We start from the raw sequence: 72,089 nt of genomic DNA on the forward strand, positions 1-72,089 counted from the left end.
TGTATGTCCAAAATAATTTACTTAAACCAAGAGATTTATCTTTAGAAGCTCTAGCCGGGTTAAAATGGACAATTAATCTAGAAACATAATCATAAACTTTACCACCAACTGATTCAATCATGTATAAGGATAAGAATGGAGGCCTTATAGTAAAGTTTAATGGTTATAAACCTTCTACGTCACAAAATGAAGAAAACTAGAAGAATAACTTCAACTTAATAAATCGTGAAGAAGATACTTTAATTGAAGATACCCTTCATACACTACAAAAACTAGGTAAGAAACACCTTCAAGTTGCTAAACACCTACTATACCAAAAAAACTGCCAATAATATAAATTGTATTTTTCAACAACATATACAAGATACAGAGCTATGTTTTTTTAATGATCTAGATAAGTATGTGTATATGCTAGTAGAAATGGCAACATACCTTACTCCAAATGATCTAGTTGACTTAGAACACTTTGAGAAACAACAACAAAAACTAGAAGAAGATTGGGAATTATATTTTGATGACCAACAAAACATAATCCCCAGAAAATAAAAGAAAATAAATCTTATGAATCCAGTAGAATCCACTACTATATCTGTTAAATCAAGACCACCGATAGTCCAATATCCAAAAAGTTCTATGAGAACTATGAATTACAAACATGGTCATCCTCCTAGTAAAAAAATAACTTCATACACAAACAATATCCTTTACTCCAAACCATAGGAAAAAGGAGACCTCCCAAGATTACATATTTTGGGAAAAATTCAATACTCCTAAATATAGCTAAGTGTGATAATCCTTAGATGTATGATACTTAGAATAGTGGATTGTATTGGAACCCCAAAGTTGTTTTAGTGTAATCAACAAGTTAAGTTAGGTCCTGTGTGTTTCTAACCTTGTGTCTAAGTGTGCAGGAGCTTAGGAGCACAGGTAGTCGAGCGGAAGACGCAGCTAGCGAGAAGGACGACAGATCGAGGGATGAGGTGATGCGGAAGAGTACACTGGCGGACGAGAAGGAAGCGTGCGGTGGTTCCGAGGGACGAAAGCCGGAGCGAAAGATTGCTCGGGGAGAAAGAGACGCAGCTAGCGAGAAGGACGGCACGCGATGCGTCTGAGAGACGAAGACTGCGGATGAGTACGCCGGCGGACGAGAAGGAAACACGCGGCGATTCCGAGGGACGAGAAGTCGGAGGGAAGCCCGCTCGAGAAGATCGGAAGTTGGGTTCGGGTGAGCCCTTTTCCGGATGGCAGAGATCACCCAAGCGAGCAGATCCGGAGGAGAAGAATTGGACCGAGGCAGGACTGAACTAGAGAAGAGGTCCCGGACGAAAAAGTCAACGCCTGTTGACTTTGGGCTCTGGGACGCCCGGAGCCTTCCGGGGCGCTCGGAACCCTTCCGGGCGCCCGGACCCTGATTTTGACCAAGATCGCGATTTACACGATCTGAACGTTGGGGGATAAAGTTTTATCCCCCAAGGCGCCCGGAACCCTTCCAGGCGCCCCGACCAAGGCTATAAATATAGCCTTGGTCCAGAAGCTTTTCATTTCATTCAGAACTCAAGCATTTCCTTCAAACACTTGTACACTCTCTGTAGTTAGCTTCTGTTTCCTAAGCTTCAACGTTGTAAGAGGTTTCTCTGTTTGAAGGAGATTGATAGTGCGACCATCTTTCTTGGATTAACAACCACCCTGGTTGTAACCAAGTCAAATCCGGTGCCTCTTCCTTTTCTTGCTTTTTCTTGTTTAAGTTAATTTTATGCAAGTGTTAGTTTAAGAGTTCGAGAAGGGTTGCTTTTGTTTTTGATTTTACAGGGTTATTCAACCCCCCTTCTAGCCGGCCCAACGGTCCTACAAGTGGTATCAGAGCTGAGACGCTTCAGGAGGACTAACCGCCGAACGAAGCAACAAGATGGTCGGATCTAACATCCACCCGCCAAAATTCGAGGGGGACTTTGCAAGCTGGAAGAAACACATGGAGGTATTTTTCGGTACCGATTTTGATTTATAACTAATAATGAAACTCGGTTTTGAAGCTCCCGAGGGCAAAGCAAAAAATTCATGGACAAAGAAAGAGCAGGCCGAGTACGTGGCAAACAAGAAAGCAGACCATCTGCTAAGCGTACTTCCGCCACAAGAAGTCAACCGTGTCGGCACTTACAACTCGGCAAAGGAGCTTTGGGAGAAGTTCCTTGAACTACACGAAGGAACATCCGAAGCCAAGCTTGCGAGACGGGACTTAACTCGCAACCAGCTCACCAACCTCCGTCTTGAAGAAGGTGAAACAATTGCACATCTACACTCAAGGATACAGGAGCTCATCACCGGACTTTCGAATCTCGGAGAAGAGGTAAGTAACCGAGATTTGCTCAGGTACGCTTTAAATTCCTTTCCGAGAAATTCAAAATGGGCATCATTAGTAGATTCCTTTTATATTTCAAAAGACCTAGAAAAAGTTTCTTTAGAAGAATTTTTCTCGACATTTGAAGTGCACGAATCAAGATGTGTAGGTTCGAAGGAGCCCAAGAACAACATCGCCCTCAAAGCATCGAGAGACGAGCCTGAGTCGGAATCTTCTCTCGACGATGAGGAAATGGTAATGATGGTAAGACGATTTAAGAAGTTATACAATTCTAGAAAAACTAACCATCCACAGGGTAGAAAGAAAAGAACGATCCGCTGCTACCATTGCGACGAAGAAGGGCACGTCAAGGACAACTGCCCCAAGCTAAAGAACAAGGATAAAGATAAAGGGAAAAAGCCTGTTCAAAAGCGCAAAGCCCTAAAAGCGACGTGGGACGATACATCGTCCGAATCGGAAGTCGAAGCATTCTCCGGACTCGCACTGATGGCGAGTCATCAAGATGACGATTGCGATTCAAGTTCCTCCGAGATGAGCATCGAAAGCATCGATGAAGGGGGAGCTTCGTCGGAAGAAAGCAGCAGCTCAGGGGGAGAAACGGATAACGAGATTGACAAGGTAAGTCAGGTACGATCTCTTCCTCCCGATAAAATGTTTAAGTTCGTTAAAATTTTAACAAAAGATTACTGCAAATTAGAAAGTGAAAATAAAAATTTAAAAGTAATTCTAGCTAAGTCTTGTCCCTTAGAAGAATTAGATAAATTAAAACTAGCAAATGAAAAATTGAAACTTGAAAATGATGATTTGAAAATTCAAGTAGATAACTTGAAAAACTATGCATGTTCATCTAAAACCAATGTTAAAAGATTTAATAATTTAAATTGGTATTATAGATATCACCAGGGATAAATTAGGAATATCTCTAGAAAATATGTCTCTAAGAAATTTTTAATCAACCAAGTAGGCTGGAACCTTTATTGGGTTCTTAAATCTTGCTTAATCTAAATATTAATAAAAGTTAGCGCTTTCAGTGAGAAAATTAAACAATGAATTTCTTTATGAGGCTTTGTCTAAGGAAGTGGTTGTTGCTCCAATAACCAAGAAGGCCTAATTCCTCGCCACGACTTGGAAGCCAAAATATTGAAATAAATGTTTAATTAACTTTCTGTCAAAGTATTAAAATTAAAATTAATTAATGCTTTAAAAAGGTTATTCAAAACATTTTTGTTCAATTTAGAAATTTACGTACTTAAATTTTTTTAAGTTGATTAAGTCATTTTTTTTACTTAGAAAAATTTTTCTTAAAAATTCTCAAATGATTAAGTTAGAAAAATTTCTTTCAAAAATAATCTTTACTTAGAAATTTTTTTTCTTAAGTTAAAAATTTTCTAAAATTAGAAATTTATGCTCAAATTACTTAGAAATTTTTTAAAAATTGCCTAAGTCAAATTCTCAAAACTTTACTTAGAATTGTTTTTAACTTAGAATTTCTTTTAAATATTTTTTTCAAATTTACTAAATTTTTAAACCTTAGATTGTTTTTCTTGGAACCGCATTTTTTGTGATCAAAGGGGGAGAAGGGAAAGTATAAGTCTAGGGGGAGGTAGATAGATTTAATTTTTCTATCTTTTTGCACTTAAATTAGAAATTAAGTTAATTTACTTAATTTTATTTAATGTCTATTTTAACCCTAGCTTAACTTGGGTTTATCACACCAAAAAGGGGGAGATTGTTAGAACCCCAAGGTTGTTTTAGTGTGATCAACAAGTTAAGTTAGGTCCTGTGTGTTTCTAACCTTGTGTCTAAGTGTGCAGGAGCTTAGGAGCACAGGTAGTCGAGCGGAAGACGCAGCTATCGAGAAGGATGACAGTTCGAGGGACGAGGTGCTGCGGAAGAGTACACCGGCGGACGAGAAGGAATTGTGTGGTGGTTCCGAGGGACGAAAGCCAGAGTGGAAGATTGCTTAGGGAGTAAGAGACGCAGCTAGCGAGAAGGACGGCACGCGGTGCGTCTGAGGGACGAAGACTGCGGATGAGTACGCCAGCGGACGAGAAGGAAACACGCGACGATTCCAAGGGACGAGAAGCCGGAGGGAAGCCCGCTCGAGAAGATCGAAAGTTGGGTTCAGGTGAGCCCTTTTCCGGATGGCAGAGATCACCCAAGCGAGCGGATCCGGAGGAGAAGAACCGGACCGAGGCGGGACTGAACCAGAGAAGAGGTCCCGGATGAAAAGTCAACGCCTATTGACTTTGGGCTCCGGGGCGCCCGGAGCCCTCCGGGGCACCCGGAACCCTTCCGGGCTCCTGGACCTTGATTTTGACCAGGATCACGATTTACGCAATCTGAACGTTGGGGGATAAAGTTTTATCCCCCCAGGGCGCCCGGAACCCTTCCAGGCGCCCCGACCAAGGCTATAAATATAGCCTTGGTCCAGAAGCTTTTCATTTTATTCAGAACTCAAGCATTTCCTTCAAACACTTGTACGCTCTCTGTAGTTAGCTTCTGTTTCCTGAGCTTCAACGTTGTAAGAGGCTTCTCCGCCTAAAGGAGATTGATAGTGCAACCATCTTTCTTGGATTAACAAACACCTCGGTTGTAACCAAGTCAAATCCGGTGCCTCTTCCTTTTCTTGCTTTTTCTTGTTTAAGTTAATTTTATGCAAGTGTTAGTTTAAGAGTTCGAGAAGGGTTGTTTTTATTTTTGATTTACAGGGCTATTCAACCCCCCTTCTAGTCGGCCCAATGGTCCTACAGATTGTCTCTGTTAAAAGAGACTATCAAGCTAGACATAAATTTGACATAGAAACCAATGAAGCTATGTGTTGGGGAGCCCGATGGATACGTGTGTTAGATGTTTCCCAAATGCGCAATGAAAGACAAATAATAATTAAACTAATAATTATAACACACACATTATACATATATAGGATACAACATACCAGATATAACCACAATGGATGACATGGAGTGGAAATGACATCAACTAGTAACGCTATGAAACCTTGCCTTTATTCATATCCATGCCAAGCAATCGTCGAGATGGCTTCACTAAGCCACAAGTTTTCATCTCCGATTCGGTACTAGCCAATCGAGGGAGATGATGGAACCAAGAGAGGAACACAAAGCTCGACTTGGTGGTGGTGTTTAACGATGGAGGCGCCAAATAGCGTTGTCGCTGATTAGTATTGGTGCTAAACAGAGGTGTCACCAATTAGTATTGACCCCAAACAATGGTGGCACCGAACAATGGTGGCGCTGATCAATATCGAAGCTGAACAATAGTGGTGCTGATCAGTATCAATGCCGAACAGCGGTGGCACTCCTTAGTTCGGCGGTGGCGAAAACAAAGGTTCAACCCTTCTTTGTGGTCGGCGGCTAGAGGAAGAGATGAGAGAATAAAAACCTAACCTTTAGATTTTGGTTCAATTCATTAATTTTTCTCTTAAACCTATATCAATATATAGATCACCTATGGGATTTGATTAGCGAATCCAAATCCGTTACTGCTAACCCAAAGTCTAAACCATTAGCCATAATTTTGGTTCAAAACCAAACCATGTCGGCTCAAAACTAGACCACTTGGTTTAATAACCAAACATCTTTTAATTAAAACCAAACCAATTTGGTTTATAATTAAACAAAAGAGAGTTTAATTCATCTTCAAAACACATGACCCATCCGCGCTTCCGTTTTGATAAAATATCTTCCATATTTTTCCTTTGTCTAGTCCAACTAGACTCAATCTCTCTCGATCTAGAATCCAATTTTCAAACTTATTTTAAGTCTTTCGGATAAACTAGTAGTATGTGTGATCCAATATAATAGTTTCTGATTATGTTGGTCATTTTAATTAACCATTAATTACAAATAGATCATGAGTGACACCTAGTAGTATATCATGTCCCTCAATTGACCAAAAAATCAACAGTTGGTATCAGAACCACTTTTTGAACCCTTCAGTAGCTACAGTGAGTCATGTCTCATTCCTTTCACATGTCTTATACTTACTTGGTTCAAGATATGGTCTATGTATCAGTCCCCACTAAGCTGACTACATTATACCTAACCCAAGTTATACTTGTCTTGTTGATTCAAATTACTCAGATATGTGTTCAAGAGTACCATACTATTGACATGCAATATTTTGGCCAAAGACTTCAAATAATAATTTTGACAAGCGGACATAGAGTATACATCTCCTTATGTAAAGAGTGGTGAATCTTCTATGGGATATTCAAACACCTTCTAGCACTTTTACTTATACCCAATCATCCCAGGTCTACACCTCCAAGGAGATGCTTGCTTAAGATGCCAAAACATAAGTCTCTATAACCAAGATGACTTGAATATCTCAAGTCGAAGGAAACTTATGCTTAAGTTGCAATGAGATCTTCATTGACATATTCATATATGTTTAAAATCATACGAAGTCTCATGCCAGATTACTTAAATAAACTAGTTACCCTTAACTAACATTCATATTTAATCTTGACATCCCAATGTCTCCAGCTAGTAAGGAGCTGCTGCTTAGATAAACCAAGGATCATAACACGTACGTGCTAGTCTCACAAAATCTATGATGTTTGAACTCATCAATTCATCGATTAGAGAATATTTCAATATATGTATAATTATACATATAGAGATACTCACTAGTTGTGATTAAATCACAAGTTCTCTCATGCTATGAATCTTATTGCAGACATTCAGTAAATGAGTTTAAGTTCCAATCATATATATAAACAATGGACACTTTAATAGTAAATCTTTATTTATCCAATAAATAGTATATTCCATAAGATGGTTGTTTTAGGGCATCTCTCAAATATAACACAATCTCAATTAGCCTAATGTCAATCACCTTAGTATCTAATACCACATGCCTCTACATAACTCTCAAACTCATTTTGAGATAAAGGTTTCAACAAAGGATCCGATTAGGTTCCTTTTGATGGAAATTTTCTCGATTTGTATTTCTTTTCTATTGATGATCTCTCTGATCAAATGATAGCGGCGAAGCATATGTTTAGATCGTTGATGAGACCTAAGTTCCTTGGCCTGGTCAACAGCCTCATTGTTCTCACAGTTAATTGATACTGCTTAAACAATGTGTAATACTCATCCAAGTTCAATGAAAAACTTCTCGATCTAAATTACATCCATTGCTACTTCAGAAGCTGCAATACATTATGCCTCAGTAGTAGAATCTACAATGGTTTCTTTCTTGGAACCTTTTTTAACTTATTGCCCCTCCATTTAAGCTGAATATGTATCCAGACTAGTGTAAGTACAATCGACATCTAGGATTTTGATGTTTGTTTATCAATATATTTAATGAAATTTAGTCAAGGTTGACCTATCTAGAGAGAAGTCTAAGAAAGTCAAAGGTTGACTAGATGACTAGCAAGAGAGAAGTCTAGTTAAGTTAAAATTTTATTAGATAACTAGTAAGGGAAATTCCTAGTGAGTGAAGTTAGACCCTAGTGAGTGAAGCTAGGTGGTGAAAGTCCTGGTGAATGAAGTTAGGCTGTGAAAATCCTAGTGAGTGAAGTCAGACTGTAAATTCCTAGTGAGTAAAGCTAGGCCCTAGAGAATGAATCTAGGTGGTGAAAGTCCTAGTAAGTGAAGTCAAAAAGTGAAAGACCTAGTAAGTGAAGCTAGGCCTAGTGAGTGAAGCTAGACCCTAGTGAGTAATGCTAGATAGTGGAAAGTCATAGTGAGTGAAATTAGATAATGAAAAATCCTAGGGGAAGATAATCCTAGGTAATGAGATGTCTTAGAGGAGTAAACTCCAAGTGTATGTTCTTATATTTGATAGATCTCCTAAGGTAATTACCTTATGGTATGTGTTGGTGTAGTTTGCACTAACAGTCTAACTCATGTTTTGATAAATGACAAGTAAGTTAAGTTAAGTTTTGTTGTGATCTAACCACTTAATTAAATGTGCAGGAGAAATCCAAATAGGTTGACGGGCTGACCGGATATCTGGCAGAAAATCTAGCTAGGTCAACGGGTCAATCGGTTAGATGGTACGTAGTCCAGATAGGTCGACGGACTGATTGGATATCTGGCAAGAAATCCAGCTAGGTTAACAGGCCAACCGGATTGCTGGTGTAAAGTTCAAACATGTCGACGGGTTGACCAGATGTCTGGAAAATTGGTAAGTTAAGGTAAGTCACTAGAGGAGAGTGACTAAGTAAGGACGCATCTCGGTTGAGGGGATATTAGGCATCGGTCCAGTTTAGATCCATTTGGGATCCCTAAACTGAGACCTTGACTAGTTCATGGTCCTAGGAGGATAGGAACTAATTAATACTCTTTATTATTAATTATTATTATCCTAATACTTGTGTTGTAGGTTATTTGGACTAACGTTGTTTTATAGAAAAAAGGGAGTAAAATTGCCTTTGGATGAACAATGTTCAAAGGCGCCTTCAAATAGTGAAGGCGCCTTCGTACTGTTCATAAAAGGCACCTTCCGCAGGATAAATTTTTTGACTTAACCACGGATGAGTGCCAGGCTGTTCGAGATCAAGTTTCATAGGTTGGAGGCACCTTCCATGCCTATGGAAGGCGCCTTCCATGCCTTATATAAGGCAGTCTTGAGAAGGCATTCAAATAACACTGATATACGAGCTATCGTGCATCCTTTTGAGCTTCCGATTATCCCAGGCTTCCACTACAACTCTACTGCAAAGTTGCTATGCCAGACAATTGCTCCGAGAACTTCCGATCACAGCTAGTAGACTGACACCGACACATGAGTGCTCCTACTTCTATTCCTAAAAGTGTCGATAACATTTCATTTGTGTATTTGATTACTGCAAAAGGATAAGTGTAGTGTGTTGCACTTGTTCGAACTTTTTTTTATACTCGATTTCCTCTTCTAGAGGTACCGAATGAGGCCTTTAGTGGATTACCTAATGATAGGTCTGCAGGACCTGGGTTTTAGAGTAGGAGTCGCTGAAGGCTCCGAACCAAGTAAACTTCTTGTGTCTTTCTTGTGTCTTTTTAATTTTGATTTCATACATACTTTCTGCTGCACATACTTGTGATTTTAAAACCGACAAAATGAGTTTTTGAAAGCCACGTGATTCACCCCCCTCTCACGTGCGATCGATCCAACAAGTGGTATCAAAGTAGGTTTTGCTCTGAATTGGTGCAACAACCGATCAAGCTGAGGGAATCATTTTTAGATGTTTTTTTAATTTTCGCATTATATTTGAATTGGTGATGTAACGACCCAACCCATTTGGCGACCCTCGGGTCGTCGATCGTCGACAGTCGGCCGTGCCGTTACTCACTAGGACTTTCCACCCCTAGCAGTGGATTTTTGCCTCCCCCGGGATTCGAACTCTAAACCTCCAGGCTTAAGTATTAGAGTTTATGAATCTTGGTAACCAAGTGAGATGATCTCACTTGGTTACCAGGATTCATAAACTCTAATACTTAAGCCTGGAGGTTTAAAGTTCGAATCCTGGGGGAGGCAAAAATCCACTACCAGGGGTGGAAAGTCCTAGTGAGTAACGGGACGGCCGACGGTCGACGACCTGAGGGTCGCCAAATGTGTTGGTGCAATTTCCAGTAGGTCAAGGTTGACCTAGTTGACCAAGCGTAAACCTTGGTCATGGTTTCGATGTTTGACAATACAGAAAGACATGTAGACATGGACAATGCAGGTGCAGTTGCCCATGCGGAGAGATACTGATCAGGGTCTGATTAGGTTGGATGAAGAAGAGTCAAGTAGGTCAAGGTTGACCGGATACTTGACTGGGAAGTCCTAACTGGGATGTTAGGCAGTTCGGAAAGTCCTGGTGAGTGAAGCCAGGCAATTCGGAAAGTCCTGGTGAGTGAAGCCAGGCAGTCGAGAAATCCTGGTGAGTGAAGCCAGGTGAAAATCCTAGTGAGTGAAGCTAGGTGAAAGTGAAAGTCCTGGTGAGTGAAGTCAGGCAGTTGTGAAAGTCCTGGTGAGTGAAGCCAGGCAGTTGGAAAGTCCTGGTGAGTGAAACCAGGCAAGGGGAATCCAGATAGGTCAAGGTTGATCAGACATCTGGTGAAAAGTCCAAGCAGGGAGCTTGGCACGGGAAAAGTCCAAGTATGGAGACTTGGCACGGAGAAGACCAAGTTGGAGACTTGGCACGGAAAGTCGGAGAGGGCTCGGTAGCTCGTTCTCCGGACTAGGTCAAGAGAGGGCTCGGTAGCTCGTTCTCATGACCATTTAGGGTTTAGGGTTGGAGCTCTAAACCTGGATCGGTCTGGTGACCGATCCAGCGATACGCCTGAGTATCTGATCGGTCTGGTGACCGATCAACAAACAGAAGGGTTCTGTAAGTCATCTGATCGGTCTGGAGACCGATCAGCAGGGAGTCTGATCGGTCTCCACGATCGATCAGAGACGCAGCCACCTCTCTTACAGAGAGGTGGGATCGGTCCGGGGACTGATCAGACTGGGGCCTGATCGATCCCCAGGACCGATCAGAGGTGCCCTGGATCGATCAGGCTTCAGCCTGATCGGTCTAGAACTATCCGTTGGCTCACAACGGTCTTCTGTCTTCTGGCTTATTCTTCGCAGATGGATGCAGGTATAAAAGGAGATCGAGGGCTTCTACAGACTACTTCTTCCTTCTTCTTCCTCTCTGAACTGAGCTACTGTTCTTCTGAAAGTTGTGCTCTTGAGCTTTGCTGAGCTCCGAAGCTTCGTGTGAGCTTCTTCGACTGAGTTGCTTGTTGGCATTCGTCCGTGAAGTTGGTGCTTCATCCGGGACTTCAGTCGACGAGAAGGCAAGCGAGTATTTGTACATTCATTGTGTATTTTGTTCTTGCTCTTCTTTGTATTTCCATATTGCTGTTGCAAGTTATTGTGGCGAGGTTTCTCCACCCACAAGGAGTATTTATTAGCCGGTTCTCCGGGGACTCATCCACCGACGGATTGATAAGGCTCGTCCACCTTACGGACACGCCGAGGAGTAGGAGTATCATCTCCGAACCTCGTTACATCCATCGAGTTTGAGGTTTGTCTTCTTCCTTTTCATTTCTACGGTTTCATTTCCGCTGCGCTAACCCTAATCGTAGGAAGAAACGCGAAGAATTTGGGGCGGCTATTCACACCCCCCCTCTCTAGCCGCGACCGTCGATCCCAACAAAATGGGCCGCCAAATGGGTCGGGTCGTTACAATAAAAAAAGTGCCTTTTTATTGTAACGACCCGACCCATTTGGCGGCCCATTTGGCGACCCTCGATCTCACTTGGTTACCAGGATTCATAAACTCTAATACTTAAGCCTGGAGGTTTAGAGTTCGAATCCTGGGGGAGGCAAAAATCCACTGCAGGGGTGGAAAGTCCTAGTGAGTAACGACACGGCCAAAGGGTCGTCGGTTGACGACATGAGAGGTCGTCAAATGGGACAACGACATAAGGGCCGCCAGTTGGGCCGCCACAAGGGTCGCCCAAGAGGCCAAAGGGTCGGGTCGTTACAATAAAAGGCGCCTTTTTATTGTAACGACCCGACCCATTTGGCGGCCCATTTGGCGACCCTCGAGTCGTCGACCATCGACCATCGGCCGTGCCGTTACTCACTAGGACTTTCCACCCCTGGGAGTGGATTTTTGCCTCCCCCAGGATTTGAACTCTAAACCTCCAGGCTTAAGTATTAGAGTTTACTTGGTTACCAGGATTCATAAACTCTAATACTTAAGCCTGGAGGTTTAGAGTTCGAATCCTGGGGGAGGCAAAAATCCACTGCCAGGGGTGGAAAGTCCTAGTGAGTAACGGCACGGCCGACGGTCGACGGTCGACGACCCGAGGGTCGCCAAATGGGCCACCAAATGGGTCGGGTCGTTACAGGTGAAACTTTACCTATTCAGATAATTTTTTTCATTCTATTTTAACTTGAAGATGGTGCAATACCTCTCAAGTTCTTTTATATTTTTTTTTATCTCAAACTCTGCTAATCCAAGACCAAGTCTTGACACCTCTTTTTTTTAGTTTTCTACCTACAGCTATGAAATGGCCCAAAACGAAGAATACAACACCGTTTACCCCCCCCCCCCCCCCCACTCATCAACGGGGTCGATTCTCGTACTGGAAGAAGTAAATGGAGGTGTACCTGAAAATGGACTTCGACCAGTGGTTCGGCATCACCAAAGGGTACAAGGCACCAATGGACAACGCCAGAATTCCAATGGACCCGAAAATTGGAATTCGGAAATGAAAAAAAGCACAAATTGACTTCAAGGCCCTCAACACAATCCAGTGCAGGCTAACAAAAGAAGAGGTGAACCGCGTTGGACCTCACCAAAACGCCAAAGAGATATGGGACAAACTCATAGAACTAGACGAGGGGACCAACGACGCAAAGGTAAAGAAAAGGGACTTATATCTAAATAAATTATTTAGTATAAAAATGCAAGAAGGTGAGACTGCCAACCAGCTGCATGTGAGTATAAAGGATATCCTCAACGAATTTCACACCATCGGCCACTAAATGGAGAACCGGGATCTAATCAGGTATACTCTAAACGCGTTTCCTCGAAATGCACTATGGGAATCCATCGTGGATGCCTATAAGATTTTGAGAAATTTGTCAAAATTAAAATTAAGCCACTTCTAACAGTGAGAATGTGACATGATTCGGATACAACAAGAAGGGGCACTACAAGACCGACTGCTCGAATCTGAAGAAAAAGAAGGCCCTCCAAGCGATGTGGAATGAATCATCCGAAGATGAATCATATGGTGGAGAATCGCAACACACAAATTACCTCGTGCTGATAGCTTATGAATTAGAATCGGAGAACGAATCAAGAGACGGGTCCGAACCTGAATCGAGCTACGATTTCGCACTCGTTTCCAAAGGTTCCGATGAGGTATACCTTACTTTAAGCAATTTTTTTCCAAAATTATTGCATGTTTAAATAAGAAATTAACTAACTCTGAAAATTGCATAAATGAACTAACAAAAGAAAATAACAAACTTAATAAACAATTAAAATCAAGTTTAACAACTGAACCAATTCAAGATGAAACCCCAACTCAAGTTGCAAAACTTGAGGAGGATAAGTTTATACTAAAAAATGAAATAATTAAACTAAATGAATTACTACAAAAGTTCACAACTAGATCCAAGTATCTCGACGGTCACAAAGAGCTGTGTACAATAAGTCCGGACTCAAATACAAGTGTTTGTGCGGTTTGCACTAACGGTCTAATTCGGATTTTGATGAATGAAAAGTGAGTTAAATTAGGTGCTATTGTGATCTAACTACATAATTAAGTGTGCAGTATGAAGTCTAGATAGGTCGACGGGCCGACCGGATATCTGACAGGAAACCCATCTAGGTCAACAGACCCACCTGATAGCTGGTTCGAAGACCAGATAGGTCGATGGGTTGACCTAATATCTAGCAAGAAGTCCAGCTAGGTCAACGAGCTGATCGGATAGCTGGCATGAAGTCCAGATAAGTCAATGAGCTAACCGGATGTCTAGCAAACTGGTAAGTTAAGGTAAGTCACTGGAGGAGAGTGACCAAATGAGGATGTGTCCCGGTTGAAGGGACAATAGGCGTCAGTCCAGTTTAGGTCCATTTGGGATCCCTAAGCTGAGACCTTAACTAGTTCCTTGTCCAGAGAGGATATGAACTAATTACTACTCTTTAATTATAATAATGCTAACACTTGTCTTACAGGTTTATTGGACTAACATTGTTTTGCAGGACAAAAGAGGAAAATTGCCTTTGGGTGAACAGTGCCTGAAGGCGCCTCCATGGATATGGAAGGCACCTTCGCACTGTTCATAAAAGGCACCTTCCGCAGGATAAACTTGGACGTCATCATGGATAAGAGCCAAGCCGTTCGAGATAGAGTTTGACCAGTTAAAGGCGCTTTCTACGCCTATGAAAGGCGCCTTCCATAACCTATATAAGGCTGACTCAACCAAGCTTCATTCAATAATACCTATACGAGTAACCGCGCATCCGATTGAACTTTCGATTACTCCAGGTTTCTGCTATGACTCTACTATAAAGCTATTGTGCCCGACGACTACTCCGAGGAGTTCCAATAGCAGCCGACAGATCGACATCGACACGAGCGCTCCCACTTTGATCCCCAAAGTGTTGGTAAATTTTAATTCATGTAATTAAATACTACAAAAGGACAAGTGCATGGTGTTGCACTTGTTCTAACTTTCCTTTGTATTTCGATTCCCTCTTCCGGACATATCGAAAGAGATTTATAGTGAATTACCCATCGATAGGTCCGCGGTCCTGGGTCTTGGAGTAGGAGTCGCCGAAGGCTCCGACCCAAGTAAATCGCTTGTGTTCTTCTCGTGCTTGCTTTTCGTGGGTTTCTTTTCCATTGTGTTCGTACTCTGATTTTAAAATGACAAAAAGAGAATTTTAAAAACCATGTGATTCACCCCCCTCTCACGTGTGTCTCGATCCAACAAGTGGTATCAGAACAGGTTTTACTCTGAATTGGTGCAACCACCAATCAAGCTAGGGGGAATTATTTTTTTTCGTATTCAGATAATTTTTTTCATTTTTATTTGAGATTGGTGCAACACCTCTCAATTTTTTCTACAGTTTCATGTAACACCCCACCCTCCTCACTACTGGTCTGTGAGGGCGGAGCGCTACTGGACTACTAACTTTACTTAACTATCCTTGTTCACATGTTGATAGAAATTCCTAAAACTCTCGGAGAACTCAAAACATACAATTAACTAGCAGCGGAAGACTAAATGACTCATCTAATACATTCTTAATAAATGGCAATCTTAATAAATTCTTATGCTAAATCCTAAGACTTCTATAGTCCAGGCATCACACATCCATCCACACCTCCTTGTCGCCTTCCTTTGCTATAACTTTTCCTTTCCTTTATCTGCAGTAAGAGGAAATGCAACTATAAGCAAAATTGCTTAGTAAGCGCTATCTAACTCACAAAACTCGAATATGCATGTGAATAAAATAAATCTAAAACTGATTTGTGAAGTTTTGAAAACTATTTTCATAATAGATAAAAATAATAATTAAACTGCTGATGGGCCCGGCAACTGTACTTGCTATGCGTCCATCCCTAACTAGACCCGAGATAGCTGGTCCCGAATCTAGTAGGGTTTACTAGGTTATCTAAACCTAGGGACGACTATGGGAGCCCAACCCAAGGACAACTAAGAGTCTAGCACAGTGCCACTAATAAAAGTAAAATATTGATTTATAAGTTGATTTATCTTAATTACTTTTTCTTTAAATGCCTTGGCATTTTAACGAGCACCTTGTGTGCCAAAATCCCTAAAATCTTGACTTTGGGATCTACTTAAGGCCTTGGCCTTTTTCTTTCTTTTCGTTATCTTTCTTATACTTGTTAATACCTCTAATAAACGAATGCTTCCTTAAAAACTGAAGTGTTTAAACAAATTCTAACTTTGAAATAAATAAACAAAAATCTGCATACTATGCTAATCAAAATTCTGCATACTATACTAATCAAGATTCTGCATTCTATGCTACACTATTGCTGCATACTATGCAAACATAAATTCTGCACTATAACACTTAACCAAACTGCACTATAATCTTTTTCTTTAAAAACTGCACTATAAGTTCCACCAAAAATCTGCACTACAAGTTCCATCAAAAATCTGCACTATAAATTCCACCAAAAATCTGCACTATAAGTTCCACCAAAAATTTGCACTATAAACTTTAAAGAAATCTGCACCATAAGCTCTTAAGAAATCTGCTCTAAAGAAATATGCATTTTAAGCTCTAAGAAATCTGCACAACAAGCCTAATTTAAATCTGCACTATAAGCTTACATAAAAATCTGCACTATAAGCTTAATTAAAATATGCACTATAGGCTTAATTAAAATCTGTACTATAAGCTTAGATAAAAATCTGCACTATAAGTTAAATTAAAAATCTGCACTATAATCTTAATTAAAATCTGTACTATAGGTTTAATTAAAATCTGCACTATAAGCTTAATTAAAAATCTACACTATAAGCTTAATTAAAATCTGCACTATAGGCTTAATTAAAATCTGCACTATAAGCTTAATTAAAATTTGCACTATAAGCTTACATAAAAATCTGCATTATAAGCTTAATTAAAATCTGCACTATAAGCTTAATGAAAACCTGCACTATAAGCTTACATAAAAATCTAAATTATAAGCTAAAGCGCATCTCATGCTTCGAATTCAAGAAGAACAAAGGTCCGAAACTACTCCTACTGCAGGTGAGAAGCACTTACCTTGTTTCTTGGACTCACAACAGAACAAAAAGGACTTCTAGGACCTTGGAAGGCTGCCGGAGACGACGCCCTAACTCCCTTTTGTTTTCTGCCCGAGCTCCGCCACCGTACGCAGAAGAGAAGGAGAGAATGGTTTAAGTCACGGGAAAACAGAGCATCAACTTATCCCTTTTTATAACTGAATATTTCTGTTAACTCGTTATATAAAATTTTCTATCTTTTCTAAACAGATTTGTCTGTTTGCATTCTTGGTCCGTCGGATTTGCCCCCGGTCAAAGGTTGCGGGTTCGATTCCTCAGCCGAACCCTTTTTCTCCTATTTTTTAATTACTACTTAAATAAATTTTGTTCCTTCTTTTAATCAACATCGCTTGCTGGAACACTTGGTTAGCCACGCTTTGCTAAAATCAGGGGTCGCGGGTTTGATTCCTCAGCTGAACCCTTTTTATTCCAATTTATCTCTTATTCTTTAACTACTGCTTAAATAGAATTTTCTCCTTCTTTAATCTGTAATTCCCGCTGGAACAGTTGGTCAGCAGCACCTTGCTTAAGGCTCGGATTGTGGGTTCAAATCTCCGCTACTACCTTTTTCTTCCTATTATTTCCTGTTATCAACTTCTACTACTTAAACATATTTCATGCTTCTTTTAATCAGCAATGACTGTTTGCACACTTGGTCAGCCAGACTCGCTTAAAGCTTGGCTCGGCAGGAGGTCTCGGGTTCGAATCTCTGCTTGGATATTTTTTGTCGAAACTTCTTTCGTTTAGTAAAAATACCAAACGACCTCCAAAAATTACATAAAAATACTCTAAAAATTTCTAAAAATCTCTAGAATTTTTCTAAAGCATTTCTAAATATTTTTACGTACTATTAGGACTCGTAATGAGGAATTTTGGGTTGTTACAATTCCTCATATCTTATAAAAAGTTCGTCCTCGAACTTAGAATAATTCTGGATATCTCTGTCTTATACTGTCCTCACGCTCCCACGTAGTCTCCTCACGTTTCTGATGTCAAATGACCTTTACTAGTGGTACTTCTTTATTCCTTAATCTCTTAACTTCTCTGTCCATTATCACCTATATCTCATTGTACCCATTAGTGGTCCTTGGAAGACTTGTTATAAAGTCCCTGGAGACCGTAGGTGCATCTGGCCCAGGGAACTGTTCTGGGTATATCACTTTCTTTCACTTTCAACTGATGGTTCCCAGAACGCAGATCTATTTTAGAGAACACTGTTGCCCCCTTTTAATAGATCATCTATTCTGGGAAGAAGGTACTTGTCCTTAACCGTTACTTTGCTCAGCGCTCTAAAATCTATGCACATCCGCAAAAACCCGTCTTTCTTCTTAACATCTAATTATGTAGAGAGAGAAAATCTGAAATTGTCACTATACTCTCTAGACATATTAAAAAAAACATAGAAAGACAATCAAGAACTTTTATCTAACTTAAGCACATATAAACAAATTCTTCTAAAAATTTCTCTTTCCTGTAGAGAATAAGAAAAGCATACTAAAAAAAAATTAAATACTTTCTTACTTGAAGACGGCAAGGTTGGTGCTGATGTGTGATGCTGGAGAATAGGAACTGCTCTGATACCAACTTGTAACACCCCAACCTCCTCACTACTGGTCTGTGAGGGCGGAGCGCTACTGGACAACTAACTTTACTTAACTATCCTTGTTCACATGTTGATAGAAATCCCTAAAACTCTCGGAGAACTCAAAACATACAATTAACTAGCAGCGGAAGACTAAATGACTCATCTAATACATTCATAATAAATGGCAATCTTAATAAATTCTTATGCTAAATTCCAAGGCTTCTATAGTCCAGGCATCACACATCCATCCGCACCTCCTTGTCGCCTTCCTTTGCTATAACTTTTCCTTTCCTTTATCTGTAGTAAGAGGAAATGCAACTATAAGCAAAATTGCTTAGTAAGCGCTATCTAACTCACAAAACTCGAATATGCATGTGAATAAAATAAATCTAAAACTGATTTGTGAAGTTTTAAAAACTATTTTCATAATAGATAAAAATAATAATCAAACTGCTAATGGGCCCGGCAACTGTACTTGCTATGTGCGCATCCCTAACTAGACCCGAGATCGCTAGTCCCGAATCTAGTAGGGTTTACTAGGTTATCTAAACCTAGGGACGACTATGGGAGCCCAACCCAAGGACAACTATGAATCCAGCACAGTGCCACTGATAAAAGTAAAATACTTATTTATAAGCTGATTTATCTTAATTACTTCTTCTTTAAATGCCTTGGCATTTTAACGAGCACCTTGTGTGCCAAAATCCCTAAAGTCTTGACTTTGGGATCTACTTAAGGCCTTGGCCTTTTTCTTCCTTTTCTTTATCTTTCTTATACTTGTTAATACCTCTAATAAAAGAATGCTTCTTTAAAACCTGAAGTGTTTAAACAAATTCTAACTTTGAAATGCATAAACAAAAATCTGCATACTATGCTAATCAAAATTCTGCATACCATACTAATCAAGATTCTCCATTCTATGCTACACTATTTCTGTATACTATGCAAACATAAATTCTGCACTATAATACTTAACCAAACTACACTATAATCTTTTTCTTTAAAAACTGCACTATAAGTTCCACCAAAAATCTGCACTACAAGTTCCACCAAAAATCTGCACTATAAATTCCACTAAAAATCTGCACTATAAGTTCCACCAAAAATCTGCACTATAAATTTTAAAGAAATCTGCACCATAAGCTCTTAAGAAATCTGCACTACAAGCTCTAAAGAAATCTGCTCTAAAGAAATCTGCATTTTAAGCTCTAAGAAATCTGCACTACAAACTTAATTAAAATCAGCACTATAAGCTTACATAAAAATCTACATTATAAGCTTAATTAAAATATGCACTATAGGCTTAATTAAAATCTGGACTATAAGCTTAGACAAAAATATGCACTATAAGCTTAATTAAAAATCTGCACTATAATCTTAATTAAAATCTACAATATAGGCTTAATTAAAATCTGCACTATAAGCTTAATTAAAAATCTGCACTATAAGCTTAATTAAAAATCTGCACTATAAGCTTAATTAAAATCTGCACTATAAGCTTAATTAAAATCTGCACTATAAGCTTAATTAAAATCTGCACTATAAGCTTACATAAAAATCTGCATTATAAACTTAATTAAAATCTGCACTATAAGCTTAATTAAAATTTGCACTTTAAGCTTACATAAAAATCTGCATTATAAGCTTAATTAAAATTTGCACTATAAGGCTACATAAAAACATGTACTATAAGCTTAATTAAAATATGCACTATAGGCTTAATTAAAAATCTGCACTACAAGCTTAATTAAAATCTGCACTATAAGCCTACATAAAAATCTACACTATAAGCTTAATTAAAATCTACACTCTAGGCTTAATTAAAAATTTGTACTATAAGCGCTTCTCATGCTTCGAATTCAAGAAGAACAAAGGTCCGAAACTACTCCTACTGCAGGTGAGAAGCACTTACTTTGCTTTTTGGACTCACAACCGAACAAAAAGGGCTTCTAGGACCTTGGCCGGCCGCCGGAGATGATGCCCTAACTCCCTTTTGTTTTCTGCCCGAGCTCCGCCATCGTACGCAGAAGAGAAGGAGAGAATGGTTTAAGTCACGGGAAAACAGAGCATCAACTTATCCCTTTTTATAACTTAATATTTCTGTTAACTCCTTAAATAAAATTTTCTATCTTTTCTAAACAGATTTGTCTGTTTGCATTCTTGGTCCATCGGATTTTCCCCCGGTCAGAGGTTGCGGGTTTGATTCCTCAGCCGAACCCTTTTTCTCCTATTTATTTCCTATTTATTAATTACTACTTAAATAAATTTTGTTCCTTCTTTTAATCTGCATCGCTCGCTGGAACACTTGGTCAGCCGCGCTTTGCTAAAATCAGGGGTCGCGGGTTTGATTCCTCAGCCAAACCCTTTTTATTCCAATTTATCTCTTATTCTTTAACTACTGCTTAAATAGATTTTTCTCCTTCTTTAATCTGTAATTCCCGCTGGAACAGTTGGTTAGCATCTCCTTGCTTAAGGCTCGGCTCGTGGGTTCAAATCTCGGCTACTACCTTTTTTTCCTATTATTTCCTGTTATCAACTTCTACTACTTAAATATATTTCATGCTTCTTTTAATCAGCAACGATTGCTTGCACACTTGGTCAGTTGGACTCGCTTAAAGCTTGGTTCGGCCGGAGGTCTCGGGTTCGAATCTTTGCTTGGATATTTTTTGTCGAAACTTCTTTCGTTTAGTAAAAATACCAAACGACCTCCAAAAATTACATAAAAATACTCTAAAAATTTCTAAAAAATCTCTAGAATTTTTCTAAAGCATTTCTAAATATTTTTACGTACTATTAGGACTCGTAATGAGGAATTTTGGGTAGTTACAATTCCCTATATCTTATAAAAAGTTCATCCTCGAACTTAGAATAATTCTGCATATCTCTGTCTTATACTGTCCTCACGCTCCCACGTAGTCTCCTCACGTTTCTGATGCCAAATAACCTTTACTAGTGGTACTTCTTTGTTCCTTAATCTCTTAACTTCTCTGTCCATTATCACCTATATCGCATTGTACCCATTAGTGGTCCTTGGAAGACTTGTTATAAAGTCCCTGGAGACCGTAGGTGCATTAGTCACACCAAATGCCATAACTATGAATTTGTAGTGTCCACATCTGGCCCTGTGAACTGTTCTGGGTGTATCACTTTCTTTCACTTTCAACTGATGTTTCCCAGAACGCATGTCTATTTTAGAGAACACTGTTGCCCCCTTTTAATAGATCATCTATTCTGGGAAGAAGGTACTTGTCCTTAACCGTTACTTTGCTCTGCGCTCTAAAATCTATGCACATCTGCATAAACCCGTCTTTCTTCTTAACATCTAATTATGTAGAGAGAGAAAATCTGAAATTGTCTCTATACTCTCTAGACATATTAAAAAAACATAGAAAGACAATCAAGAACTTTTATCTAACTTAAGCACATATAAACAAATTCTTCTAAAAATTTCTATTTACTGTAGAGAATAAGAAAAGCATACTAAAAAAAAAATTAAATACTTTCTTACTTGAAGACGGAAAGGTTAGTGCTGATGTGTGATGCTAGAGAATAGGAACTGCTCTGATACCAACTTGTAACACCCCACCCTTCTCACTATTGGTCTGTGAGGGCGGAGCGCTACTGGACTACTAACTTTACTTAACTATCCTTGTTCACATGTTGATAGAAATTCCTAAAACTCTCGGAGAACTCAAAACATACAATTAACTAGCAGCGGAAGATTAAATGACTCATCTAATAAATTCTTAATAAATGGAAATCTTAATAAATTCTTATGCTAAATCTCAAGGCTTCTATAGTCCAGGCATCACACATCCATCCGCACCTCCTTGTCGCCTTCCTTTGCTATAACTTTTCCTTTCCTTTATCTGTAGTAAGAGGAAATGCAACTATAAGCAAAATTGCTTAGTAAGCGCTATCTAACTCACAAAACTCGAATATGCATGTGAATAAAATAAATCTAAAACTGATTTGTGAAGTTTTGAAAACTATTTTCATAATAGATAAAAATAATAATCAAACTGCTGATGGGCCCGGCAACTATACTTGTTATGCGCGAATCCCTAACTAGACCCGAGATAGCTGGTCCCGAATCTAGTAGGGTTTACTAGGTTATCTAAACCTAGGGACGACTATGGGAGCCCAACCCAAGGACAACTAAGAGTCCAGCACAGTACCACTGATATAAGTAAAATACTTATTTATAAGCTGATTTATCTTAATTACTTCTTCTTTAAATGCCTTGGCATTTTAACGAGCACCTTGTGTGCCAAAATCCCTAAAGTCTTGACTTTGGGATCTACTTAAGGCCTTGGCCTTTTTCTGTCTTTTTTTTATCTTTCTTATACTTATTAATACCTCTAATAAAAAAATTTTTCTTTAAAAACTAAGGTATTTAAACAAATTCTAACTTTGAAATACATAAACAAAAATCTGCTTACTATGCTAATCAAAATTCTGCATACTATACTAATCAAGATTCTGCATTCTATGCTACACTATTTCTGCATACTATGCAAACATAAATTTTGCACTATAATACTTAACCAAACTGCACTATAATCTTTTTTTTTTTAAACTACACTATAAGTTCCACCAAAAATCTGCACTACAAGTTCCACCAAAAATCTGCACTATAAATTCCACAAAAAATCTGCACTATAAGTTCCACCAAAAATCTGCACTATAAACTTTAAAGAAATCTGCACCATAAGCTCTAAAGAAATTTGCACTACAAGCTCTAAAGAAATCTGCTCCAAAGAAATCTGCATTTTAAGCTCTAAGAAATCTGCACTACAAGCTTAATTAAAATCTGCACTATAAGCTTACATAAAAATCTGCACTATAAGCTTAATTAAAATATACACTATAGGCTTAATTAAAATCTGCACTATAAGCTTAGATTAAAATCTGCACTATTAGCTTAATTAAAAATATGCACTATAAGCTTAATTAAAATCTTCACTATATGCTTAATTAAAATCTGCACTATAAGCTTAATTAAAAATCTGCACTATAAGCTTAATTAAAATCTGCACTATAGGCTTAATTAAAATCTGCACTATAAGCTTAATTAAAATCAGCACTATAAGCTTACATAAAAATCTGCATTATAAGCTTAATTAAAATCTGCACTATAAGCTTAATTAAAATCTGCACTATAAGCTTACATAAAAATCTGCATTATAAGCTTAATTAAAATTTACACTATAAGCCTACATAAAAATTTACACTATAAGCTTAATTAAAATCTGCACTATAGGTTTAATTAAAAATCTGCACTACAAGCTTAATTAAAATCTGCACCATAAGCCTACATAAAAATCTACACTATAAGCTTAATTAAAATCTGCACTATAGACTTAATTAAAAATCTGTACTATAAGCGCTTCTCATGCTTCGAATTCAAGAAGAACAAAGGTCCGAAACTACTCCTACTGCAGGTGAGAAGCACTTACCTTGCTTCTTGGACTCACAACTAAACAAAAAGGACTTCTAGGACCTTGGTCGGCCGCCGGAGATGATGCCCTAACTCCCTTTTGTTTTCTGCCCGAGCTCCGCCATCATACGCAGAAGAGAAGGAGAGAATGGTTTAAGTCACGGGAAAACAGAGCATCAACTTATCCCTTTTTATAACTTAATATTTCTGTTAACTCGTTAAATAAAATTTTCTATCTTTTCTAAACAGATTTGTCTGTTTGCATTCTTGGTCCGTCGGATTTGCCCCCAGTCAGAGATTGTGGGTTCAATTCCTTAGTCGAACCCTTTTTCTCCTATTTATTTCCTATTTATTAATTACTACTTAAATAAATTTTTTTCCTTCTTTTAATCAACATCGCTCGCTGGAACACTTGGTCAGCCGCGCTTTGCTAAAATTAGGGGTCGCGGGTTTGATTCCTCAGCTGAACCCTTTTTATTCCAATTTATCTCTTATTCTTTAACTACTGCTTAAATAGATCTTTCACCTTCTTTAATCTGTAATTCCCGTTGGAACAGTTGGTCAACAACACCTTGCTTTAGGCTCGGCTCGTGGGTTCAAATCTCAGCTCTAACCTTTTTCTTCCTATTATTTCCTGTTATCAACTTCTACTACTTAAATATATTTCATGCTTCTTTTAATCAGTAACGACTGCTTGCACACTTGGTCAGCCGGACTCGCTTAAAGCTTGGTTCGGCCGGAGGTCTTGGGTTCGAATCTCTGCTTGGATATTTTTTTGTCGAAACTTCTTTCGTTTAGTAAAAATACCAAACGACCTTAAAAAATTACATAAAAATACTCTAAAATCTCTAGAATTTTTCTAAAGTATTTCTAAATATTTTTACGTACTATTAGGACTCGTAATGAGGAATTTTGGGTCATTACAATTCCCCATATCTTATAAAAAGTTCGTCCTCGAACTTAGAATAATTTTGCATATCTCTGTCTTATACTGTCCTCACGCTCCCACGTAGTCTCCTCACGTTTCTGATGCCAAATGACCTTTACTAGTGGTACTTCTTTGTTCCTTAATCTCTTAACTTCTCTGTCCATTATCACCTATATCGCATTGTACCCATTAGTGGTCCTTAGAAGACTTGTTATAAAGTCCCTGGAGACCGTAGGTGCATTAGTCACACCAAATGCCATGACTATGAATTCGTAGTGTCCACATCTGGCCCTGGGAACTATTCTGGGTGTATCACTTTCAACTGATGGTTCCCAGAACACAGGTCTATTTTAGAGAACACTGTTGCCCCCTTTTAATAGATCATCTATTCTGGGAAGAAGGTACTTGTCCTTAATCGTTACTTCGCTCAGCGCTTTAAAATCTATACACATCCACATAAACCCGTCTTTCTTCTTAACATCTAATTATGTAGAGAGAGAAAATCTGAAATTGTCTCTATACTCTCTAGATATATTAAAAAAAACATAGAAAGACAATCAAGAACTTTTATCTAACTTACTCACATATAAACAAATTCTTCTAAAAATTTCTCTTTATTGTAGAGAATAAGAAAAGCATACTAAAAAAAATTAAATACATTCTTACTTGAAGACGGCAAGGTTGGTGCTGATGTGTGATGCTAGAGAATAGGAACTGCTCTGATACCAACTTGTAACACCCCACCCTCCTCACTACTGGTCTGTGAGAGCGGAGCGCTACTGGACTACTAACTTTACTTAACTATCCTTGTTCACATGTTGATAGAAATTCCTAAAAGTCTCGGAGAACTCAAAACATACAATTAACTAGCAGCGGAAGACTAAATGACTCATTTAATACATTCTTAATAAATGACAATCTTAATAAATTCTTATGCTAAATCCCAAAGCTTCTATAGTCCAGGCATCACACATCCATCCGCACCTCCTTGTCACCTTCCTTTGCTATAACTTTTCCTTTCCTTTATCTGCAGTAAGAGGAAATGCAACTATAAGCAAAATTGCTTAGTAGGCGCTATCTAACTCACAAAACTCGAATATGCATGTGAATAAAATAAATCTAAAACTGATTTGTGAAGTTTTAAAAACTATTTTCATAATAGATAAAAATAATAATCAAACTGATAATGGGCCCGGCAACTGTACTTGCTATATGCGCATCCCTAACTAGACCCGAGATCGCTAGTCCCGAATCTAGTAGGGTTTACTAGGTTATCTAAACCTAGGGACGACTATGGGAGCCCAACCCAAGGACAACTAAGAGTCCAGCACAGTGCCACTGATAAAAGTAAAATACTTATTTATAAGCTGATTTATCTTAATTACTTCTTCTTTAAATGCCTTGGCATTTTAACGAGCACCTTGTGTGCCAAAATCCCTAAAGTCTTGACTTTGGGATCTACTTAAGGCCTTGGCCTTTTTCTTCCTTTTCTTTATCTTTCTTATACTTGTTAATACCTCTAATAAAAGAATGCTTCTTTAAAACCTGAAGTGTTTAAACAAATTCTAACTTTGAAATGCATAAACAAAAATCTGCATACTATGCTAATGAAAATTCTGCATACTATACTAATCAAGATTCTCCATTCTATGTTACGCTATTTTTGTATACTATGCAAACATAAATTCTGCACTATAATACTTAACCAAACTGCACTATAATCCTTTTCTTTAAAAACTGCACTATAAGTTCCACCAAAAATCTGCACTACAAGTTCCACCAAAAATCTACACTATAAATTCCACCAAAAATCTGCACTATAAGTTCCACTAAAAATCTGCACTATAAACTTTAAAGAAATCTGCACCATAAGCTCTTAAGAAATCTGCACTACAAGCTCTAAAGAAATCTGCATTTTAAGCTCTAAGAAATCTGCACTACAAGCTTAATTAAAATCTGCACTATAAGCTTACATAAAAATCTGCACTATAAGCTTAATTAAAATATGCACTATAGGCTTAATTAAAATCTGCACTATAAGCTTAGATAAAAATCTGCACTATAAGCTTAATTAAAAATCTGCACTATAAGCTTAATTAAAAATCTGCATTATAAGCTTAATTAAAATCTGCACTATAAGCTTAATTAAAATCTGCACTATAAGCTTACATAAAAATCTGCATTATAAGCTTAATTAAAATCTGCACTATAAGCCTACATAAAAATCTACACTATAAGCTTAATTAAAATCTGCACTATAGACTTAATTAAAAATCTGCACCACAAGCTTAATTAAAATCTGCACTATAAGCCTACATAAAAATCTGCACTATAAGCTTAATTAAAATTTGCACTATAGGCTTAATTAAAAATCTGTACTATAAGTGCTTCTCATGCTTCGAATTCAAGAAGAACAAAGGTCCGAAACTACTCCTACTGCAGGTGAGAAGCACTTACCTTGCTTCTTGGACTCACAACCGAACAAAAAGGGCTTCTAGGACCTTGGCCTGCCACCGGAGACGATGCCCTAACTCCCTTTTGTTTTCTGCCCGAGCTCCGCCATCGTACGCAGAAGAGAAGGAGAGAATGGTTTAAGTCACGGGAAAACAGAGCATCAACTTATCCCTTTTTATAACTTAATATTTCTGTTAACTCGTTAAATAAAATTTTCTATCTTTTCTAAACAGATTTGTCTGTTTGCATTCTTGGTCCGTCGGATTTGTCCCCGGTCAGAGGTTGCGGGTTCGATTCCTCAGTCGAACCCTTTTTCTCCTATTTATTTCCTATTTATTAATTACTACTTAAATAAATTTTGTTCCTTCTTTTAATCAGCATCGCTCGCTGGAACACTTGGTCAGCCGCGCTTTGCTAAAATCAGGGGTCGCGGGTTTGATTCCTCAGCCAAACCCTTTTTATTCCAAATTATCTCTTATTCTTTAACTACAGCTTAAATAGATTTTTCTCCTTCTTTAATCTGTAATTCCCGCTGGAATAGTTGGTCAGCAGCGCCTTGCTTAAGGCTCAGCTCATGGGTTTAAATCTCGGCTGCAACCTTTTTCTTCCTATTATTTCCTGTTATCAACTTCTACTACTTAAATATATTTCATGCTTCTTTTAATCAGCAACGACTGCTTGCACACTTGGTCAGCCGGACTCGCTTAAAGCTTGGTTCGGCCGGAGGTCTCGGGTTCGAACTCTGCTTGGATATTTTTTTGTCAAAACTTCTTTCGTTTAGTAAAAATACCAAACGACCTCCAAAAATTGCATAAAAATACTCTAAAAATTTCTAAAAATCTCTAGAATTTTTCTAAAGCATTTCTAAATATTTTTACGTACTATTAGGACTCGTAATGAGGAATTTTGGGTCGTTACATTTCAAGACCAAGTCTTGGTACCTCATTTTAGGTTTTTTTCTACAGCTGTGAAATGTCATAACTTGAAGGGCACAGTACTGTTCGTCCTCCCCTATTCAATGATGATGACTTCCCATACTAGAAGAAGTGGATGGAGGTGTACCTTATTTTTTTTGTCAAAACTTCTTTCGTTTAGTAAAAATACCAAACGACCTCCAAAAATTGCATAAAAATACTCTAAAAATTTCTAAAAATCTCTAGAATTTTTCTAAAGCATTTCTAAATATTTTTACGTACTATTAGGACTCGTAATGAGGAATTTTGGGTCGTTACATTTCAAGACCAAGTCTTGGTACCTCATTTTAGGTTTTTTTCTACAGCTGTGAAATGTCATAACTTGAAGGGCACAGTACTGTTCGTCCTCCCCTATTCAATGATGATGACTTCCCATACTAGAAGAAGTGGATGGAGGTGTACCTTAAGATCGACTTTGACCAGTGGTTCAGCATCATTAGAGGTTACAAGGCTCCCATCGATAATGCCAGAATCCCAATAGACCCGGAACATTGAAATCCGAAAATGAAGAAGAAGGTTAAGATCGACTTCAAGGATCTCAACACACTCCAGTGCGGGCTAACAAAGGAAGAACTGAACTGCGTCGGCCCACACGAAAATGTGAAGGAGTTGTGGGATAAACTCATCGAATTGCACGAGAGAACCAATGATGCTAAGGTAACAAAAGGGGATCTTTATTTAAATAAATTATTTAACATAAAAATGTAGGAAAGTGAGATCGCCAGTCAGCTGCATGCGAGGATAAAGGATATCCTCAACGGACTTCACACCATCGGCCACTAGATGGAGAACCGCGATCAAATTAGGTATGTTTTAAACGTGTCTCCTCAAAATGCACTGTGGGCATTCATTATGGTTGCTTATAAGATTTTGAGAAACTTGTCAAAGTTAAAATTAGATGAATTATTTTGTGAATTAGAACTGCACGAACATACTAACACCAAACTCGAGAAAGGTCTTGCTCTTAGTGTAGGGTCATCAAAAGACAAGCCCAAATCCAAATTGGAACCTGAAGTCAAGTCTGACTCAGACTCAGATGATGAAGAACACCTGGTGAATCTGGTAAGAAAAATATTCACCAGGAGAAAGAATAACTTCACCAACAAGGACTTGCAGAAGATTAACTTCACCTCCAACTCCAACAACAAGAATGTGACCTGCTTTGGATGCAACAAGAAGGGGTACCACAAGATCGACTGCTCGAATCTGAAAAAGTAGAAGGCTCTTAAATCAATGTGGGATGAATCGTCAGGGGAAGATTCAGATAGCGAAGAACCGAAGCACTCCAACTACCTCGCATTGATGGCGTACGAACCATAATCGGAAAGTGAATCGGAAGATGGACCTGAACCTGAGTCGAGCCATGAGTCTGCACTCGTTTCTGAAGATTCCGATAAGGTATATTTTAGTTTAAATAAAAAGTTCTTTAAAATTAATGCATGCTTAAATAGGAAATTAACTATGTATGAAAAATCAAATAAGCAATCTAAGTAAAGAAAATAAATCACTTAATGAACAACTAAACTCAATAACTAAACCAATTCAAACTAAAATCTCAACTCAAGTTGCAAAACTTGAGGAGGATAATTTCAGACTCAAAAATGAAATAGTTAAACTAAAAGAATTACTTGAAAAATTTACAACTAGATCCAAGTACCTTGACATGATACTTGGATCACAAAAAGATGTGTACAATAAGTTCGGACTCAGATTCAAGTCTAACTCAACCAACAAATCCTTTATATCTTTAGTTAACCAAAATAAAAATAAATCAAATTAAGGCTTGGGTTCCAAAAGCGTGTATGACCACGCAAGTAGGATTCAATCAATACTACATACCAAAAGATAAAGTTTATTACATAAATCAAACTAAATTAAATATCTCTTCCTTAAAATCTAAAATTAAACCTTATAAAATAAATAAAAAACTTAAATCAACCAAACCTAACTTAAATAAATATAATATAAACAAAAACTATAACCAAGTATACTACAACTACAAAATTAATTGACATAAACCCAAAACTTAAAATATTTAATAATTTAGGGGGAGACTCCAAATTAGTTGGGACCTCCAAAATTAATGACTTACCCAGATAAGAATAGTCTAAATAGGGACAAAAGTTTAACTTGACCAATGACACTGGTGAAGTTTTGGATAATAGTAGGTTAGGAAAACTCTGCCTATGCACGTCTAGGAAGATATGACTTCGACCTGGTGCATTTGGCTTAATAGAACTAACTGAAGCTACCTCTTACGGATCTTAACTAGTTAGACCAAGGTTTTGTACTAAGTTCAGTGGATAGGACTATTTGGAAAATCTTGAAGGCATGGTTACTCTAATGATATCCAAGTGACTCACCATAGCCCAGAAGTTTATCCAAAGAATGCCTATTTGTTGAGCCTAAAACTAAATTTGAATCTAACACAAAGTTAATCCCAACCCTAAAATTGAACTTAATTCATCTCACAAAATCATAAGATTTCCTGATTGAAAATGTAAATCGGGTGAGAAGACTAAGGAACTTGAATTTAAAATTTAACTCAAATTAAAATTAAATTAAAATTGAAAATTAAAAATTGAAAATTAAAAATTAAAAATTAAAAATTAAAATTAAGACTAAAACTAAAAACTAAAATTAAAATGAAAACTAAAAATCATAATTAAAACTAAGGGCTTAAAACTTGAATTAAAAGTTTAATTTTCAAATCAAGGTTAATCTAAATCGGTTTTAACTCCTACTTGCTGTAGGAAACTAAGTGGATATTAGACAGTGGTTGTTCTAAATATATGTCTAAGGATCACACCAAATTCACGCAATTAACATACAAAAGCTTAGGAACAGTTGTCTTTGAAAATAATGGCAAACTCAAGGTAATTGGGATAGGTAATATTGAACTCAAAACTGATTTTATTATTAAGAAAGTATTATTTGTTGAAATTTTCAAATACAACCTTCTTAACATCAGTCAATTTTGTGATTCTGGATATAAGGTTAGGTTCTTACCCTCTGAATGCTTAATTAAGCACATAGATAACCCTACCATAAACCTAAGAGGGTTTAGAAAGGACAATATCTATGCAATTAACTTAACTGGTTCTTCACTTAAGTGTCACTTGACACAAAAAAGAAGAAACCTAGCTATGACATATAAGAATGTCACATACAAACTTTAGAAATCTAAGTAAATTAAATGGACTAGTTAGAAGCTTACCAAAATTATCCAACTTAGACTCAACAATTTGTAATGCCTGTCAACAAGGAAAATAAACAAAGTCAACTCACAAATCAATTAATCAACTTAAAATAAATTCTATACTAGAAATGTTGCACTTGGACCTATTTGACTCCCATGGAATCAAATAAATAAATGGGAGCCTTTACTGCCTAGTAATAATAGATGATTACTATATATTCACCTGGGTAAAATTCTTAAAAAGCAAGGATGAAACATTTGAAGCATTCAATAATTTTTACAAACAAATTGAAAATAAAAAAGTCAGAAAAATTAAAAGAATCAGAAGTGATAACGGAAGTGAATTTAAAAATCATAACTTTAATCAATTCTGCCTTAAAAATGAATATCATCACGAATGTTCCTTCCCTAGGACACCCTAACAAAATGGAATAGTAGAAAGAAAGAATAGAACTCTACTTGAAGCCTCTAGGACAATGTTAAATGAATATAAATTACCAAAATATTTTTGAGCAGAAACTGTTAGCACAATATGCTATGTACAAAACAGAATCACAATGAATAAAACTTATAATAAAACCTTATTTGAACTCTATTATAATAAACATCCTAATATTAAATACTTTAAAGTATTTGGATGTCCAGCCTATATACTAAACACAAGAGAACATTTAGTAAAATTTACCTCAAAAGTAGAAAATAGAATCTTTGTAGGCTACTCATTAAATAGAGTATATAACAAAGTCACACTAAGAATTGAAGAAACCTCAAATATAAAATTTGAAGAGACTAACCAAAACTTAGAACAAACCCAGATTCAAACAATTGATTTTGTTCAAGGTAGCAATAGTCAAGGGGGAGCTAGTGAAAACCTAAGTCACGAAGAAGAAGATCAACCTCAAGTAAATGAACCCACTAGAATTGTAAGAGTTAACCCAAATCATCCAATTGACTAAATAATTGGTGACCCTGACCTAAGAGCTCAGACTAGATCATCCTTTAGAAATTTAAGTCAAATATCTTTGATCTCAAAAATTAAACCCAAAATGATAGAAGAATCCTTACTTGACCTAGACTAGATCATAGCTATGTAGGAAGAACTAGCCCAATTTGAAAGAAACGAAGTCTGGGACTTAGTACCACCACCTAATAATAAAAAGGTAATAGAAACGAAATGAGTATTTAGAAATAAACTAAGTGAAAGTGGAGAAATTATTAGAAACAAGGCTAGACTAGTGGCTAAGGGGTTTAGTCAAGTAGAAGGACTTGACTATGATGAAATATATGCCCTAGTAGCTAGACTTGAGTCTATCAGAATGCTACTTAGCTATGCAGCCCATAAAGGATTTAAGCTTTATTAAATGAATGAAAAATCCATCTTTTTAAATGGCTAATAAAAGAAGAAGTTTATGTAGGTCAATCACCAAGGTTTGAGAGTCTAGACTATCCTGACCATGTCTTTAAACTTAAGAAAATATTATATGGTCTTAAACAAGTACTTAGGGCCTGGTATGAAAGGTTGACCTCTTACCAAATTTCCAAAGGATTCAACCAAGGACAAATTGATCCAACTTTTTTTATAAAATCAATCAACCAAGATATCTTTATAACCCAAGTATATGTAGATGACATAATCTTCGATTCAACTAACTCAAAATTTTTACAAGAATTCATAACCTTAATGGAACAAGAATTCAAAATGAGATTAGTAAGTAAACTAACTTACTTTTTAGGTCTACAAATTAAATAAACTAATGAAAGAAATTATGTCTACCAACAATAATATATTAAGGAATTATTTAAAAAATTTGGAATGGAAAACACTAAAGAAATAAAAACTCCAATGGCAACTAACACAACCTTAGATAATGACTCAAATGGAAAATCAGTTGACCTAAAATATTATAGAAGTGTCATAGGCAGCCTTCTATACTTAATTGCAAGTCAACCTGACATTCTATTTGCAGTCAGTATGTGTGCTAGATACCAAACCTGTGCTAAAAAATCCCACTTAACTAATGTAAAAAGAATTTTTAGATATCTAAAAGGAACTTCAAATGTAGAAATTTGGTATCCCAGAATACCCAATTTTGAACTCATAGGTTACTCTAACTCAGACTATGCTGCTGTAAACTGGACCATAAATGTACAAGTGGTGGATGTCAGTTACTTGGCCCATCACTTGTCATCTGGTTTAGTAGAAAGCAACACTGTGTTGCCTTATCTACTACTGAGGTATAATATATAACAATAGGAGAATGTGTTGACAACTGTTATGGATGATGCACACACTACAAGACTTTAACTTAAATTTAACAAATACAAATGTAATGATTGACAACATTAGTTCAATTAATCTAACAAAAAATCCAATGCATCATTCAAGAACCAAACATATTGATATTAGGCACCACTTTATTAGGGATCATGTATGTAACGACCTGGCCCCTCGGCCCCATTAGACGCCCCAAGGCGGCCCCTCGGTCGTGTCGTTACTCACTAGATCTTTCCACCCCTGGCCAGTGGATTTTTGCCTTCCCCAGGATTCGAACTCTAAACCTCCAGGATTAGTATTAGAGTTTATGAATTCTGGTAGCCAAGTGAGCGGCGCTCACTTGGCTACCATGTAACGACCCGACCCATTTGGCGACCCTCGGATCGTCGACCGTCGGCCGTGCCGTTACTCACTAGGACTTTCCACCCCTGGCAGTGGATTTTTACCTCCCCCAGGATTCGAACTCTAAACCTCCAGGCTTAAGTATTAGAGTTTATGAATCCTGGTAACCATGATCTCACTTGGTTACCAGGATTCATAAACTCTAATACTTAAGCCTGGAGGTTTAGAGTTCAAATCCTGGGGGAGGCAAACGGCCAAAGGATCGTCGGTCGACGACATGAGAGGTCGTCAAATGGGCCGACGACATAAGGGCCGCCAGTTGGGCCGCCACAAGGGCCGCCCAAGAGGCCAAAGGGCCGGGTCGTTACATTCTCTCCCCCTACACTTAAATTTTTGTCCATCTCGGGCAAAATACTCATCATGTACATCCAAGATATCCACATCCAAAAGAAGAATAGAGAGAAATAAATGAAAGAGAGAAAAGAATGAAATGACCAAAGATAACAGAATTATTCAAGCAACATGTGATAACAAAATGAATGAATAAAAGAAAGTGAGTTAGCCTTCATAAAAATCATGCAATCCTATGATAATGTGGTCTCAAAAGAATAAGCATGTTCTAGAGTAACATTAACCACAAGTGCATCACACATAAATGGGAATAATGGGCTTAGAAAATTCTAACTAGGTATACAAACAATTATCATCTCAATTTGCCAACATAAAATCCATCATCAAGTTGTAATCACATGCAATCCAAGAATCCAATCATGACAATAAATCATCAAACTTGATAATCAAATTTAACTAGATTTCATAAGTTATAGATGATAAAAAGAATGTATAGGGAATTTATTATGAAAATCGACAAGACAAACTAAAAATGAACTGTCAAGCAAAAGAAAATAACATAAACAAAGCAAAGAAAGTAAAGACATATATAAGCAGAAAGAAAAAGAAGAAATAAGATGGAACAGACTCCCCTGAAATTCTGGTGGTCGGAGTTGAACCAGTTCCAAAAGCCATTCTAGAAGTGGGATGAATGTAGGTGAAGTGAGGATCGCTCCCTCTGTTGGTTGCTACTCGGAAAACCTAACGGTTCCACTGCACAAAAATTTTGTACAAAGGTCTGAACCTTTTCCTAGCTACCATGTATTCTTTTAAATTAGACTTGGATCGTCTGTGGAACTTAACACGTTTGATCCTAAGTTTAATTTATTTGTTCTTTTAGGTTTAGACTTGGATCTCCTGCGGAACTTAACATGTTCGATCCAAATCACCTAGGTCACGAAGACAATTAAATATCTATTTCCAAAATCGGCTTCCAGTACTGCATGGCGAGGCACATGGCCTCCTTGGATATGGGAGCAACCACCACCGACTAGACAAAGCCTTTTAAGGAAATTAAATAACCTTCCCATAGTAACCCTAGGTTAACCTCTAAGAATAATCAAATCACAAGGAAAAGAAAAAACAAAAGAACACAATTTCGAAAACTAATTCGAAAAACTAGAATCGCATACCTCTTGTATTTGGTATTTTTACATGGAGATAAAACTAACATGATGCGGAAAACAATATTAGTTATACCTTTCTTAGTAGATAATGACCTCTTGATCTTCTACCGTATTCCTCTTCTAATCTAGGACGTTGTGTGGGCAACGATCTTCCGAGACGAGAACCACCTAGCACCTTCTTCTTCTTCCTTCAAGTTTCGGCCAAGCAATACTTCCAAAGGATGAAGATCATTTTCCACCAACCAAACTCCAAGGGATGCAAGCTTTCTCTCCTTCTTCTCCAAGCTAAGATCCGGCCACCAAATAAAACTCCAAGAGCATGAAGAGGTTCGGCCACAAAGATGGAGAGAAGAGAAAGGGAAGAGGTCGGCCACACCAAGGAAGAAAAGAGGGAGAAAAATAATAGAGGTTGTTCACCTTGAAGGCACCCAAAACCCCCTCTTTTATAATCCTTAGCTTTGGCAAATAAGGAAATTTAATTACAATAAAATTTCCTTAACTTTCCTTAACATGAATTAATTAAGAAAAATTAAATAAAATTTCCTAATAATCCATGTCATGGTCGGCCACCTCATGGAAGAGCAAACAAGGCAATTTTCAATCAACCAATTAAAATTCCTTATTTGTTTCCGAAAATTTTTAAAAATAAAATTTCCCTTTAAAATCCCTTCATGGTTGATAAAAAAAATTTCTATAATTTTAATTTTTCAACATGTGAATAATTTACAAAGAAGAAAAATAAAATATCCTTTCAATCTACAAATAAGGAAAAAGATTTAATCTCTTTTCTTAATCTTTTGTAGAAACTTATAAAAGGGATATTTTAATTTTTAATCTCTCTTTTTAAATTATATCTTCCACATAAGAAAATTTTAAAATTAAAATTCTTTTCTAATTTAATAGGGCCGACCACCTAAGTTTGGGTTCAAGCTAGGGCCGGCCACCCATGGACCAAGGCTTGGCCGGCCTTAGCTTGGTCCTCAAGCTAGCTTGGTCGGCCCCTACAACATGGGTATGAAGGTGGGTATAGGTGGGTATAGTACTCTATAACTAAGAGGCTATGATAGGGACCGAGAGGAGGAATTGGTTTTGGTCTCCCGATAAAATTAAGCATCCTGTGTTCGCCCCGAACACACAACTTAATTTTATCAATAATAATTCATTCCACTAGAGAACTATTATTGAACTACTGCACCAATCCCAAATTATATTTTTGGGCTCCTTCTTATTATAAGTGTGTTAGTCTCCCTGTATTTAAGATGTCGAATGTCCACTAATTAAGTGAGTTACTGACAACTCATTTAATTAATATCTTAGTCCAAGAGTAGTACCACTCAACCTTATTATCATGTCGGACTAAGTCCACCTGCAAGGTTTAACATGACAATCTGTATGAGCTCCTCTTGGGGACATTATCAACCTAGATCACTAGGACACAGTTTCCTTTTATAATCAACAACACACACTATAAGTGATATCATTTCCCAACTTATCGGGCTTATTGATTTATCAAACTAAATCTCACCCATTGATAAATTAAAGAAATAAATATCAAATATATGTGCTTGTTATTATATTAGGATTAAGAGCATACACTTCCATAATAACTGAGGTCTTTGTTCCTTTATAAAGTCAGTATAAAAGAAACGACCTCTGATGGTCCTACTCAATACACTCTAAGTGTACTAGTGTAATTATATAGTTAAGATAAATTAATACCTAATTATACTATGACCTTCCAATGGTTTGTTCCTTTCGATTTTGGTCGTGAGCTACTGTTTATAATTTATAAGGTACTGATAACATTATCTTCTGTATGTGACACCACATACTATGTTATCTACAATATAAATTAATTGAACAACTACAAACAAATGTAGATAATTTGACCAAATATCATTCTTTATTCAAAATAAATGTTTACAAAAGCTTAGGCTTTCAGTATACACTCTAACAATCTCCCACTTATACAAATGACTAAGCTGCCATATCTGCTGTCATACATCTGATTCTCATCCCCTCCACATGCCGATCGAAAGCTTTTGCTGGAAGGGCCTTAGTGAAAGGATCTGCCAGGTTATCTGCTGATGCAATCTTGGCGATGACAACTTCTCCTCGCTTCACGATATCTCGTATCAGGTGGTACTTGCGCTCTATATGTTTGCTTGCATTATGAGCTCGTAGTTCCTTCTAGTTTGCAACTGCACCGCTATTATCACAATAAATTGTGATGATTTTGGGTAAACCAGGAATCACATCTAAGTCCATTAGAAAGTTCCTGAGCCATACTGCTTCTTTAGCTGCCTCAGAGGCTGCTACATACTCAGCTTCCATAGTTGAGTCAGAAACGCATTTCTGCTTAACACTCCTCCATGCAATGGCTCCACCTCCTAAAGTAAACACATAGCCTGATGTAGACTTACTGTTGTCCCTATCCGATTGGAAATCTAAATCCGTGTAACCCACAGGGAGCAAATCGTCTGCTTGGTAAACTAGCATATAATCTCTAGTCCTTCTTAGGTACTTTAATATATGCTTTACCGCAGTCCAATGTCCTTGTCCAGGGTTACTCTGATATCTGCTAACCATGCCCACGGCAAAACAGATATCAGGTCTCGTACACAGCATTGCATACATAAGGCTTCCTACAGCCGAAGTATAAGGAACTGCTTTCATGTCCTCTATCTCCTTTGATGTCTTCGGAGACATCTCTTTAGATAGAGCTACTCCATGCCTAAAAGGTAAGAAACCTTTCTTGGAATTCTGCATGCTAAAACGAGCAAGGATTATATCTATATATCAAGCTTGGGACAGACACAACATTCTTTTCTTGCGATCCCTTATAACTTTGATCCCAAGAATGTGTGCACAATCTCCTAAGTGTTAGGACCGAAAAGTAGCTAGAGGGGGGGGGGGTGAATAGCTTCGCGTTTGCTCGTCGTGCTTCGTTGCTTGTTTCTTCAAAGTGATGCGCAGCGGAATACAAAGAACCAAACTACAACAATGCTAACAATAGGATTTTACTTAGTATCCACCTCACAAGAGGTGACTAGTCCAAGGATCCACACACACACACACACACACCTCCACTAATAAACACTCCTTTTCGGTAACTACCAAAGGCGGAGAAGCCCTACAAGACTCTCAATACAAGTAGAAGAAAGGGTAGTAATGAATAAGCAAAAGCTTACAAGAGATGCAGTAAAAACCCTAGCTTCTTCTTCTTCTCGTTGCAACTCGCCTCTTGACTTGTATGAACCTCCAAGAACCTTCAAGAACTGGCGGTGAGGAGCTTAGAGAGTGCTGGGGAGGAGCTGTGATGAATCTGAAATGAATCGATGAAGTGATGCCGAAGACAACGCTCGCCTACGGCTCAAATACGACGCAACGGTCGGATCCCAATCGATTCAATTATTCCCAATCGATCGGGGAGGCTTTGGATCGATCCACGGATCGATCCAGAGCGCCTCTGTGCTCTGGAAAAACGCCTGGATCGATCCATGGATCGATCCAGCGCTTATCGCGCGAAGCAGCAGCGTCCCAATCGATCCACTGATCGATTGGGACCTCTGGATCGATCCACTGATCGATCCAGAGGCTTTCTGTTCGCTGGGAAAGGTCTGGATCGATCCACTGATCGATCCAGAGCTTGGTTTTTGCCTAAAACCAAGTCTCAAACCTCCCAAACCAACATCCGGTCAAACTTAACCTGTTGGTACGTCATGCCTAGCATCTAGTCACTCCCTTGACCTGCTAGGACTCCCTCACCAAGTGTCCGGTAAATCCCTTTGACCCACTTGGACTTTTCTTTCATGCCAAGTATCCGGTCACTCTCTTGACCTACTTGGACTTTCACCTAACTTCACTCATTAGGGTTTTCAATCTGCCTAGCTTCACTCACTAGGTCTTTCACCTGGCTTCACTCACCAGGATTTTCATACTGCCTAGCTTCACTCACTAGGACTTCCATCTGCCTAGCTTCACTCACTAGGACTTTCACCTGGCTTCACTCACCAGGATTTTCATACTGCCTAGCTTCACTCACTAGGACTTCCATCTGCCTAGCTTCACTCACTAGGACTTTCACCTGGCTTCACTCACCAGGATTTCCATCCAGTTAGGTATACCTACTTGACTCTTCTTCATTCACACTGATCAGTCCCTGATCAGAATCTCCCCATATGAACAACTGCACCTGCATTGTCCATGTGTCTACATGTATTGTCAAACATCGAAACTATGACCAAGACTCAAGCTTGGTCAAACCAGTCAACCTTGACCTAAGGGATATTGCACCAACAATCTCCCCCTTTTTGATGTTTGACAATACCTTTAAGTTTGGACCATTCTGAGTTAAGCTAATCTCATAACCTTAACTCCATTCATGCCAAGGTATGAATGTTGGTTCCCTTCATTCTCCCCCTATAACCTCCCCCATAGGTAATGAAGGTCTAACTTAAACCACACATTCTCCCCCTATTGGCACACATCAACCCATCTTTGAGCACACATCAACCCGTGCCTCAATTTTGGGCACTCTTCAACAAATGCCCCATTGTTGAAAACTCTCCCCCTGAAGAGTTGCTCATCGTTGTTCACAACTTCACTCGTTGTGACCAACACGATAATGAAGGACTCATTCCCTTCATTTTCAAATAATGCTCGCTCTGGAGCATTAACATGGTCTAATGACCCAAATGAAGGTCCCATACCCTTCATTTATCCTTAACCCTACATTCTTCCTCAATGGAGACAAATGCCCATCCTTGAGCATTAACCACTTAACGGAAGGTTAACCACCTTCCAAGGTTTATGAAAAATAATTTTCATGCCTTTAAAGAGTCCCTCCCCCTAAAAACATGGTGGTAACTTCTGTCATTGCACCAACAATGACCTGGATTCCCTAAAACTTTAGGAAACCCTATTGTAGAAGTTTTGAGGTTCAAATATTCAAAATCTGAAACAAACCTCAACCTAAACTTCAACTTAGCCTTCCTTAACCAATCCATCCTTGTTTTCACATGAAAAGACCCTTTTTATGTATACACATGTATTTTTATGGGTTTGGAAAGGTTATCTAGACTAAATTAGGTTTAAAGATGCTGAAATCAGGTTTTCCCAGCCAAAATCAGCAACTTGGATCGATTGGAGTTGGGTTCCAATCGATTGAACCTTTCTGAATCGATCCACTGATCGATTCAGACTTCCTGGATCGATCGGCTGATCGATCCAGCGAGCTTCTGCTCGCGGGAGACCTGCCTTCTGAATCGATCCACGGATCGATTCAGGCACTCCAATCGATCCATGGATCGATCGGAGCTCTGATAGTAGCTGAATTTCAAAATCAGCTAACTTCAGAAACCCCTAAAAAATTCTAAAAAAATTCAAAAATCATGAAATTTCGTGTAGGCATTATTTAGGGCATATACTATCAAGGAAAAATAGTTTTCTATGAAAATACTTCATATTTTCAAAGATTGACACAAACTTGAAAATTTGCAAAAACTTTAGTGTTTTCTTCAAGATTGTGTCTAACTATTCAATGGTGATTACTATCAAAAGATAGCCTTCACCAAGGTTTTCCAAAATCATTTTGAAAACATTTTCAAACCAATATCCCACCATGTTCCTTGGGCTTAATGCACATGACTTGTACATTAGCTTTCCCAATGATGGGAAAACACATAACTATGTGTTTTGATGAACTTAAAAACTCAAACGAATGCACTAAATCAACATCTTGAGTTTTGTTCATCATCCTAACATCTCACTTGTATTTAATGTGCACTAAAACACATACAAGTCACCTTATCGTCCTTGTGAGATGTGAGATTTTGGTTTTGCCCTATTATAGGGATCATGCATATCTATCTAGGCATTTTAGAGATATTAGACATCCACCTAGGATGTCACTTGTTAATAAGTGTTGTTAAATGCCATTTGTCCTTAATTACAAGGAATTAACATAATGCATGATAATGTTATGGCATACATCAAAAAGAAATAATTTTCAGAAGAAAATTTCCTATAATTACATGATGTATGTATGTCATGACATGGTATTTTTGAGTTTTTCATAATAAGTCATGAATGCACAAATAAAACATGATGTCATGGCATATAATGGGCAACCAAACATGGCAAGATTTTGCATAATTAAAATATACCTAGATTATCTATCTAAGTATCCTTAACCCTTAGCTAATCCTAAAGCATAAACCCTAGATTGCCCAATTTCCTTAGGAAAATGCCAAAACCCAACTTGACATTTCTTTAATATCTTGAATTAATTATGCCAATTAAAAATTTAAAACATTCCTCAAATGTTGGCATATTTCATTTTCCCATAAGAGTAATCACTTTAAATTAAGGCTTAGATTTGCCTTAAATTCCTAAGACAATACCAAAGTCCCAATTTGGTATTTCTTAACACTTGATTTCTTGTGCCATTTAAAGTCATCTCAAATTTCTTCCTTTATAGCACATTTTACTCTTTCCAAGAGTAACAATAAATCCATTTCATTTTCAAAGGTTAACAAAAACCTTGAAAATGCTCCTTGAGTGTCAATTTCTTCAAAGTTGGGTTAACTACCCTTCTTCTCAAAGTTGACACTCTCTAACCCATCTATGGGATAGAGAAAATGCTCCTAGGAACCCAAAACCTATTTGTGCTCCTTGGATGCTCTAGGTATTCACTAGGGATAACTTCCCTAGATACCTTCCTAGTGACCTTGTTTGGTTTCTTAGAAGTCTTGGTCACTTTTTCTAGGTCAACTCTAGGGATTGCTTCCCTTGTAACCTTCTTTATGACTTTCTTAGACTTCTTAGAAGTCTTAGTCATATTTGTTGCAAAAATACTCTTAGAGATAACTTCCCTTGTATTTTTGGCTTGACCACTAGACCTAGGGTTGGTTCCATAACTATATGGAACCCTATGGTAAGAGATTACATCCTTCTTAGCCTTTGGTTTGTATCCCAAACCCCTATGGCCATTAGATGACCTTGATTTTCCTAGCCCTAGGTATTTCTCATTTTGCCCTTGTAGGATATTTTCCATCCTCTTTAGGGTCTTTTCCATTTTATCAAGTCTTGACCTCAAGACTTGATTTTCTATCATTAAATCCTTAGGTTTTGGTCCATGAGCATTTTTGTTCTTGGGCATGTATCTATTATCCTTAGTGTTCCCGCCCAAGTGTCTATCTACCTTCCTAACCTTAGGTTGGGTAGTTTTGGCATGTAGGGCCACATGCTTTTCCTTAAAGCCCTCATGCTTTCTATTCTTATGGTAAATTGCATTAAAATGATAAAAATTTGAACTATCATGCTTTTTACCATAATGTAAAGGGGTAGGCTCAATAAATGTTACCTTCTTCTTTACCTTGGAGGCTTCCCCTTGACTAATGCCTCCTTGAGCCTTGACCATCTTCTTCCCCTTGGGGCATTGACTTTGGTAATGCCCCTTTTGGTTGCACAGGAAGCACACAATGCGCTCCTTGCTCCTTTTTGTTCCAGGGATGGTCTCCTTGAGCTTCTCCTTGCCTTTTTGTGCCATTTGGCCCTTTTTCTTGGCCAATTTGGGGCACTTGCTCTTGTAGTGCCCATGTTCCCTACATTCAAAGTATATAATATGATTTTTATTATTAATTGAAATATTTATACCTTTTCTTGTAAGGGTGGCATCTTTTCCTCCATTTGATATGAATGTAGAGGCTTCCTCTTGATCCGAAATCGATTTCCCTCCAATTGATTCATCTTGACTTGTGGAGGTGGAAGCTTCTTCATCCTCTTCTTCTCTTGACCCGGATGTCACCAAGAGTTGCTCCCCCTCAATCCTAGAGGTGGAGGCTTCATCATCTTGAATATGAAACAAGGAGTATGCTCCCTCCTTGTTCCCTTCGATGCATTCCCTTGAGGATGAAACTTCTTCTTGGACTTCTTCTTCGGAGGTTGAGCATCTCTCAACCTTGGAGTCCTCCTCTTGGTCTTGCTCCAAAGAGTCACCCTCTCTGGATACTTCTTGCTCTTGTACAGTGGAGGGGATCTCTTTATGAAGCTTGGCCAATTTGCTCCATAAATCCTTTGCATCTTCAAATTCTCCAATTTTGCAAAGGATGGTGCTTGGCAATAAATTTACCAAAAGCTTGGTCACTTTGTCATTGGCCTCGCACCTTTGGACTTGCTCCGAGCTCCATTTGCTTTTCTTGAGAAGCTTGCCCTTGGAGTTTGTTGGAGCTTCAAATCCTTCCATTAGAGCAAACCATTGCTCTATCTCCATCATAAGAAAGTTTTCGATTCTTGATTTCCAAGAATCGAAGCTCGTGGAAGTGTATGGTGGAGCCACCCTCGTGTCGAATCCGAGCCCATCTCGGAATTCCATTGTAGAAGTTGAGCTTTTGAATTTCTTTGACTTTGACAATTTTGCTTCAACTTCTTCACCCTCTAGCTCTTCTTGTTATGCTTGACCCTTCCGGCGATGATTCCGGTGAAGAGCGGCCTCGCTCTGATACCACTTGTTAGGACCGAAAAGTAGCTAGAGGGGGGGTGAATAGCTTCGCGTTTGCTCGTCGTACTTCGTTGCTTGTTTCTTCAAAGTGATGCGCAGCGGAATACAAAGAACAAACTACAACAATGCTAACAATAGGATTTTACTTGGTATCCACCTCACAAGAGGTGACTAGTCCAAGGATCCACACACACACATACACCTCCACTAATAAACACTCCTTTTCGGTAACTACCGAAGGCGGAGAAGCCCTACAAGACTCTCAATACAAGTAGAAGAAAGAGTAGTAATGAAAAAGCAAAAGCTTACAAGAGATGCAGTAAAAACCCTAGCTTCTTCTTCTTCTCGTTGCAACTCGCCTCTTGACTTGGATGAACCTCCAAGAACCTTCAAGAACTGGCGGTGAGGAGCTTAGAGAGTGCTGGGGAGGAGCTGTGATGAATCTGGAATGAATCGGTGAAGTGATGCCGAAGACAACGCTCGCCTGCGGCTCAAATACGACGCAACGGTCGGATCCCAATCGATTCAATTATTCCCAATCGATTGGGGAGGCTTTGGATCGATCCACGGATCGATCCAGAGCACCTCTGTGCTCTGGAAAAATGCCTGGATCGATCCACGGATCGATCCAGCGCTTATCGCGCGAAGCAGCAGCGTCCACTGATCGATTGGGACCTCTGGATCGATCCACTGATCGATCCAGAGGCTTTCTGTTCACTGGGAAAGGTCTGGATCGATCCACTGATCGATCCAGAGCCTGGATCGATCCACTGATCGATCCAGAGCTTGGTTTTTGCCCAAAACCAAGTTCCAAACCTCCCAAACCAACGTCCGGTCAAACTTAACCTGTTGGTACTTCATGCCTAGCATCTAGTCACTCCCTTGACCTGCTAGGACTCCCTCACCAAGTGTCCGGTCAATCCCTTTGACCCACTTGGACTTTTCTTTCATGCCAAGTATCCGGTCACTCTCTTGACCTACTTGGACTTTCACCTAACTTCACTCACTAGGGTTTTCAATCTGCCTAGCTTCACTCACTAGGTCTTTCACCTGGCTTCACTCACCAGGATTTTCATACTGCCTATCTTCACTCACTAGGACTTCCATCTGCCTAGCTTCACTCAGTAGGACTTTCACCTGGCTTCACTCACCAGGATTTTCATACTGCCTAGCTTCACTCACTAGGACTTCCATCTGCCTAGCTTCACTCACTAGGACTTTCACCTGGCTTCACTCACCAGGATTTCCATCCAGTCAGGTATACCTACTTGACTCTTCTTCATTCACACTGATCAATCCCTGATCAGAATCTCCCCATATGAACAACTGTACCTGCATTGTCCATGTGTCTACATGTATTATCAAACATCGAAACTATGACCAAGACTCAAGCTTGGTCAAACCAGTCAACCTTGACCTAAGGGATATTGTACCAACACTAAGTCCTTCATATCAAATTGTTTGGTCAACCATACCCTTACGTCCGATAATACCTTGACATTGTTACCAATTAACAAAATGTCATCTACGTATAGTACAAGAAATACCACCACGTTTCCGTTACACTTCTTGTATACACAAGACTCATCCGGACACTGAATAAATCCATATGACTGGATTACTTCATTAAATCGGATGTTCCAAGACCTTGAAGCTTACTTCAGTCCATAAATGGACCGATTAAGCTTGCACACTAGATGCTCTTTGCCTTTTTCAATGAACCCTTCTGATTACTTTATATGGATGTTCTCTTCAAGACTTCCATTAAGGAAAACTGTCTTGACATCCATTTGCCAAATCTCATAATCTATATGAGCAGCAATGGATAAGAGTATCTAGATAGACTTAAGCATGGCTACCGGTGAAAAGGTCTCCTCATAATCGATTCCCTCTTTCTGAGTGTACCCTTTCGCAACAAGCCTAGCTTTGAAGGTTTCTACCTTCCCGTCTGTCCCACTTTTCCTTTTGTAGATCCACTTGCATCCAACGGCTTTTACACCATCTGGTGGTTCTAAAAGCTCCCAGACCTTATTAGAGTACATAGACTCTATTTCAGAATTCATTGCCTTTTGCCAAGATACTGCATCTATATCTTGGAGTGCTTCGTCATATGTTCGGGGATCAGGTTCATGTTTACCCGGGATCAAGTCTGAAGACTCTCCCAAAAACATGAATCTCTCAAGTTCCCTCACAACTCTCCCACTACAACGAAGCACCGTCTGTAGTTGTGTATCATGTGTGACACATGTTGCAGTCTCTTGTGGTACTTCATCTTGTACTGTTGGTACTAAAGTAGATGTGTCCTCTCTAAGTTCTTCTAGAACAACTTTGCTACTGGGCTTGTGATCCATTATATAGTTTTCTTCTAAAAACTGGGCATTGGAGCTAACAATGACCTTCTGGTCTTTAGGACTATAAAATAAACCACCTTTTGTTCCTCTGGGATAACCCACAAACACGCGAACTTCTGTACGAGATTCTAACTTATCAACATCTGGTTTCAGCACATGTGCTGGACTACCCCAAATCCGAATATGTCTTAGACTGGGTTTTAGCCCAGTCCACAATTCTATGGGAGTAGAAGATATTGATTTAGAAGGTACTAAGTTCAGAATGTGTGCTGTCGTTTCCAGAGCGTATCCCCAAAACGAATTTGGTAATTCTGAATAACTCATCATCGATCTAACCATCTCCATAAGAGTTCTATTCCTTCGTTCTGCCACACCATTCTGTTGGGGTGTACCAGGTGCGGACAATTGGGATTGAATCCCGGTCTCTGATAAGTAATTCCTAAACTCTCCTAAGAGGTATTCGCCACCACGATCAGACCGTAGTGTCTTGATACTTTTACCTAGTCGTTTCTCCACATCAGCCTTGTACTCTTTGAACTTATCAAAGCACTCGGACTTGCGGCGCATTAGGTAAATGTATCCGTATCTTGAATAATCGTCTATAAAGAGACAAAATATTCAAAACCGCCTCTCGCCTGGATAGACATAGGACCACACAAATCAGAATGAACCAATTCTAACACTTCTTTGGCTCTATACCCCTTGGCCTTAAAAGGCCTCTTGGTCATTTTACCTTCCAAGCAAGATTCACAAGTTGGAAAATTTTCCAACTCTAATGAACTCAAGAGTCCATCGGCTATAAGCCTTTGAATCCTACTTAAGTTAATATGATCAAGCCTTAGATGCCAAAGATATGCTTGGTTCATTTCCGAAGGTTGTTTTCTCTTATTAGTGTTAGAAGATGTGTTATAAATTTCCATATTTTGCTTTGTGAGAGAAATTGGATTTAAAGTATATAAATTGTCAACTAATGCACCAGAATAGAATATTCATCCAAAAATAGTTTAGAAACTGAAATTAAATTATTTCTAAAACTAGGTACATAAAGACAATTTCTTAAAACCAATTTTCTATTTCTATCAAAAGATAAATAGACGTCTCCCACTGCAACAGCCGCCACCTTAGTAGCATTGCCCATGTAGACGGTTATCTCTCCTTCATATAGTCGTCGGGTTTTCTGGAACCCCTGCAAAGAATTGCAGACATGATCAGTGGCTCCTGTATCTACACACCAGGTGCTGGTAGATAACACCACTAAACATGTTTCAATAACCAGAGCATGAGATATACCTTTGTTGTTTTGATTCCTACGAGGACAGTCCGCCTTCCAATGCCCAGACTGCTTGCAGATGAAGCACTTGGCCTTCGGCTTCTTCACTCCAGCTTTAGGTCCTGTACTCTGAGATTTATTCACCTTCTTTGCTGAGCTAACTTGTTTCTTCTTCTTCTTTCCTTTCGGTTTAGAAGTAGAACCATTTTCAGCATAGTGAATCTGTGAATTTTGACGAAACAAACCTTTTGCTGCCTGAAGTTCTGTCAGTAGTTCCGCCAATGAATATACCCTTTTATTCATATTTTAATTCAAGTGAAATTGCTCAAAACTTCTAGGTAGCGTTTGGAGGATCATATCGATCTGGGTTTCCCCATCAATTTCTCCTCCAAGGATTTGTATTTCATTTAGATAAGCCATCATCTTTAGAATATGATCCCTCACAGGAGTACCCTCTTGCATGGTGGCCGTCATTATCTTTCTCATGGCTTCTTGCCTAGAGGCCCGATCCTGGTGACCAAAGAGTTCCTTGAGATTGTTCATAATATCATAAGCTGTTGGTAAATCTTGATGCTGATATTGCAATACATTTGACATTGAAGCCAAAATGTAACACCGCGCCATCTCATCTGCTTTTACCCATTTCTTATAATATTCAATCTCCTCTTGGGTAGATTCACCAGTGGGTGCATCAGGGCAAGGCTCAGTCAGTACAAACTTATAGCTTTCAGCAGTAAGAACAATGTCCAGGTTTCTTTTCCAATCTATGTAGTTAGGACCAGTAAGTCTGTTCTTTTTTAGTATGATGGCCAGTGGGTTGAAAGTCATCCTAAGAATCACAAATAACTTTTGGTCAGAACTCTAAATTTAGAATAATATTGATTCCTCAAACAATGCTATTTTAAATTAACCAACACCTCAAAACATCGTGAATTTTGTATGCCACGATAGTGTGGACGTATACAAATTCAACATTTGTAAAAGGAGAGTTTAACCCATTAATTTTATTATCTTGTCAACCTAACTTTTTGACAAATAAAATTAATAGTTGGCTTCCTTTGGTCACACGAATAATAGCAGTGACTCCGATGGGGAGGATACTATTAGACGTGCCTAAGTGTATACCATTACTTGACACTAAGTCTATTAATAAGATTGTGCCCCTTCCGATGGGGAAGATCACACGCTCTTAATTAACTTCCTATAGTCATCCAAAATGGAAGTTTGTTCTAGTGATCCACAAACAAACTCATCCGATATGGAGGAAGGCACTCAGAGCCAACGCGCAAGTTTGTTTGCATCACTTACAAACTAGTAATGGAGACCATGGAATTTATTTTAAATTCCTCTCCCACTTAGTTATTTAAAGTGAGGAATTTTGACTATGCTAGCCTACTAAATATGTATACTAACATGCACACACAGCACAGCATAAAAGCAATAAATAGAAAAACTAATTTTCAACTATTATGACTTTTATCTATTGTTGTCCTCCGTGTGTTGTAATCCCTAGCTGCTGCCATTTTTGGCCACCGCCACCGGGTATAGTTGTCGCATCCATCTTGCTCCTTGTTCCGCTGCGCCTCTGGTCCTCAAAAGGTTCCACGCCTTGCAAGATTCGATCCGCGACATAAATAAAATTTTACATTTTTCGATCCTATATTCCTCGAAGGAATGTACATGTATCTAGATCAAAAAATAAAATCCTAATAAAACTAAATACAGCTCCTGTTGTATTTTATAATACAATCATGCACACACAATAAATGCCCTTGACATGTCCAAGGGTCCAATCACACACATAATAACTATAAGCCATAATAGTTGGATCCTGCATCCACAAAATTAGAACATCCTACTATTATCCTGCCTAAATTATGTATGACATGTGCATAATTAAACTAATACCAAATACACAGAGGCAAAACCCTAGCTCTGATACCAATTGTTGGTTGCTACTCGGAAAACCTAACGGTTCCACTGTACAAAAATTTTGTACAAAGGTCTGAACCTTTTCCTAGCTACCATGTGTTCTTTTAAATTAGACTTGGATCGCCTGCGGAACTTAACACGTTTGATCCTAAGTTTAATTTATTTGTTCTTTTAGGTTTAGACTTGGATCGTCTGCGGAAATTAACACGTTCGATCCAAATCACCTAGGTCACGAAGACAATTAAATATCTATTTCCAAAATCGGCTTCCAGTACTGCATGGCGAGGCACATGACCTTCTTGGATATGGGAGCAACCACCACCGACTAGACAAAGCCTTTTAAGGAAATTAAATATTTAACCTTCCCATAGTAACCCTAGGTTAACCTCTAAGAACAATCAAATCACAAGGAAAAGAAAAAACAAAAGAACATCATTTCGAAAACTAATTCGAAAAACTAGAATCGCATGCCTCTTGTATTTGGTCTTTTTACATGGAGATAAAATTAACATGATGCGGAAAACAATATTAGTTATACCTTTCTTAGTAGATAATGACCTCTTGATCTTCTACCGTATTCCTCTTCTAATCTCGGACGTTGTATGGGCAACGATCTTCCGAGACGAGAACCACCTAGCACCTTCTTCTTCTTCCTTCAAGTTTCGGCCAAGCAAGACTTCCAAAGGATGAAGATCTTTTTCCACCAACCAAACTCCAAGGGATGCAAGCTTTCTCTCCTTCTTCTCCAAGCTAAGATCCGACCACCAAATAAAACTCCAAGAGCATGAAGAGGTTCGGCCACAAAGATGGAGAGAAGAGAAAGGGAAGAGGTCGGTCACACCAAGGAAGAAAAAGGGAGAAAAATAATAGAGGTTGTTCACCTTGAAGGCACCCAAAACCCCCTCTTTTATAATCCTTAGCTTTGGCAAATAAGGAAATTTAATTACAATAAAATTTCCTTAACTTTCCTTGACATGAATTAATTAAGAAAAATTAAATAAAATTTCCTAATAATCCATGTCATGGCTGTTGGTGCGGCTAGCACTAACGATTTAACCTAGGTTTTGATGAATGACAAATAGGTTAAGTTAGTCTTGTTGTTGTCTGACACTTTGATCGAGTGTGCAGGAGAAGTCCAGCTAGGTTGACGGGCTGACCGGATAGCTGGCGAGAAGTCCAAGCGGGTCGACGGGCTGACCGGACGCTTGGCGAGAAGTCCAGCTAGGTCGACGGGCTAACCGGATAGCTGGCGAGAAGTCCAAGCGGGTCGACGGACTGACCGGACGCTTGGCGGGAAGTCCAAGCGGGTCGACGGGCTGACCGGACGCTTGGCGAGAAGTCCAGACGGGTCGATGGGCTGACCGGACGTCTGGCAGGTAAGTGAGGTAAGTCGCTGGAGGGGAGTGACTGTGAGGACGCGTTCCCGGGAAGGGGACATTAGGCGTCGATCCGGCTTAGATCCATTTCGGATGTCTAAGTCGAGATCGTGACTAGATTCCGGTCTCGGAAAGACGAAATCTAAGTCATACTCTCTTTATCCATCTGTTGAACTTTAACTGTGCTAACAATTTGTTTTACAGGATGTATATTTACCTCGGACTAACTTTGTTTTGCAGGAAAAAGGAGTCTTTCTGGAACAAGGTGGTCCGGGCGCCCGGAGGGGATCCGGGCGCCCGGAGGTCCGGGCGCCCGGAGGGGATCCGGGCGCCCGGAGGTCCGGGCGCCCGGAAGGGATCCGGGCGCCCGGAAGGCGAATTTTATCCAGCCAAGTCGTCGCCACGTGGAGCATCTTGGTTTGAGCAGTTACGTCACACTCCAGGCGCCCGGAACAGCATATAAAAGAAGCCCCAGGCAGGAGCTTTAAAAATCAATTTTTTTACTGAGAACTCTTCTGCTGCTGGTCTTGCTGCTCGACGTTCAAGTGCGACGTCAACAACGCTCCGACAAAAGTGCTCCTCCGGTGTTTATTTAATTTCTCTTTGTCGGTATTGCTTTATTATTTCTAGCATTTCCTGTACTTATTCTGTAATCATATTTCGACTTATTAGTGATTGCCCAACGAAAGTGGTCAAGGACCACGGGCCTTCGAGTAGGAGTCGTCACAGGCTCCGAACGAAGTAAAAACATCTGTGTCTACTTTATTTTTCCGCTGCGTTTATACTCGTCTTTTTCGAATCGATATTCACCCCCCCCCTCTATCGAATCTAACGGTCCTACAAGTGGTATCAGAGCAGGTACCGCTCTGATTTGGTGCAACCACCAATCAGACAGGGGGTGAATTTTTTTTAAAACTGTTGTTTCGTTAACTTAATATTTCTCTAATCAATTTAAATTAGTGCAACACGAATCTAGATTCCTTTCTATTTTTCTCTTCCCGCACTACTAATCCAAGACCAAGTCTTGGGTTTTTTTTTGGTTATTACCTGTGCACAGAATGTCCCAACAAGAAGGATTCAGCACAGTGCGACCTCCACTCTTCAACGGGGACGACTTCCCTTACTGGAAGAAGCGCATGGAGGTCTACCTCAAAACAGACTTCGACCAGTGAATGAGCATCACGAGACCCTACAAAATTCCAGTGGACAACGCCGGGAATCTAGTGGATCCTGAAGACTGGACAGCAGATCTCAAGAAAAAAGCATCAACAGAAAATAAGGCGATCAACACTCTACAATGCGGATTGACATGAGAAGAACTGAACAGAGTCGGTCCACACAAAAACGCTAAAGAGCTATGGGACAAGTTGATCGAGCTGCACGAGGGAACGAGCGACGCCAAGGTAACAAAACGAGACCTTCTCTTAAATAAAATTTTTAATATAAAAATGCAGGAAGGTGAAACGGCGAATCAACTACACGCGAGGATCAAGGACATCCTCAACGGGCTCCATGCGATAGGCCACCAGATGGAGAACAGAGACTTAATAAGGTACGCATTAAACGCCTTTCCACGTAATAGTTTGTGGGCATCAATAGTGGATGCCTACAAAATTTCTAAGGGTCTTTCTAACTTAAAATTAGATGAGCTTTTCTGTGAATTAGAATTACACGAACAAACTAATGCTAGAACCGAGAAAGGTATAGCTCTATTTGCAGGGTCCTCCAAAGAAAAGAAAAGCAAGCCTGAATTTGAAGAAGAATCTGACCAAGACTCCGAAAACGAAGAACACCTGGTGAACTTGGTAAGAAAAATGTTCACCAGGAGAAAGAGGAGCTTCAGCAAAAAGGATCTTCAAAAGATCAGCTCTCCCTCAGAACAAAAGAACGTGACTTGCTACGGCTGCAACAAAAAGGGACATTACAAGAACGAATGCCCAAAACTAAAGTTCGACAAACCAAAACCAACAAAAAAGAAAGCACTCAAAGCAATGTGGGACGACTCCTCGGACGAATCAGAGGAAGAAGAGCAGAAACATCAGAGCCACCTCGCACTGATGGCCCGCGAAGCTGAAATTGAAAATGAGTCAGAAGATGAAGACGGGTCTGAACCCGAAACAAGCCACGAGTCCGTACTCATTTCCGAAGGCTCGAATGAGGTATATTTTAATTTAAACAAAAAGTTTTTTAGAATCATTTCTTGTTTAAATAGTAAATTAACCAAAGTAGAAAATGAAAACAAATTACTTCTTGAGGAAAATCAAAACCTCAAGGAACAATTAAAAAATTCAAATCCAACTCAAGATCTAACACTTGAGGAGGAGAATTTATCATTAAAAAATGAAATAAACAATTTAAAGGAGATGTTAGAAAAATTCACAACAAGATCAAAAAATTTAGACTTAATCCTAAATAATCAAAAAGCATGTTATAATAAAACCGGACTAGGATATAAGTCGAATTCAAATAAAACCTTCAAATCATTAATAACCCAATACAAGTCAACCAATCTAGCTTGGGTTCCGAAAGCGTGTCTAACCACGCAAGTAGGACTTAATCAATATTATATACCTAAAGAAAAAATACATTATATAAAATTAAATAAACCAAACCAAAATCCAAAATACAAATCTAAATCAAATTCAAAATCTAAACAGTTTAAAAAACAACAAAATTATCACCAAGTTAACTATAACTATAAAAAGAATCGACACAAGCCTAAAATCAAAACTTAAATTAATGGCCAATAATTCAGGGGGAGGCTCCAGAATAGCTGGCACCTCCAAAACTAACTTACCCGACAGGGTAACCCAAAACTAACAAACCCGACAGGGCAATTAGAATTAGAGACCAAGTTTAACTTGAATCATGGTATTGGTGAAATTTTTGGATGATAGTACGTTAGGGAAACTTGGGCATCGCATGTCTAGAAAGATATGGTTTCGATCTGATGCATTTGGCCAAGTGGAACTGACCGAAGCTACCCTTAAACGAATCCTAACCAGTTAGACCAAGATTTAGTACTAAGTTCCGTGGATAGGACTATTCGGAAAATCTCGAAAGGTTGGTTATTTCTAATGATGTCCTTGTGAATCACCAAGCTTAGAAGTTTATCCGAAGAATGCCTATTTGTGGAAACCAAAGCTAAGTCTGAATCTAACACAAGTTAAACCAAAACTCTGTAATCAAACCAATTTCATCTCACAAAATCATAGAATTCCCTGATTGATAATATAGATCGGGTGAGATGAATAAGGCTTAAAAATTAATTTTAAAATTTTTAACTTAAATTAATTTTAAACTTAAATTAATTTTAAACTTAAAAAATTAATTTCAAAATTTTAATTTTAAACTTAAAAAATTAATTTCAAAATTTTAATTTTAAACTTAAAAATTATTTTCAAAATTTTAATTTTAAACTTAAAAATTATTTTCAAAATTTTAATTTTAAACTTAAAAATTTATTTTCAAAATTTTAATTTTAAACTTAAAAATTATTTTCAAAATTTTAATTTTAAACTTAAAAATTTATTTTCAAAATTTTAATTTTAAACTTAAAAATTATTTTCAAAATTTTAATTTTAAACTTAAAAATTATTTTCAAAATTTTAATTTTAAACTTACAAATTATTTTCAAAATTTTAATTTTAAACTTAAAAATAAATTTCAAAATTTTAATTTTAAACTTAAAAATTAATTTCAAAATATTAATTTTAAACTTAAAAATTTATTTTCAAAATTTTAATTTTAAACTTAAAAATTATTTTCAAAATTTTAATTTTAAACTTAAAAATTATTTTCAAAATTTTAATTTTAAACTTAAAAATTATTTTCAAAATATTAATTTTAAACTTAAAAAATTAATTTCAAAATTTTAATTTTAAACTTAAAAATTAATTTCAAAATTTTAATTTTAAACTTAAAAATTAATTTCAAAATTTTAATTTTAAACTTAAAAATTATTTTCAAAATTTTAATGTTAAACTTAAAAATTAATTTCAAAATTTTAATTTTAAACTTAAAAATTATTTTCAAAATTCTAATTTTAAACTTAAAAATTATTTTCAAAATTTTAATTTTAAACTTAAATTAATTTCAAAATTTTAATTTTAAACTTAAAAATTATTTTCAAAATTTTAATTTTAAACTTAAAAATTATTTTCAAAATTTTAATGTTAAACTTAAAAATTAATTTCAAAATTTTAATTTTAAACTTAAAAATTAATTTCAAAATTTTAAATTTTAAACTTAAAATTATTTTCAAAATTTTAATTTTAAACTTAAAAATTAATTTCAAAATTTTAATTTTAAACTTAAAAATTGTTTTCAAAATTTTGATTTTAAACTTAAAAATTATTTTCAAAATTTTAATTTTAAACTTAAAAATTATTTTCAAAATCTTAATTTTAAACTTAAATTAATGCATGCTCAAAAGTCTAACTTTAAATCCTACTTACTGTAGGAAACCAAGTGGATTTTGGACAGTGGTTGTTCCAAACATATGACTGGAGATCACACCAAGTTCACTCAACTCACTTACAAAAGCCTAGGAACAGTTGCCTTTGGAAACAACGGCAAACTCAAGGTAATTGGTATAGGTAATATTGAATTAAAATTAGACTTTATAATTACAAATGTCTTACTTGTTGAAAACTTTAAATATAATCTTTTAAGTATAAGTCAATTGTGTGATACTAGGTATAAGGTCAAGTTTCTATCTACAGAATGCTCAATCAAACATCTAGATAATCCTACCATAAGCCTAAAAGGTTTTAGAAAAGACAACATCTATGTCATCAACTTAACCATTTCTTCCATTAAGTGCTATTTAACACAAAAAGAAGAAACTTGGTTATGGCATAGGAGAATGTCTCACACCAACTTTAGAAATATAAGTAAACTAAATGGACTTGTAAAATGCTTACCGAAGTTACCTAACTTAGATTCAACTATATGTAATGCTTGTCAACAAGGAAAACAAACTAAATCAACCCACAAACAAACAAATCAACCACAAACTAACTCAATCTTAGAACTTCTACATTTAGATCTTTTTGACTCCCATGGAGTCAAATCCATTAATGGAAGCTTATATTGTTTAGTAATTATAGACGATTACTCTAGGTTTACTTGGGTAAAATTCTTAAAACATAAAGATGAAACTTTTGAAATTCTTACAAATTTTTGCAAACAGATTGAAAACGAAAAAGATATTAAAATTAAAAGAATTAGGAGTGACAATGGGGGAGAATTTAAAAATCACAACTTTAACAATTTTTGTCTAGAAAACGGTTACCATCATGAGTTCTCATGCCCTAAAACCCCCCAACAAAATGGACTTGTAGAAAGAAAAAATAGAACCTTACTTGAAGCTTCTAGAACAATGTTAAATGAGTATAACCTACCTAAATACTTTTGGGCAGAAGCCGTTAGTACAGCCTGCTATGTACAGAACAGGACAACAATAAATAAAACTCATAACAAAACTTTCTTCGAAATATTTTATAATAAACAACCAAACATAAAATACTTTAAGGTATTTGGGTGCCCAGTTTTTATCTTAAATACAAGAGAACACTTAGGAAAATTCACCTCTAAAATTGAAAATGGAATTTTTGTAGGATATTCCCTAAATAGTAGAGGCTACAGAATTTATAATAAGGTTACCTTAAAAATTGAAGAAACTACTAATGTAAAATTTAAAGAAACTAAACAAGACATAGAACCTACACAACCACCGGAGTTTGTTCCAGAAATCAACCAAACTCTAAGTCATGAAGAAGAGGAACAACATCAAGAGAATCAACCTCCTAAAACAATAAGGGTAAACCCAAATCATCCAACTGATCAAATAATTGGTGACCCAGACTTAAGAGTTCAAACCAGATCATCTTTTAGAAACCTAAGTCAAATTTCATTAATTTCAAAAATTGAACCTAAAACTGTGGATGAATCCCTACTAGACCCAGATTGGATTATAGCTATGCAAGAAGAACTAGCCCAATTTGAGCGTAATGAGGTCTGGGACCTAGTCCCACCACCTAAAGATAAGAAAATAATAGAAACAAAATGGGTATTCAGAAACAAACTAAGTGAAACGGGGGAAATTACTAGAAATAAGGCTAGGCTGGTTGCCAAAGGATTTAGTCAAGTTGAAGGACTTGACTATGACGAAACATATGCCCCAGTAGCCAGATTAGAATCCATTAGAATGTTACTAAGTTATGCAGCCCATAAGGGATTTAAACTATACCAAATGGATGTTAAGTCTGCCTTTCTTAATGGACTAATCAAAGAAGAAGTTTATGTAGGTCAGCCTCCTGGTTTTGAAAGCTTAGAACACCCTGATTATGTTTTTAAATTAAAGAAAGCCCTATATGGACTTAAACAAGCACCCAGGGCGTGGTATGAGAGGCTAACATCTTACCTAACATCCAAAGGATTCAAACAAGGTCAAATTGACCCAACCTTGTTTGTTAAATCATTAAATGCAAACATATTTATTGCACAAATATACGTGGATGACATAATATTTGGCTCAACAAATTCAGAATTTTTAGAAGAATTTATTAATCTAATGGAAAATGAATTTGAAATGAGCTTAGTGGGAAAACTAACCTATTTCTTAGGATTACAAATCAAACAGACAAATGAAGGAAATTATATTTCTCAACATAAATACACCAAAGAATTACTTAAAAAATTCGGAATGGAAAATACAAAAGAAATAAAAACACCGATGGCTGTAAACACAATCTTAGATAGTGACCCAAATGGAAAACCAACTGATTTAAAATATTATAGAAGTGCAATAGGTAGCCTACTGTACTTAACTGCAAGCCGACCTGATATTTTATTTGCAGTTAGTATGTGTGCTAGATACCAAACTTGTGCTAAGGAATCCCATTTGACACAGGTTAAAAGAATTTTTAGATATCTTAAAGGAACAACAAATGTAGGAATCTGGTATCCCGGGACAAATAATTTTGAACTAATAGGGTATTCTGACTCAGATTATGCTGGATGCAAATTAGACCGCAAAAGCACAAGTGGTGGATGCCAATTATTAGGTGCATCACTTGTTAGCTGGTTTAGTAGAAAGCAACATTGTGTTGCTCTGTCTACAACTGAGTCAGAATACATAGCTATAGGCGAATGTGTTGCACAAATATTATGGATGATGCATACTCTAAAAGATTTCAACTTAAATATCACAAATGTAAAAGGATTAATTGACAATATAAGTTCAATTAACTTAACCAAGAATCCTGTGCATCATTCAAGAACCAAACATATTGAAATTAGACACCACTTCATCAGGGATCATGTTACTAAAGGCGATATTGAACTCAAGTACATTGAGTCCAAATCAAATTTAGCTGACATTTTTACAAAACCTCTCCCTGAAAGTGAATTTAGCAACTTACGACGAAAATTAGGGATGTGCTTAATAGACTAGGATCTTTCAAAAATACTTTCAAAAATGATTTTACCAAATTATAAGTCAAATTTATTTGTTTTCAAACTTTCCATTTTTAGATTTTCAAAAACAGTTTTTGCCTTAGACTAGTTTTGAATCCTTAGAAAGCATGTACCCATAGGACTAGTTTTTGGGCATCTCACCAACACCCTAGGTTTACCTTGCTTGTGTTTGACAAACATAGAAAGAGGTGAGATGCATAGGCCAACTGTCTGGACTTAAGATGTTTATTTCAGTGCATCAACATAAGTCTGGACGTTAAATACAACTCAGATATTAATCAGATTAAAGTTAATCAGTCAAGTCAAAAAACTGATTAAAGTTAATCTGACTGATTGCTTGTAAACAACTTAATCTGACTAACCATGTGAAAGCTACTATCTTCTGATAGCTAGTTAGTACCTAATTGGTTAGACAGCTGGTTAAAGTTAAATCTCAAGTTCAGGGGGAGAATTAACTCAAATTTTGTGTGTTTGAAAAATGCCTTTTAAAAGCTAACATATGTTTGAACATTGAATTTAACTAAGTATTTGAAAAATGTGAAAGTTTAATCCCACCTGATTTTCAAACCTGATTTGAAAAGTTAACTATTTCAAAATTTAGCTTTTATCAAATTAGCCTTAAAAATTAATTTTGGCAAAAATTTTATTTCTTGAAAAATTATTTAATTTTTGCTTTGTTTTGAAAAATCAAAGTTGAAAATTTTACCTTTTTGAAAAGTAGATGTTACTTAAACATAACTCTTGAGAGTTTGAAAAACCCATTTTGAAAATTTCCACATGCTTGAGAGTTAAACTTGATTAACCTTAAATTTATACTTTTCAAAACTCAACTTGTCTCCCCCAAGTCAACTTGACTATTCATTGACTTGGTGTTAAAAATTGCACTTTTATCTTACAAATTTTGAACCAAACTTAGATATCTTTCAAAATTTGATTACCTGTTACAGTAACTCTTCACTATGATTATTTACCTTTGTTCATTTTTTGATGAATGCCAAAGGGGGAGGAGGGTTAGATGATTAAGTTAGCTAAACCAATTTGAAAACACAAACAAACGTTAAAACCACACAAATGCATGTTGTTTCTTGCATATGCTTTCACTAACTTAACCAGGTTGTCATTCCATCAAAAAGGGGGAGATTGTTGGTGCGACTAGCACTAACGATTTAACCTAGGTTTTGATGAATGACAAATAGGTTAAGTTAGTCTTGTTGTTGTCTGACACTTTGATCGAGTGTGCAGGAGAAGTCCAGCTAGGTCGACGGGCTGACCGGATAGCTGGCGAGAAGTCCAAGCGGGTCGACGGGCTAACCGGACGCTTGGCGAGAAGTCCAGCTAGGTCGACGGGCTGACCGGATAGCTGGCGAGAAGTCCAAGCGGGTCGACGGGCTGACTGGACGCTTGGCGGGAAGTCCAAGCGGGTCGACGGGCTGACCGGACGCTTGGCGAGAAGTCCAGACGGGTCGACGGGCTGACCGGACGTCTGGCAGGTAAGTGAGGTAAGTCGCTGGAGGGGAGTGACTGCGAGGAGGGGACATTAGGCGTCGATCTGGCTTAGATCCATTTCGGATGTCTAAGTCGAGATCGTGACTAGATTCCGGTCTCGGAAAGACGGAATCTAAGTCATACTCTCTTTATCCATCTGTTGAACTTTAACTGTGCTAACAATTTATTTTACAGGATGTATATTTGCCTCGGACTAACTTTGTTTTGCAGGAAAAAGGAGTCTTTCTGGAACAAGGTGGTCCGGGCGCCCGGAGGGGATCCGGGCGCCCGGAGGGGATCCGGGCGCCCGGAGGTCCGGGCGCCCGGAAGGGATCCGGGCGCCCGGAAGGCGAATTTTATCCAGCCAAGTCGTCGCCACGTGGAGCATCTTGATTTGAGCAGTTACGTCACACTCCAGGCGCCCGGAAGGGATCCAGGCGCCCGGAACAGCATATAAAAGAAGCCCCAGGCAGGAGCTTTAAAAATCAATTTTTTTACTGAGAACTCTTCTGCTGCTGGTCTTGCTGCTCGACGTTCAAGTGCGACGTCAACAACGCTCTGACAAAAGTGCTCCTCCGGTGTTTATTTAATTTCTCTTTGTCGGTATTGCTTTATTATTTCTAGCATTTCCTGTACTTATTCTGTAATTATATTTCGACTTGTTAGTGATTGCCCAACGAAAGTGGTCAAGGACCACGGGCCTTCGAGTAGGAGTCGTCACAGGCTCCGAACGAAGTAAAAACATCTGTGTCTACTTTATTTTTTCGCTGCGTTTATACTCGTCTTTTTCGAATCGATATTCACCCCCCCCTCTATCGAATCTAACGGTCCTACAATGGCCGGCCACCTCATGGAAGAGCAAACAAGGCAATTTTCAATCAACCAATTAAAAATCCTTATTTGTTTCCGGAAATTTTAAAAAATAAAATTTCCCTTTAAAATCCCTTCATGGTTGATAAAAAGAAATTTCTATAATTTTAATTTTTCAACATGTGAATAATTTACAAAGAAGAAAAATAAAATATCCTTTCAATCTACAAATAAGGAAAGAGATTTAATCTCTTTTCTTAATCTTTTGTAGAAACTTATAAAAGAGATATTTTAATTTTTAATCTCTCTTTTAAATTATATCTTCCACATAAGAAAATTTTAAAATTAAAATTCTTTTCTAATTTAATAGGGTCGGCCACCTAAGCTTGGGTTCAAGCTAGGGCGGCCACCCATGGACCAAGGCTTGGCCGGCCCTAGCTTGGTCCTCAAGCTAGCTTGGACGGCCCCTACAACATGGGTATGACGGTGGGTATAGGTGGGTATAGTACTCTATAACTAAGAGGCTACGATAGGGACCGAGAGGAGGAATTGATTTTGGTCTCCCGATAAAATTAAGCATCCCGTGTTCGCCCCGAACACACAACTTAATGTTAGTTAGAGCCCTAGAGCCAATCATTTGATGATTGTACGGACTCATGTATATCATATTCTTGTATATTAATAAAGGCATTTATTTGGTTATTATACTTATTTATATTAGTGCCAAATAGACTAAGTATAATAGCGTCCTTGAGTAGAAGGTTCATACCTATATCAATCGATTAGTTGAATCGATAGTGAGATGATATAGGGAACACTATTCTAAATCATTCCTAGTCGAGTATTAGCATTCAGGGACAATGTTAATACAATAAGACTAGCATGTAGGTCAGCTCGATGACTTGATCTCACAAGTCATGGATATAGAGATATCAAGCTGACACATGGGTATGCATTAGAGAATGTATACTGAATGACCCGCCATGAGAAAGTATTATGGATCGTTATATGAGTGTCATATACTTTCTCATGTGGCTATTAGTATGACTATTAGTCCTTAGACCTGAAGTCACCATGGATCCCTACATAAGGAGTTATGTACTTTAGTTTCGTCAAACGTCACCCGTAACTGGGTGGACTATAAAGGCGATTACTGGGTATGTAACGAATTATGCAGAGGGATGTGAGTGATGTAGATGGGATCTATCCCTCCCATATGACGGGAGCGACATCGGTATTCTTGATAGAGTGAGACCACTAAGTGCATGGCCATGCCCAAATGAGTCAACATTAGATGTTGAGCTCATTTGATCGAGTGAGTCTAACTTGGAGTTCAAGATTTAGATTGATTAGAGGATGACACGGTCTATGTCTCATATTGATCAATCTAGATGTCTAGGATAGAAGGACACTTGTCATTATTTTGTGAGTAGTCACAATTGGTAGTCACAAGGTGATGTCGGATCTCGACATTCTTGTAACTTGGGTAGTAATGATGTGTTGCTAGATACCGCTCATTACTTATGCTCCTAAATGGGTTTAGGGCATTGCCAACATTACAAGAACCTATAGGGTCACACACTTAGGACAATTAGGTGGAGATTAGGTTCATATGATGAACCAAGAGGATTAGATTCATTTGATGAATCAAATTGGATTAAGAGTAATCCTAATTGGGCTAACTTGAGTTTGACTCAAGTTGATTCATGTGTTAAATGAGTCTAATTTAGATTTTGACTCATTGAATCAATTTAATTTAATGAATTAGATTCATTATATTAAGTTGGCTCGAATCAAATGGTTGGATTAGATCCACCATGGTAGAGATTGAGTCAAGTTTGACTTGACTTGAGAAGGAAGACCAAAGGTCAATTTTGACTTGACCTTTTGCCACCTCATTGGTGAGTTGGCATTAGGTGGACCAATAATGATGTTCCACATCATCATGGGTGCCACCTCATGGAAGTAACAAAGCCACTCTCTTAATGGTTTCATATTAATTGCAATTAATGCAATTAATGCAATTTTATGGTTTCATATTAATTGCAATTAATGCAATTAATGTGAATTTAGAAATGTGGCCGGCCACTTGGTTTTTGGGTGAAAAAAAATTCATTTTTCATTCACTTGTGTGCATCTTCCTCCTTCTCCCTCTCAAGCTCTCCCTCTCCCTCTCCTCCCTTGGCCGAACGACATAGGTGCTAGCACACCTTGGTTTTTTGGTCATCTCCATCTTGTGTGTCCGTGTGGATACTTCTAGAGGACCGACGCTTGACGGTCTTGAGATCCGGGATCATTTGGATGAGCGGGAACGCGAAGGGCATCGCATCAAGGGTAAACACTTTTTCCTCATAGATCTAAGTAGTAGATCAGTTTTTGAACTCGTACAAGAAATAGTTTTTCGAATTTTTATACGAATCTTTGCACGGATCTACGGCTTTGGGTCCTTCGGGGTTTCCGCGACGCGAAAAAGCGGTTTTCGCGGCTCGAAGAACCCAACAGTGGTATCAGAGCCACGTGCAAAGACTTGTACGAGTTAGTTTTTGGTTTTTGGAAAACAAAAAGCTTCTGTGATTTTCTGTAAAAATTCAATTTTTATGTTTTTATGGGTAATTTTTCCTTATAGGCGAAGCACAAGTGTCTCGGCACTTGTAGGCTTCGGCTATCGGGAAGAATTTTCCCAAACGGCTTCGTTTCGACCCAAAATCTTTTGGGACAGCGGACTCGGGTGCCTTTAGATCGCAACGGAGCAACTCACGATGGTTAGATCGTGGGTAGGGGCGCTGCCCCTAACCCCGCAAGGGGATTTGCTCCGCGATCGCACCCGAAATCGCTAAAAACGAACCCGTCGGGAAGATTTTTCCGAAACGGTAATGTCTCGGCCCAAATCGTTTTGGGACAGCGGGTTTAGGCGCTGTTGGATCGCAAAGGAACCCTCGCGATGGTTAGATCGCGGGTAGGGGCGCTGCCCCTGGGCCCCGCAAGGGGATCCGTTCCGCGATTGCGCCCGAAACCGCTAAACGGGACCGCCGGGAAATTTTACTTGTAAAATTGTAAAAATTAATTTTAAAATTATAGAAAATTATGAAAATATATAATTTTGAATTATATATATTAATTTGTGATAGTCATGGCCCAAAACCCAATATGATTGGTTGTGTTGTAATTCATAATACGGCCTGCGTGCCGTGATGTGTTTTCGCGTGTTGTATTTATTTTATTATTCGCGACCTGCGCGTTCGTCTTTTATTCTTGTTGTAAATTAGATTTAGACTCGAATGTAACTCGAGTTTCAAATTGTAATGTACAAATTGGAGCGGTGGAGGGTCCACACGAGACGGAATTCCGAGGCGGGCACGAGCAACATAAGGTGGTCAAAGGGAGGAGCTTGGAGAAGCTGTTGACCCTAGGTTGACCATTCGATCTTCTCATTGGCTTGAGAAGATCGTAGTAGGGCCATGACTAAATCACAAATAGATTAATTAATTAATTATTATGTATTTGATGCATGTTTAATAATTAATTAATTAATTAGTGCCTTAATGATTAGATTAGATCTAAGTCGTGCACATGATGCACCCTTGCGATTAGATTAGATCTAAGTCGTGCACAAGATGCATTCTTCTCGATTAGATTAGATCTAGATCGAACCAACTCTAAAATGCCTAACCGTGCCGTGATACCTATCACTACCTCGATCACATGTATTGTTGAATCTGCCAAAGCAGAGCAATACATATTATCTTGGTAGGGTACGGAGGGACAATCTTGGTCCCGCCTATCAACGCATGGGTGAATACAAACTCAATTAGATTGAGTATTCCTAGTTACTCGGTTGGATCGAGTCAACTATAGGCATTATTCCAACGGTTGGAAAAGATAGATCAAAATCACATCTATATTAACTCTCGGGCGTATTAGCCAAAGCTAACTCGAGTTTTAATATAAATGCGGATATTGATTTTATAAACAAGAGTTGCATAGAGATGTAATTGGTAATCGTTACCTACCGATCATACTAAGCCTTGGGCGTATTAGCCAAAGCTAACTCAAGGGTTAGTATGATGTGGATCTTGTCCCACAAGAATTATAGAATTCAGTGGGAGCATCATTTAATTAAAAGGCCTAATTAAATGATTTTTAAAAGAATATGATATTTATTTCTGCAAATTTTTCTGTTGTAGATAACCATGACGTCAAATACGAACATTTTCTCTCTGCGATCTGCCCTTAAGAAGGACAAGCTCAACGGAGCAAATTTCCTGGACTGGTACAGGAACCTGAGAATAGTTCTCACCCAAGAACGTAAACTGTACGTTCTGGAGCAACCCATTCCGGAGGCTCCTCCTGCCACTGCCACGCGAGCAGACCGAGAAGCTTACAAGAAGCATCAAGATGACGCATTAGATGTGTCTTGTCTTATGCTTGCAACCATGAACTCTGAGCTTCAGAAGCAACATGAGTTGATGAGCGCTTACGATATGGTTGAACATCTTTGTCACCTATATCAAGGACAAGCAAGGCACTGGAAGAGGAACTCCAAAGAATACCTGGAAGATCTTAAGAAGAAGAGAAATAAGATTTCTACTTCAGGTATAAATGTTATAGAAGTCAACCTCTCTATTTCTTCATCGTGGGTATTAGATACCGGATGTGCTTCGCACATTTGTACTAATGTACAAGCGCTGAGGAATAGCAGGGCATTGACGAAGGGTGAGATAGACCTACGAGTAGGCAATGGAGCACGGGTTGCTGCTGTTGCTGTAGGAACTTATCAGCTATCTCTGCCCTCTGGGCTTGTACTAGATTTAGATGATTGTTGTTATGTGCCTGCTCTTACTAAGAACATAGTTTCAGTTTCTTGTTTAGACAAGAAAGGATACTCTTTTATAATAAAAGACAAATGTTGTTCTGTTTATTTGAAAGATATGTTCTATTGTAGTGCACCACTAATAAACGGACTCTATATTCTAGACCTTGAGAGCCCTATCTATAACATTAGTACCAAGAGGTTCAAGTCAAATGACATGAACCAAACATACCTCTGGCACTGTCGCTTAGGTCATATAAATGACAAGCGCTTATCCCAGCTCCATAAGGATGGTTTGCTGGACTCATTTGATTTAGAATCATATGAGATATGCGAGTCATGCCTACGAGGCAAGATGACCAAGACCCCCTTTAGTGGGCATAGTGAGAGAGCAACTGATTTGTTAGGACTCATACATAGTGATGTATGTGGCCCTTTCAATGTTGCTGCTAAAGGCGGTTATAGATACTTCATCACATTTACTGATGATTTTAGTAGATACGGTTATGTGTACTTGATGACACATAAGTCTGAATCCTTTGAAAAGTTCAAAGAATTCAAGAATGAAGTACAGAACCAGCTTGGCAAGAGTATTAAGGTACTTCGATCAGATCGAGGTGGTGAATACTTAAGCCATGAGTTTCGTGACTACTTAGCTGAGTGTGGGATTTTATCTCAACTCACTCCTCCTGGAACACCACAGTGGAATGGTGTATCCGAAAGGAGGAATTGTACCTTATTAGATATGGTACGATCTATGATGAGTCACACAGATCTTCCGACATATCTATGGGGATATGCTCTAGACACGGCAGCTTTCATACTCAACCGAGTTCCATCAAAGGCCGTGATAAAGACACCATATAGGATATGGACTGGGAGAGATGCCCAGGTGTCTTTCATGAGGATTTGGGGTTGTGAGGCTTACGTTAGACGTCAAGTCTCAGACAAGTTAGGACCCAAATCCGACAAGTGCTATTTCATCGGATATCCCAAGGAAACTAAGGGATATTACTTCTACATTCCCAGTCAGCACAAGGTAGTTGTGGCAAAGACTGGGTCTTTCTAGAAAGGGATTTTGTTTCTAGAAAGACTAGTGGGAGCACGTTCGATCTTGAAGAAGTTCAAGATGCGAACAATAGCACTGATGCCTCGATGGAAATTGAACTAGAACCACAAAGTGTTGTGGATGATGTTGTTCCACAAGGAGTTGAGGAACAACAACCAGTTCAAGTAGACATACCTCTTCGCAGGTCTGATAGGGTACGTCGTTAGCCTGAGAGATACTCATTTCTCTTGTCTGACCATGATGACATTGTGCTCATAGAGGATGAGCCTACCACCTATCAAGAAGCTGTGATGAGACCAGATTCTGAGAAATGGCTAGAAGCCATGAGATCCGAGATAGAATCCATGTACACCAACCAAGTATGGACTTTGGTTGATCCACCTGAAGGGGTAAAACTCATTGGGTGCAAGTGGGTCTTTAAGAGAAAGACTGACATGGATGGACTTATCTATAAGGGTCGCTTGGTAGCTAAAGGTTTCAAGCAGATTCATGGTATTGACTATGATGAAACCTTTTCTCCAGTGGCGATGTTTAAGTCCATTCGGATCATGCTTGCTATTGCAGCCTACCATGACTATGAGATATGGCAGATGGATGTCAAAACCGCGTTTCTAAATGGAAACCTACTCGAAGATGTGTACATGACACAACCTGAGGGTTTTGTAGATCCACAGCATACTAGTAGAGTATGCAAGCTGCATAGGTCCATTTATGGACTAAAGCAAGCTTCTCGGAGCTGGAATCTTCGATTCGATGATGTGATCAAACAGTTTGGTTTCATCAAGAACGAAGATGAGCCTTGTGTCTACAAGAAGGTTGTAGGGGACATAGTTGTCTTCCTCATACTGTATGTGGATGACATACTACTCATTGGGAAGGACATCCCTATGCTTCAGTCTGTCAAGACATGGCTAGGGAGTTGCTTCTCAATGAAGGACTTAGGTGAGACATCTCGTATTCTTGGGATACAGATCTATAGAGATAGATCTAAGAGATTGCTTGGCCTAAGTCAGAGTACATATATTGACAAGGTACTCCTTCGGTTTGCCATGCAAAATTTCAAGAAGGGATTTCTGCCGATGTCACATGGCGTGAGTCTTTCGAAGACTCAAGGTCCCTCTTCTAGAGAGGAGAGAGACCGCATGGATCAGATCCCTTATGCCTCAACCATAGGATCGATCATGTACGCCATGCTGTGTACTCGACCTGATGTCTCGTATGCTTTGAGCATGACGAGCAGATACCAGTCAGATCCAGGTCATGGATAGCGGTCAAGAATATTCTTAAGTACTTACGAAGGACTAAAAATATTTCTTGATATATGGAGGCAATGATGAGCTAACCGTAAAGGGTTACGGTGATGCCAGCTTCCAGACCGATCGATGATTACCGATCGCAATCAGGGTTAGTATTTTGCATTAATGGTGGTGCCACCGGAAGAGTTCAAGGTGATACGATGTCGATTCTACAATGAGTATATTGCCGCATCGAGGCGAAAGGAGGTCTTTGGATCCGCAAGTTCATCATTGAACTTGGGGTGGTTCCTAGCTGAACCAGTTGAGCTCTATTGTGACAACAATGGAGCTATAGCACGCGAAGGAACCTCGCTCACACGCGGACCAAGCACATACTACGGCGCTTCCATCTCATTCGAGAGATTATCGATAGAGGAGATGTGAAGATTTGCAGAGTACCTACAGAGGCTAACATCGCAGATCCCTTGACCAAGGCTTTGGCACAAAGGAAGCATGATGGTCACACTAGGTCTTTAGGCCTTAGAGCCTATACTGATTGGCACTAGTGCTAGTGGGAGATTGTTAGTTAGAGCCCTAGAGCCAATCATTTGATGATTGTACGGACTCATGTATATCATATTCTTGTATATTAATAAAGGCATTTATTTGGTTATTATACTTATTTATATTAGTGCCAAATAGACTAAGTATAATAGCGTCCTTGAGTAGAAGGTTCATACCTATATCAATCGATTAGTTGAATCGATAGTGAGATGATATAGGGAACACTACTCTAAATCATTCCTAGTCGAGTATTAGCATTCAGGGACAATGTTAATACAATAAGACTAGCATGTAGGTCAGCTCGATGACTTGATCTCACAAGTCATGGATATAGAGATATCAAGCTGACACATGGGTATGCATTAGAGAATGTATACTGAATGACCCGCCATGAGAAAGTATCATGGATCGTTATATGAGTGTCATATACTTTCTCATGTGGCTATTAGTATGACTATTAGTCCTTAGACCTGAAGTCACCATGGATCCCTACATAAGGAGTTATGTACTTTAGTTTCGTCAAACGTCACCCGTAACTGGGTGGACTATAAAGGCGATTACTGGGTATATAACGAATTATGTAGAGGGATGTGAGTGATGTAGATGGGATCTATCCCTCCCATATGACGGGAGCGACATCGGTATTCTTGATAGAGTGAGACCACTAAGTGCATGGCCATGCCCAAATGAGTCAACATTAGATGTTGAGCTCATTTGATCGAGTGAGTCTAACTTGGAGTTCAAGATTTAGATTGATTAGAGGATGACACGGTCTATGTCTCATATTGATCAATCTAGATGTCTAGGATAGAAGGACACTTGTCATTATTTTGTGAGTAGTCACAATTGGTAGTCACAAGGTGATGTCAGATCTCGACATTCTTGTAACTTGGGTAGTAATGATGTGTTGCTAGATACCGCTCATTACTTATGCTCCTAAATGGGTTTAGGGCATTGCCAACATTACAAGAACCTATAGGGTCACACACTTAGGACAATTAGGTGGAGATTAGGTTCATATGATGAACCAAGAGGATTAGATTCATTTGATGAATCAAATTGGATTAAGAGTAATCCTAATTGGGCTAACTTGAGTTTGACTCAAGTTGATTCATGTGTTAAATGAGTCTAATTTAGATTTTGACTCATTGAATCAATTTAATTTAATGAATTAGATTCATTATATTAAGTTGGCTCGAATCAAATGGTTGGATTAGATCCACCATGGTAGAGATTGAGTCAAGTTTGACTTGACTTGAGAAGGAAGACCAAAGGTCAATTTTGACTTGACCTTTTTGCCACCTCATTGGTGAGTTGGCATTAGGTGGTCCAATAATGATGTTCCACATCATCATGGGTGCCACCTCATGGAAGTAACAAAGTCACTCTCTTAATGGTTTCATATTAATTGCAATTAATGCAATTAATGTGATTTTATGGTTTCATATTAATTGCAATTAATGCAATTAATGTGAATTTTGAAATGTGGCCGGCCACTTGGTTTTTGGGTGAAAAAAAAATTCATTTTTCATTCACTTTGTGTGCATCTTCCTCCTTCTCCCTCTCAAGCTCTCCCTCTCCCTCTCCTCCCTTGGCCGAACCACATAGGTGCTAGCACACCTTGGTTTTTGGTCATCTCCATCTAGTGTGTCCGTGTGGATACTTCTAGAGGACCGGCGCTTGACGGTCTTGAGATCCGGCATCATTTGGACGAGCGGGAACGCGAAGGGCATCGCATCAAGGGTAAACACTTTTTCCTCATAGATCTAAGTAGTAGATCAGTTTTTGAACTCGTACAAGAAATAGTTTTTCGAATTTTTATACGAATCTTTGCACGGATCTACGGCTTTGGGTCCTTCGGGGTTTCCGCGACGCGAAAAAGTGGTTTTCGCGGCTCGAAGAACCCAACACTTAATTCTATCAATAATAATTCATTCCACTAGAGAACTATTATTGAACTACCGCACCAATCCTAAATTATATTTTTGGGCTCCTTCTTATTATAAGTGTGTTAGTCTCCCTGTGTTTAAGATGTCGAATGTCCACTAATTAAGTGAGTTACTGACAACTCATTTAATTAATATCTTAGTCCAAGAGTAGTACCACTCAACCTTATTATTATGTCGGACTAAGTCCACCTGCCGGGTTTAACATGACAATACTTATGAGCTCCTCTTGGGGACATTATCAACCTAGATCACTAGGACACAGTTTTCTTTTATAATCAACAACACACACTATAAGTGATATCATTTCCCAACTTATCGGGCTTATTGATTTATCAAATTAAATTTCACCCATTGATAAATTAAAGAAATAAATATCAATTATATGTGCTTGTTATTATATTAGGATTAAGAGCACACACTTCCATAATAACTGAGGTCTTTGTTCCTTTATAAAGTCAGTATAAAAGAAACGACCTCTGATGGTCCTACTCAATACACTCTAAGTGTACAAGTATAATTATATAGTTAAGATAAACTAATACCTAATTATACTACGACCTTCCAATGGTTTGTTCCTTTCCATTTTGGTCGTGAGCTACTGTTTATAATTTATAAGGTACTGATAACATTATCTTCTGTATGTGACACCACATACTATGTTATCTACAATATAAATTAATTGAACAACTACAAACTAATGTAGATAATTTGACCAAATGTGATTCTTTATTCAAAATAAATGTTACAAAAGCTTAGGCTTTCAGTATACACTCTAACACCCTCCACCATCATCTCCTCAAAAATTTTCTCCGATGGTCGAAGACGGTTCAATTGGAATGTCCACTCCAGGAGCTTCATTATTGCATAGAAGGTTAGGACTTTCTTCAAGTGATAGAATGCATCCTTGCATGAATGACTACAAATGAAATGTCTGAAGAAATCCTGTGCACTAAAAAGAAAAGGATGCATTTTTTGTACGCATGCTATGTGAGATGGACTATAAACGATATCAATATAAACAGACCATGAATCAAAAGATGTGTCACATTCAATACAATCAAAATGAATTACCTCCAGGGAATTTTCTAAAGATTCAGAAGAAATATCAACCTTACTATCCAGAAAGTACCTGGAGGTTCTAAATTAGTGAATGTGACATTATCTTGGTCGGGTAAAAGATCAAGCTCTGGACCAGGAACAATCAACGAAAGTGATTCTTGAGTTTCCCCTACACTTCCATCGTCACTAAGTAAAATAGCATGCTCAACTGGCTCAAATGGTAAAATAGTCAAAGGAAGTGATTCTTGGATCTCCCCTACACTTCCATCATTATCTCCTATATCTGCAACATCAAGACTATCTGGAACAACAATATCATCAACAACAATAATATCATAATCAACTACAACATCACGATACAAAAACTAGAAGAGTCATGTAGAGTAGCAAAATAAAAGTCAGGAATATCACAAACTCTATAATCCATCTCCTCGGGAATTGATGTAGTAGGTTGATCTGAATGCAACTGTAACTGTGTCGATGAATATGCCCTTGGCTGAAATTGTATTTCTTGTCGTTGCAAAAATTGTTGTGACTTCTCCGTAAGATCCTGCTCAGGCTGATGGTGCTGAAAGTAAGGTTGATAATGGTGGAGCCACTCAGAAATCCCTTGTTGTGTGTTCCCAAACCCTAATCCTGCAAATAAATTATACCTATCTTGCTGATGAGTCTGATAATACTGAGGATTAGGCTGGTGATACTGGGTTCTTATCATGAATACATTGATAAAGGAATGAACATCTTCGGTAATCATCGGTTTAGTCCCATATTGCTGATAATTTGAAGTCATAATCTCGATAAGTTCTCTACTCTGAGTGGATGTCTTGTTAACTAGAGCCCCTCCACT

Source organism: Zingiber officinale, chromosome 1A (genome assembly GCF_018446385.1).
Source record: "Zingiber officinale cultivar Zhangliang chromosome 1A, Zo_v1.1, whole genome shotgun sequence".
NCBI lineage: Eukaryota > Viridiplantae > Streptophyta > Magnoliopsida > Zingiberales > Zingiberaceae > Zingiber > Zingiber officinale.